Source organism: Canis lupus, chromosome 9, assembly GCF_003254725.2.
Source record: "Canis lupus dingo isolate Sandy chromosome 9, ASM325472v2, whole genome shotgun sequence".
In the NCBI taxonomy this organism is placed as follows: domain Eukaryota; kingdom Metazoa; phylum Chordata; class Mammalia; order Carnivora; family Canidae; genus Canis; species Canis lupus.
Window position 1 is genome coordinate 46,638,168 of NC_064251.1, and position 61,149 is coordinate 46,699,316.

The window sequence follows — 61,149 nt, forward strand, 5'->3', positions numbered from 1 at the left end:
AAATGTACTGTGACGAGTGTAATCTGTTTATGAGAATGTGCATAATAAATTATCACATCAAGTTTGCCCTCAGCAGCCACAGGCTCCACTGCAAACGCTTGCGGTGACTTGCTTCCTCAGCACTCCACCATGCTCTCCATGCTGAGGCCACCGTGTGGAGCAAGGAGGAGGCAGCCATTGGCCAGAGTGGAAGGCTCCCAGGTCCCTTCCTGATCTGCCCTCCATCACTGGAATCTAAAGACAAAGGGGACTTCATCACCAGGCCCCCTGCAGAACGCAACAGAGCCTGTCACAGCCTAGGTGCTGAATAAGTACTTGTAAATGTATGGATTTTCAAGAGACCCTGAAAGGCCTCTCCATCAACCAGCCACAGGGCTTAGAATTTGTCCCTCAGGCCCTCCTTTGGGTAAGACATTCCTACGAATACAGAGAAGGTTCTTTCAGCACAACATGCTAAGAGCTCCTCCAGTAATCAAGGAATAGTGGAAATTGGGGGTACATGTTAGGCCAGAGCCCAGGAGGGGGGGGCGCCCTCCTCCCAGGGCACTTGGACACCAGCCAGAGATGCCAACCAAGGACATCTAGCCAAGTGCAGAGTCATTTCCTGTGAAATGCCTGTCACCTACTGAAAGGAAAGGCTTTAACTGTTCATTCTCAGCCAGGAAAGAAGTCTCAATGCCCAAAGCGACATGTGGGGATCTTTGCCAAAGCACTCTAGAAATTCCAACACCCACCCCCTCCCTGGGTGTCGTACATTGTTCATTGAACAGTGTGGAGGCAGCAAGATGAGTTGAGAATTATTAAACCTTGGCACCCTCTAACCCAGCAATTCTTATAAAAATAATTGTGCATAAAGATAATCCAGGGGTGCTGGTTAAGATGCATCCTGAGTCTTCGCGCACATATCTGACTCAGTGGGTGTGAGGTAGGGACCTGGAATCTGCATCATTAATAAGCATCCTGCTGGTACAGACACCTGGGCCAGCCTTCGAGGAACGCACTTCTACTTCATTGGATGGGGGCCTTTTGGGGGTGGTGCTCGGAAGCCTGTTAAGAGAAGCAGGTAGAAAGGAAGCAAGTATAAGCACAGGGTTCCTGAGGGCTATGACCTAGGGCAGACTGTCCCACTCAACTTCATTAAGGGCCGATTCAGCTGCCAACATGGAAGGCAACATGACTGATGGAGTCTGGACACGTCCAGGTGCTAAAAGATGCTCATTCATGCCAGTCAGCACCCCAGCCTGGGCAAGTACATTCACTTCTCACTGCACTTCCCCCAGCATCCTCACCTGGTCCTTGCAGAAGAGGGCGGCCAAATATACTTCACTGATAGTGAAACTGAGGCAGGCTCAGGGCAGATGGAGATGGTTTGCACCAGGACGGCAGGGGCAAGAGAATTACCAGTGACTGAGTGCCGGTTGCACACCAGGCACTTTCTATCCGTCCTCATCAGCATCTCTCAGAAAACTGTCCGTGGCCTCCCCCATTCCACCAGTGGGACTGACTGGGCCTAAGTTCAGCAACTTGCCCAAAGTCAGACACAGGAGCTGGGAGACACTGGCTTTTGGATCCAAATTTGCCTGATTCTCCAGCCCATACTCTTTCTAGAAGATGGATACCTGCCCAGATAGCACCAATTCTACCCCCACCTCACTGGGGCTCATAGCTGGAGGAACTCAGACCTCAGAGTGGCTCTCCACTCTGCCACCTGCCAGAGGTTGACCCTACATATGCCACCTCTTTTTCCAAGGAACATCTCAGGATTCCCTGACTCAGTGCTTTGGAGGCTGGGCCCTCCCCACTTCTTCCAGACCCTCTGAGAGCCAGCACCTGCAGAGTCAAAAGCTGTGAGTAGATGCTCCAAAAAGCCAGACCCACAGAAGGTCAAAGAGGGCAGAGGAAGAGGTCAGCCCCCTCCTGTCCCCATCCGCAGTGAATACAGAGGTATACCTTTATAAACAAACAAACAAACAAACAAACAAACAAGATTTTATTTATTTATTAAAGAGAAAGTGAGCACAAGTGGGGAAGAGGGGCAGAGGGAGAGGCATAAGCAGACACCCCTCCGAGTAGAAAACCCTCCCACACACAGGGCTCAATCCCAGGATCTCGCTCATGACCCAAGCCAGAGGCAAATGCTTAACCAACTGAGCCACCCAGGCAACCCCAGGGGTATACCTTTGATGTCAAAAGGGCACAGGGTCAGGGGTCACGATATCCACTCTCATTCCCAGTCACCTGACTTCCTGAAGCCTCCTTTTCCCCAACTGTAAAATGGTAACAGCACTCTCTTTCTCAAGTGAAGAAATTACGAAATGATGGTTCAGTGTCTGTATTTTAATACCTGTATCATTACATAATCACTTTGTGAAGCAGCCACCTGTGGCACAGAAGTCACTCTATGCCTATTTAAGGACGAATCCCCTTAAGCATGCCCAGAAACTGGAAACCCACTAGGCTTCCAGGCTCTCTAGTCCTTCCCTTGGCCTTAGACTCCTGGAAGGCTGAATTCTTCTCCTAGCAGGACCCCAAATAGTCTTTGGGGAGCTGCCAGCCCCGCTCTTTCCCAGTGTAAGCCCTGAGGCTACCGGCCCTTCCCTCTACCCCGCCTCTTCCTCCTTAATTCTTCCCCTCCCTTTCCACCTTAATTTGGGCTGTCTCCACCCCAGAAGCTCAGGAGTAGCTCTGGGGAACAGCATTTTACCTGCGTTTCCAGCTCTGCTTTGACCCCTCAAGCTTTGAAGGGGTGAGAAGGAAGAGGCAGAGGAAGGGGACGTGGAAGCTTCGAAAAAAGTCAGGACACCTAGGTTTCTAATCCCAGCTCTGCTGCAAACAGTGGTGGTCACTGTGGGTAAGTCAGTGTGCCTGAGCTTTAATTTCCTCACGGGAACATGGGAACAGTATCCTTGTCTACGTCATGGCTAATGTAAGGAATCACTGCGCTGACTGCTGTGAACGGTCTAGGTACAGTATACCGACTGTCACCGCTCAGTCAGCACAGAACTTACCACAAAACAGCATATGGTTTTCCATCATTTCTTACCAGTGAGTCTTGTCTCCCCAGAGGAGAGAAAGAGAAAGCCAACCCTACTGGGCACCTCTGATCTGTCATGTTCTGTGCTAGATGGGGCCTCACCACAATGCTGTTAGGTTGGAATTAGCCCCATTTCACAGATGAGAAAACAGGTTCAAAGAGATCAAATGATCTGTCAGAATGTAGCAGCTGGAAGTGATGAGAAAGGGTCTCTTCTCTCTCCTCTCCACCCCTTTCAAGGGGTTATGGTGGAGGAAGGGACACTGGCTTGGGGCCCCTCATTTACACTCATGGAAGGGACCCAGCAAAGCATTTCTTTTCTTCTTTCTTCTTTCTTTCTTTCCCTCTTTCTTTAAGAGTTTATTTATTTATCCATGAGAGACACACAGAGAGAAGCAGAGACACAGGCAGAGGGAGAAGCAGGCTGTAGGGAGCTGGATGTGGGATGCGGGACTGGATCCCGCCACCCTGGGATCACGACCTTAGCCAAAGACAGATGCTCACCCACTGAGCTACCCAGGTTTTCTGAAGATAAGCGTTTCTAATATGTCACTAGAAACTGGGGAGTAAACAGGATCCTGTCCCGGCCCAGGGCTTCCCGGAGACACACCTGTATAAGCCGCGGCCATTCCCCACAGAGCCGCCCCCGGAAAGCACTGGGCCCGGCTTTCTTACCAGGTGGGGAGCCTGAGCCTGCGGGCGGCAGCGCCCTGCCTCCCCACTTCCACCTCATCCATCGCTCACTGGGAAGGTGCCTTCTGCCCAGGCCCCGTCCCCGCCGTCCCCTCTCCTGACCACAGCTGGCGGTCAAGGTTCTCACCTACCCCGTCCCCACCAGGAGAGGTGGCGGCTCCCTAACCAGCTGAGGGACTGACTCGGGGCTACGAGGGTGTGTGCTTGTACGCGACCTGGGAGGAAGTGTGAACAGACTGCCCATGACCTTGGACCAGCGAGGATGTACCTGTCCGCACGCTCCCGTGTGTCCTGCTGGGCGGCGCTCCGAGTCCCCCATCACGCCCACGAGCGCGTGTGTCCCGTTAGGCGGGCGTGTCCTGGGAGCGTGGTGTACTACAGCCACCCCAACCAACTCTGCAAGGGTCCATCGGTCTGCGTGTGCGTCCTGCGAGGTGAGCCAAGTGTCTGCACAGGCTTCTCTGCTTGGAGTGACTCGGCACCCCCGCGTGTCCTGTGCGAGCGAACAGAACCCAGCGAGGGCTGGCACGGGCGGGAACGCGGCGGCGCGTCCTGCGGCTCCCTGCCCAGCCTCCCCGCGGGCCCGCCGCTGTGCGCGCGTGGAAGGCGCCGGGGCCCGCGGGGGTGCGCGCGCCGGGGCCAGCGCGAGGGAGTGCGGCGCCGCCCGCTCGGCTCGCTCCGCTCGGCGCCCGCCCGCGCAGCCGGCTCGCTCACACCGCCTGGCTCCGCCGTGACGCGGCCTGGGCCCGCCCCCCGCCTGCCGGCCCCCGGCGCTCTCCAGCCGGCCGCCGCCGAGCCGACAGCAGCCGCGTCAGGGCCGTCCGGGGGCGCCGCCGGCGGTGCCCGCAGCCCTCGCCGCGCCCCGCCGGGCCTGCCGACCGCCTCCCCGCCGTCCCCGGGCCGGGCAGGGCCGCGCCCGGGCGGGGCCGCGCTGCCTGCATGACCCTCCGGCGGCGCGGGGAGAAAGCGACCATCAGCATCCAGGAGCATATGGCCATCGACGTGTGCCCCGGCCCCATTCGGCCCATCAAGCAGATCTCCGACTACTTCCCCCGCTTCCCCCGGGGCCTGCCCCCGGACGCCGGGCCCCGCGCCGCCGCGGCCCCGGACGCCCCCGCGCGCCCCGCCGCGGCCAGCGCGGGCCGCCGCAGCCCCTCCGACGGCGCCCGCGACGACGACGAGGACGTCGACCAGCTCTTCGGAGCCTACGGCCCGGGCCCCGGCCCCGGCCCCGGCCCCGGCCCCGGCCCCGGCCCCGGCCCCGCCCCGGGGCGGCCGCCCGCCAAGCCGCCGGAGGACGAGCCGGACGCCGACGGCTACGAGTCCGACGACTGCAGTAAGTTTCCCACCGCCGAGGCCCGCCGCCCCGCCCCCCCCGCCCCCCCGGCCCGGCCTCCGCGCGCTCCCGGACCCCGACCTCGCCGCCCGCGCCCGGCCTCCGCGCGCTCCCTGTCGCCGGCACCCACTCCCGCGGGGCCGCCCCCGCCCGCTCCGCGCGCCCTTCGCGCCCTGCGGACCCAACCCCGACCCCTCCCCGGGCCCGTCCCCGAGAGGTGGGAAGTTTGGGGGCGCCCGCTGAGGGCGTCCGGTTTCCGGGCCCGGATCTGCGCTCCCGCGCCGCGCCCCCTCTCGGCCCGCCGGCGGGGAGTTCCGGCGCGGGCGGCGGCTTTTGTTCCCGGGAAGGGCGGAGCTGCGCCCCGGGGAGACACCAGTTGCTGCGGGCCGCGCGGTCCTCCCCGCCCGGAGCCGCTGCGGGCCGGCCTCGCCGCCGAGGGGCGGGGGCGGGGGCGGGGGCCGGGCGGGCCTCCCTCCCGAGTGGGCCCGGCGGCCCGCAGAGCGCAGCGGCTCCCGGTGCGGGCCGAGCACGGGGGGCCGCGGGGCCGCTCGTCCTCTGGAAAACCCTTGGCCGAGCCACCTCCCGCGCCCGCGGACCCCGCCGCGGCGCTGTCCCGGCCGCCGACCTTCGCCCACCTGTTACGCCCGCTTCCCAAGGCCGGGAAGGGCCCCCAGCCCGCGCCGCCCTCTCTCCGGGCTGAGCCCCGGGCCCCGGGCAGTGGGCGAGCGCCGGGGCCCCCGGGGCGAGGCCGGGCCGGCGGGCGCTGCTTGCCTTTCGGGTCTCCGAGAGCGCCTGCCCCGCGGGACCCGGGACTGGAGGGGAAACCGAGGCCGGGTTCGGGAGGGGTTAGCGCGGGATGGGGGAGGGGCTGGGAGGTAGCGCAGCTCGCTGGGCCCCACCCAGCCCCGCTGTGGCCCCCCTCCCCGGCCCGCCGGGGGGCGCACCCTTCCGGGCAGGGGTCGCTCACGGCTCAGGCCGAGGGTCGCTCGGCGCCGCGAGGGTGGCCGCGCCTGGTTTGCGGGCTCCCGTGGGCCTAGGCCCGGGGGCCTGGAGTTTCCCCAAGCATAAAGTGGGTCTCTGGAAGCTGAAGGGGGAGATCACCAGTGTCACTGGGGGAGGTGGCCGACCTCTCAGCGTCCTACCGAGGGAGGCCCGGGAGGAGAGAGCTGGAGGAGGCCTGTCCTCTGCCCTCCAAGGAGAGAAACTGTCCCCTGTGCACTTTCTGTGGGCCTGGACGCTGGCCGAATCCTGGGGTATTGAGGCCTTGCCTCTGGGTGTGGGGGCGGGGAGCAGCCCTCTCCCTCCACTTCCCTGCCAGCTGGGGGAAATTGGGTTGCAGAGAGTATATGCCCTCAGGGCTGTGCCCCGAATCTTCCCCACCCCCAGCTCCCCGCACCCTGGGCAAATCGCACCCCCTCACCTTCCATGCATCTGGGCAGGCCCTAACTGGAACCCAAGTCACCCCTTTGGATGCCCTGAATCCAAAGCCACCTCCAGAAGGGGTAGGGAACTTGTTCCCCTTTGGACATCTTTCGTGCTGTGCCAACGGAGTGAGAGGGCAGGGCAGGGCTTCCACATGAACTTCAGGCAACCCTCCTGGTGCCACCAAAGGCCCTCTGGATGACACACTGTTACAGGGTGAGAAATCTTGTCATTTCTTCAGGCCCTCCCTCAACCCCCAGGTGAGGAGGAGAGTCCCGAAAGTCCCCAAAGCAGGTCAGCTGCCTCATCTCCAGCCCATCGACTCCAGTTCTCCACTGAGCACTGTCCCAGCAGCAGAGAATGTGGCAAAGGGGAACAGGAGTGGGTCTCACCACCCAGGGAGCTCACATGTCCTAGCAGGGGACAGATTCACATGAGTCACAGCCTGGCCAGTCTGGATGATGGGCTGGCCACACCCATATCACTGGGTGGTCTCCTGAAAAAAGCTAAGGAGGAGGCTTGTGGCTGAGCCTGGGCCAGCTTGGGTCACTTGTCCCCTTCAAGGAGCAGCCCACCCCAGGCTTGGATCTCATCAGTGGCCGAGCAGACTTCCCAGGCATGGGGACACAGAAATCTTGGCTCCTTCCTGTGGTGGGACCGGGTTCTGGGGTGGAACCACTCTCCAGCCCATACCCTGGCCTGGACCCCTCTCGGCTCTGACAACCAGATCCCTAGAATTAGCCTAAATGATTTAAGCCAGATGGTTCATTATGGCTTTAGCCGGGGTTATGCTATTTGCTGCCCTAATTATTGGATTATCTCTGTTCTAACAAAAAGAAATTAGGGCGGTTGCTCTGTTGTCCAAGCTGAGAATGAAGTGCTGTTTATTTATTCAGCCTTTTTTCCCCTTCTCTTTAAAGCCTATGCTTTATTAAGTCACCTCAAGACACAAGCACGAAATTCACATGTTCCAGACTGATCTAATAGGGGCCATGATAGGGAGAAAAGGCAGTGAACATTGGGGTGAGAAGTGTCCTTCCTCCCACTGGTCCCTAGTGTGGCCTGGCCCAGTGGACTCCACTGCCTGCTGCCCCTCAGTCGGGTTCTCTCCCCCTCCCCCCTCCCCCTCCCCCCTCCCCATGCTCTCCCACCCAACCTCCACCTGTGGAAGCCCAGTCCATTCTTCAAACTATGAGGACTAGAATGTTTGGGTTGCAAATAACAAAAAACTCAAAGTGCCTGAAACAATGAGCACAGTGAGATGGCAAATGCTCAGGGAGGTTTGTGCCCAGGCTCGTCAACAACCTCAAAGGTGCTGGTTCTGTCCCCCTTTCCACCTGGCTGTGCTCTGCTCTTCTTAGGCTGACCTCCCTCCTGGTCCAGGGTGGCTGCTGTTGGTCCAGGTGTCACATGTAACACTAAGATCCTAAATATGAGAAGGACAAGTTTCCTTGCCCATATCTCGGTTGGAAAGTGAGGAGAGCTCTCCCAGAGTCCCCAGGAGACCTGTCCTTCTGTCTCATTGGCCAGAATTGTGTCACATGCCTGCGCTTACACCTGCCGTTACATGATTCACCCTGGGCTGGGTCAGGAGTGGTGCCCATGAGCGCCTGGAGCAAGGATGGAGTGGAGGAAGCACTGTCCCAAAGGCCCTCAGCTGGGAGCATTTCCCAGTCCCTGCTGGTTGCGAGTCCCCTTCCTTCCGCACATGCCGGCTCAGACCACAGTTTTATATACTCAACATAAGAAGATCAGCTGTGTGTCGGGCACTGTGCTGAGATTTAAGAATGCCTGAGACAGAGTCTCTGACATGAGGGAGTTCGTGGAAACACAGAGGCACAAGTAGCCCAGCAGTGACGAGAGGGAGGCAGCAACCCAAATGGAAGTGCTGGTTTACATAGTTTACCCACAGAGAAGGTTCTGCTCCAGGCTGGGAGAAGGGAGGAAGCAGGCTGACTAAGTGGAATTAGGAAAGCAAGATGCTCCTGACACGGGGACTGCCATGTGCACAGGTAGAGGTAGAAGAAACAACCCAGAGGTGCCACAGTCAAGTGTCTGAAGTAAGGGAGAAAGACCCAGAATGAGGACAAAGTGGTCACAGAGGGCCTTAAATGCTACACCAAGGAGGTTAAACCAAGTCCAGGGGGCAGTGGTGAACCTTTGAATAATTTAAAGCGGGAGAATGAATAGACTTCTGAAGGTCCTAAAGTTCTAACCCTTGGCCTCTGAGCTCCTGGGAGGCAGGGACATAGGGCTCCTTCTTCTTTGTCTCCCCTGCAGTGCTAGGCTCAGTGCCTCATAGTGCCTCCCCATCTATGAAATGCACTTTCTGTGGTTCTTGCCACAGTTTTTTAGAACTATTTGAGAGACTGACATTTTTCTTAAAAAAAAAAAAAAACAAAAACAAAAAAACGAGCAAGGGCTGATTTCCTATTCCCAAGGGTATACGGGGGTGAGGAAAGTCCAGGTACAAACCAATGTCAGAATGATGCTGTCAGTCTCCATCAGCAGAGCAAAGGGATGTTTGGCCTTACAGGAACTAACAGGGGCTTGAGCCTGATTTTCTCTGAATTAGCCCCATTAAAGCTCTATAATTATCGACAAGCGAGTGACAACTCTCACCGGCCCATTAGTGACCAACCCTCATTATTTTTCCAAGGTTGTAAACTTTAGCCAGGGCATGTGACTTCAGTGGGTGGAGGGCAGGATGCAGTGGCTCACACAGATAAGCACCTTCCCCTACCCTTAGGACCCTCCTTATCTGTACCAGAAGCCCACAGCTCCCTTTCCAGCTCAGAGGCCCCTCTAGGACGGTGGCCCAGCCCTCCCTTGTCCCTGTCAGCAACTCTGCTTTTCTCTCTCTGGTTCTCTGTTGCATCATCCTGAGATTTCAGCTACACAAAGTAGCAGACAAAAAAGGGGGGGAGGGGATGCCAGTAGGCTTTTTTTTTTTTTAAGATTTATTCATTCATTCATTCAAGAGAGAGAGAGAGAGAGACACAGAGAGGCAGAGACACAGGCAGAGGGAGAAGCAGGCTCCCTGCAAGGAGCCCGATGCGGGGACTCGATCCCAGGACCCCGGGGTCACGACCTGACCCAAAGGCAGATGCTCAACCACTGAGTGACCCCGGTGTCCCAAGCCAGTAGGCTTTTTTTTTTTAAGATTTTATTTATTTATTCATGAGAGACACACAGAGAGAAAAAGGCAGAGACACAGGCAGAGGGAGAAGCAGGCTCCATATAGGGAGCCCGACGTGGGACTTGATCCTGGGTCTCCAGGATCATGTCCTGGGCTGAAGGCAGCGCTAAACCTCTGAGCCACCTGGGCTGCCCCCAAGCCAGTAGGCTTTAAGAAAAGAACTGTCATGATGGAAATGAAGAGGTCTGGATTCTGTGTCTAGTTCTGCTGGGCCACCCTGACCAGGTCACCAACGCTCTCTGAGCCTCATTTCTCTGAATGGGAAATGAAGACTTCGGACTGTAAGATCCCTAAGAGAGCTCCACCATCAGCAAATCTCTAAAAATTGTGACCATACTTCTATTTATAAACTATAATAAACTATTATAAACATTTATAAACCATTATTTCTTACAAAACCTCCAGTGGCAGTCAAAAGAATTCATCAATCACATGGAGGGGACCCAGGGTGTGCTGTTTCTGGGAATTGATCATACGTGTCGCTTTCACTGAGTGTCAGCCCTCCTTAAACAGAGATGTCTGCAGAGCCAGCAAGGGGGCTCCTTTCTTCTCCTTTCTTCTCCGGGACCTGAGATTCCCAGTGTGGAGCAGGTGGCCCCAATGTCTGTCTGGCTGGCCTCCTCTGAGAGTGGGAAATGGGCAAGATTGCGGAGTGTGCATCTTAACTCGTGGGCATCACCAAATCCCTGCTCCTGTGAACAGCTGGAGAGCAAATTGGGTCGAATGGCCTGGCTGTGCAGATCGAACGTCTGTTCTTTGCCAGTGTCGCTGGTGTGGCTCGAGGCATGGTCGCTCCTCTCTGGAGGCTGATGTCTTGAGAGAACAAGCCATGGGTAGGCCTGAACTGAGCAGCAGACTAATTTACTATCACATAAAGCCAACAGCTTTGGAGAATATTAGAAAAGCGTGGACCTGGAGAAAATTGGGACCATGGCTGTGGTTGTCGTTATAGGCATGGTGTTATATACCTCACTTCCAGCCTGCATAGATGGGAGTCCGGAAACCGGCCAGATACAGCGAGCGCCAAAGCACCCTAACTCTACTTAGGAAAAGCACGATAGGCTCTGCTCAAGGCCTACTGACTCATAGTTTGGACACAATTCTAGCAGGTGTTCGCACCTGGTTTGGTAGGAGGAACAAGTGCTATGGAAAAGGAAGGAGGGCCGTTTGTGCTATCAGAGGCAAGTATTCTAAGAGGAGTTTCAGGCTGTTGGCAAAGGGGGAGGCAGAAAAATGAAGAAAACCTAGGAAAACCTCAAAGAGTGGCTGCTGGGGATCACTTCATCCAGGCTGCAACCACAACGCATGGAATGGGAGTTGTAGTCACAGCGATGACTCAGGTCATTCAGAAGAGTGTAAGTGACCACTTGTGTACTGTCTTCACAAAGGCTGGGAGGGGAGTGATCCAGTTTGGAACGAGTTCATTCCAGCAGGCGTCTCAGAGGGGCAAGTACATTTATCCAGAAAAATAACCTAAGTGGATCTGCTCCTTTTATAATTACGTACTGAGCATTTTCTGTACCCCAGGGGCTGTCAAAGCACAGTGCTGTGAACTGGATACTATTGCGTCTCCATTTTGCAGATGAGGAAACTGAGAACAAGGAGGCTAGAAAAGCTAGCTAAAGTCAAACAGCAAGGAAGCATAGAGCCAGGACTTGAACCCAGGGTCAGGTGTCAGAGGTGCGGCGGATCTTGTACCCCACTTGTGCCCCTCCTGGGCAAGGGCAGAGACTGAGCCGAGTGCCTTCCTTACCCTGTCTTAGAAGCTTAGAGAGCAAGACAAATGCAACCTAGTACCATCACCTCAGAATAAGGGAGGCTCCACATGGACCTTAATTTGCCTGTTTCTCTGCAAAGCCAAATTTTGCCATACTGTCCGCACCCCCACCCCCACGACGCCCCGAGGTCAGGTGTATGGCATCTACTCAGCTGTGGCATTGTAGTGCAAAAGCAGCAGATACATGAGATGAGCATATCCAGGCTCAGCATGAATCTAGAACCGCGTTAGGTGCTGCTGGCCTGGAGAGCCTCGCCCTTCCCCCAGCCTCACCTCAGCGGCTCAGCCTCTCACCTCCAGTTGGCCTGCGATTGGAATGCCCTTTCTCCCTGCACCACTGTGCACTGGCCAACTCCTACTCATCTTTCGTGGCTCTGGTGAAGCGTCACCTCCTCTAGGGATCCTTCCCTGGTGGCCCCCATTCACAGCCAGGCAAGGCATACCCCTTGAACTCCTATTGCTCCTGGCTCACCAGACTCTGCTAGGGCAGATTCTTTTCATCAGTGTCTCCCATTAAGTTATGCTTTCCTTGGGGCAGGAACCCCGCCTTATTGATATTTTCATCCCTAGAGGCCAGCTTATTGTAATAAAGCTTGGGAATGGATGAATGAATGAATGAATGAATGAATGAACGAACGAACGAACGAACAAACAGGTTGCCAGTTGACCAGCCCAGCAGTCTGTGTGCAGGATCGGGGTTTCTAAAGACATCTGTCAATGTGCATCTTGCTGTCTAGAGATTTGCCCCCTGAGGTCTGCTGTCCCCCAACCCACAACCCCCACCTTCACGCCATGAGCCACGTGAGCACAACGAGCCACAGCTGCCACGCGTGATTGTCCCTGATGGCTATGGCTGCACCTAGTTATCGCTGCCCGCTCTGCCCGCCCCTAGGGACTCACCCACTGCCTTGAAGAGGCTGGCAGGTTGTAGCGTGAGGACCCAGCTGGCTTCTGGCAGCCTGCCCAGGGCCCCCCAAGGGATGGAGAGACTGGGGAGCTGCAGCGCTAAGTGTTGTTGGGGGTGGATCAGCCTGTCAGCCCGGCCAGGGCCCAGAGGTTCTCAAGGCCCTGTCCTGCCTCCCTATACAATCCTTGTGACAGTTAACCATCAGGGAAACCGAGGCATGGCGCCAAGACTGGCAGTTGCATGAAGAGGGCAGGAGGACAGGGACCTTTGGCTGAGTGCCCTGTATGATTGCACAACATGGGACCAGCCACAGGGGCCTGGGCTGTGGGGCCTACTGCCTGGGTTTGACTTGGGCCACCACCTGTGGTGACTGGGGCCGACCTAACCTCACTGAGCCTCCACTCCTCCCGCATCTGGAACCTGGCTGTGCTGGTAGCACTGGGAGGCTGGGCGGAGGGATTGCACCCAGTAGGTGCTCAATTGATGGCAGTCACTGTGGCAATGTGGCACCTTGTCCCACCGCACAGGGGTGGGTGTCTCTCCTCCACTGTGTGGCCAGAGCATGACCTGAGCCCTCTGTCCGCAGCTGCCCTGGGCACGCTGGATTTCAGCCTGCTCTACGACCAGGAAAACAACGCCCTCCACTGTACCATCAGCAAGGCCAAGGTAGGCCCCCGCCGGCCGCCTCGGTCCCCCGGGTCCAGGGCCTTGGGTGCAGGTGAGGGGCTGAGGTCCGAGGGCCTGTCCCCCACACTGTTTCCTGTCCAGGCTCTGTGGCATCTGCACCATGGGTGCATCTTGCCTAAATCTCCTCAGCTGCCCTAAGAGCCTCCCGCAGCCAGACATCCAGGGAAGGAGTAGAAGAAAAAGGCAAGAAGAGAATGAAAGGAGGAAGGCGTGGGGGACAGCAGTGTGGGGCAAGAGCTGGGGAGGGCCTGTGGCAGGGAGGAGGGAAGGGGAGAGCTGACAGGCTGTCCTGATGGCCAGGGGGGCAGGGGTTGGATTGGTTGCCTCTGGCCTCCTGAAGGTTCCCACCCGGAGTGAGTGGGCTCCAGGCAGGAGCTCCATCTCTGGGGCTCGGGACCCCAGCATTGCTCTTTGGCCCCTGGGTTGGAACCAGGAGCATGTCCCGCTTTGGGCTGCCAGGCATCAGCTTTCTTCTTAGCCGTGCTGTTCCCTTTGCCCTGTGCATCGATCCATCGATCCCTCTGGGTGGAAGGTGCCAAAGTTGATGTTCTCTCCCAAGGTAAGGGTAGTAGTGTAGCCAAGGTAGGACTCCCCGTAGAGCCGTGGAGGGGTCTGGGCCTGGGCTGGTCTCAGGGCAAGGGACTAAAATCAGAGCTGCCTGGGCCCAGACCCTGCCCTCAACCCACCCTGTGAGCTTCCCTGCCCACAGCGCCCCCAGCCATGCCTCTGCCACTCAGAGGGTCAGGCTGCCTGGCGCCTCCCTCCCCCCCCCCCCCCCCGCCCCGCCTGGGCCCCGCACGCCTGGGCTGCCACGGCAGTGTCCACTTTGGGCCCAGTGTCGTGATGGGGCACAGCCCTCTCCTTGGGGAGCTGCCCGGGCTTGCTGCCAGGGTTCCAGACCTGCCCCTAGGAAAGGAGTCGAGAATGGTGACTCCCAGCTGTGCCAAGGGGAGGGCAGGCTGCAGGGCCCTGGCATATCCCTCTCCCTCTCTCTTCACCCAGCTTTGTAGCAGTTGTCCAGGCTTGGGAACTGGGGAATGGGCACCTGCTGGCAGGCCACTCTGGCCAGAGCCATCCATTCCCCTTCCCAGCCCAGACACCAGGCCCCTCTGTGCCCTGCCTTCCCTACCCAGGCTCTAGAAGGATTGTGGGGCTGTACTGGGGAGGGGGGTGCATGTGTGCATCTGTGAGTCTCTGTGGGTACCTGTGTGTGTCCTTTGGGATGTGTCGCTCAAAACACTGGAGGTGGGGCATGAGAGGACCCCAAGCCATAGAATGATCCCATCCTCCAGGTCATTATCTGCTGAGATCCAGTTTTGCAGGGGAGGGGGTGCTAGGAGGAACTGGGGCTCTGAATTGGGGTTTGGGGAGGGAGCAAAAGGGGGTTAAGGAGGCTGAAGTAGGGCTGACAGGTGGAGAGGCCCTGCACGGGGGGCCATATGCCATGGACTTGGGACCCTAACTCGGCCATACCCTCTGGGTAAGCAGGGCAGCTTCAGTTTGCTTCTGTAAAAATAGGGTAAGCACCCCGCCTATGCAGTGGCTGTGAGCATCAAGTGAGTAAGTGTGCAGTCACAGGTCCCAGCTGCTGTCCTAGAGGAGGCAGGTACCCAGCCCCCCACCCACACAAACACGCACACCTGGGAATTCATGCCCAGAACGACTGGGAAGGCACTGACCGAATGGCCAGCCCTGGGCACATCAGGGACAGGCGGTGAGGCCGAGATGGGGGACCTGTGTCCTCGCCATGGGTGCACACGGGGCTGCAGAGCCGGGCATAGGCGGAGCCCCAGAAGCTCCTGCACAGCTCAGATACCCTCACACCAGCCCTCGGCCCCCTCTCCAGCATCTTCAAAGGGGCCCAGCGGGTGAGGAAGGGGAACAAATTACCACGCGGTACTATTGCCACCTCTACTCCTGCCTACCCCTGGGAAATGAGGACTAGTAACCCCTTTTATAGATAACACTGAGGCTCTGGGGCAAAGTCACTCCTCCACCCTCCCAGCTAATAAGTGCAGGAGCAGAGATGTGGGCCCCAGCCAGCCTGGCTCTAAAGTCTGTGTACTCCTTCCCAGGAGTAGAGCCATGGGGGGACTGGAGGAGCCCACCTCCTATCTCAGCTTCCTCTTCCCCCCAGCTCTCCAAACCAAACCAAGGTCAGGGGGAGGAGGGAGCCTCAGTCCTCCTTAGAGGTGGGTCTGCTCCTGAGTAGCCAACTTGGCAGCTCATCTGTGATGCCACACATATCACAGCTGCCTCCCTACATGTCTGTGTGCCACCGCAGAAGAAAAAGAGTATAATTTTCAGAGCTAAGAGCAGTCATGAGGTCAGATAAGCCCCTGTCTGTTTCTGGTTCCATCGGGTCCCTGGCTGTGCATACTTGACTGGTTATTCAAAGTTAGTGAGGGATGCCATCTTGTGGAGGGACCCTCCATGGCCAGCCAGGTTGTATGGCCTCCTTAGACTTAGGCTGGCAGGGAGCTGTGGCAAATCCAGAAAGAAATTGAGCCTGGTCTCCAGGACACAGAACATTTTCCCATGGTAAAGAGGGAAATCTATAGGTGAGTGGACAGAAAGTCAAGAGGGTCACGTGGACATGGGATCAGTGAGGGAAGTCTCTGTTGGGGAATGGGGGAAGGGGAATCCAGAAGAAGGAAGGGCCACACCAAAGCAGGATAATGAGGACCTCATTCAGAGGTGGAGGAGTCACCTGGCATCCACAGAAAGGGAGAATAGAAAGACAAAGTCTGGTCTTGAAAGACATCCCATGACACCTGCCCTGGGCCAGGACACTGAGGGGAAGGGGAGAGCACCAGCCCTGGGTCATCCTCACTGTTCTGAGAGCATGGGCGCAGGGGGCCTATGCAGAGAGGGTCTTGAATGGACCCAGCTGGGAGGCCCAGGGACAAGGGATACCTGCCCACCGAGGTGCCTGGAGGCCCTGGCTGCTCTGTGTCTCCAGCTCCCATCTCACACCTTTTGCTGTTCCCCTCCACGCAGGGCCTGAAGCCGATGGACCACAACGGGCTAGCAGACCCCTATGTCAAGCTGCATCTGCTGCCAGGAGCCAGTAAGGTGAGGGGGTCCATCCCAGGCCTGTCAGCCAACTCTGCCTGCTGGGTTGGGCCCAGGCTGAACTCAGGATGCCCAAGGAGGTGCATACCTCCCATGGCCTCTCACAGATCAAGCAAGTTGATGGGATCTCCGTGATTCACCTCCACCCAGAGCACCCAGTTAGCCCCACAGCCCCCAGACTTCCTGGGAACCTCAGGTCAGCACCGCTTGCCTGATGAATTGGGGAAACCCTCCAGAGAATTTCTAGGCCAGCATTTTATGAGAAGCAGACTCGATTGGAGGTTACTATTGTGTTTGGGGTGGGGGGGGGTGCTCTGTGGCCAAATAACATTGGGAAACCTTGTTAAACAGGTGTCTTTACTCTAGGACTTATCAGAGCCTTTAAAATGTTTGTGGGCTACCCTGTGACACTACACAAGGTAGATGGAGTGGGTAGGTGCTGCCCAGTTTGGGGGCCACAGAACCCTTGTTCCTGTACTCGGTGACCCAGCGGGCAGACTAAGCACTTGGTGCACCTGGGAAAAGAGAAAGTTTTTTTTTTTATTGAATAATTTTTTTTTATTTTTTAAGATTTTATTTATTTATTCATGAGATACACACAGAGAGAGAGGCAGAGACATAGGCAGAGGGAGAAGCAGGCTTCATGCGGGGAGCCCGACGTGGGACTCGATCCCAGGACCCTGGGATCACGCCCTGGGCCAAAGGCAGATGCTCAACCACTGAGTCACCCAAACAGCCAAGAAAGTTTTTTTCAGAAAAAAGTTGCTATTAAACAAAAGCATCACGCTGACCTTTAGCCCTGGAGGAACAAAACCGATAACACTTCTTTACATGTGTCTTATAGTTCAGTGTTGTCTTATTTTTTAATTTCACGGGAAGAGAGGGTTATATCATCCTTTCAGAGTTGGGTCTGGAACCCACAGACTTTTCAAGGGGCAGGTTATGTGGACCCCATTGTTTAGGGGCAGGGAATCAACTAGAGACTAGCGGCTTCACTTCTAAGAGGAGACCAGAGGGAGATGGGGGACATGGGACACAGGAGCATGAGCCCCAGAGCCCAGTGGCTGGTGTTCTTGTCCTGACCTCTTTCTAAGAAACCAGTAGTTGGGGAATTCCTTCTGGGTCTTCAAGTGGCCTGATAGGAAGAGTCTGTAATGGGTATGCCCTCCTGGGCAGGGAGCCTGCCTTGCCACCGATTCTTGCAGCCCGACTGAGCAGTCCTACCCCCGGGCTGAGGAGCCCCAGGCTGCTAGGGCCCCCGTTGAGCCTGAGACTCAAACTCCCTGGGCTGGTTTGTAAGGGCTGAGGCTCCCCACAAGGCAGGAGGGCCACCCCGACAGAGGTGATGATTCCCTCTTGGGGGTGCAGGGCTGTTGGGGAAACAGCAGCAGCCCACCACCTGTGCCTAGAGAAGCTGCTCCCCGCTCTAGGCCTAGTGTCCTCATTGGCAGGTGGGACTCCCAGGGCGCTGAAGGCTGAGGGCACTATGACCAGGGGAGTGTCCCTAACTCAGGAACTCAATGCTGTGAGTCCCTAGATTCATGGGACCTCAAATTGACAGTGCTGGAAAGCTAGTCCTAGGGACCTTACCACACGCACAGGATTTCCCACGTAGGCAGTGTTTCATAAAAAGCAGTCTCCTGGGCAGCCCGGGTGGCTCAGCAGTTTAACGTGGCCTTCAGCCCAGGGCGTGATTCTGGAGAACCAGGATCGAGTCCCAGGTCGGGCTCCCTGCATGAAGCCTGCTTCACCCTCTGCCTGTGTCTCTGCCTCTCTCTCTCTCTCTCTCATGATTGAATAAATAAAAATCTAAAAAAAAAAAGCAGTCTCCTGATAAAGAAGGCTCCTGAAAACCATGCTGAGAAAGAGGTATTATTATGCCCTTTTTTATAGTGGAGAACCTGATGCCCACAGAGGATAAGTAACCTGCTGGGCTCCACAGAGCTTAGGCAAGGGATGGAGCGGCCTGGGGACCCAGGCCTGTCTGACCCCAGAGCCAGGCCGGCAGACAGCAAGGGGAGGCCGGCATGGGGCTGAGTCTAAATGGGCAGCACAGTGAGGAATATGAGGACCCGGAGCTACAGAAGCCCAGAGAGAGGAGGGGAGGCAGTGTGGCAGCTGGGACGTACCACCCACAGGCATTTCTAGGAGAGATGGCATTCCAGGTGGAGGGCAGGGCCTGGGCAAAGGCAAGGAGGTATGTGGGAGGGCGTCCAGCCCCAGCACCTCCTGCAGAACCTCCACCCCAAGCATACACAGGGACCTGGAGGCGAGGAGCCTCCTCTTTTAGTGTCCTAGGGCTGCAGTAGCCAGTCATCAACTGAGTGGCTTGCCACACACATTACTTATCTTCCAGTGCTGCAGGTTTGAAGCTGGCACAGCTCCTACCCGGGTCAACTCCAGTGTGGGGGGCTGCAGTCCATTCTGGGGGCTCCAGGAGAGAAGCAATTCCCATCCTTTTCCAGCACCTAGAGGCTACCCACATCGCTCAACTCTGGCCAGTTCCTCCATTTTCCACCAGTGTCCACCTGGTACCTCTCCCTCCTTACGTGTCCCCCTGATGCTCCTCTCCTGCCTCCCTCTTCTGCTTTCAAAGGCCCTATAATCACGTGGGACCTGCCCAGATCACCTAGATAATCTCCGTACATTTAAGTCAGCCCAGGGGCACTTTGGTGGCTCAGTGAGTTAAGCATCTGCCTTCTGCTCTGTTCATGATCCCAGGGTCCTGGAGTCGAGCCCCGGGTTGGGCTCCCTGCTCAGTGGGGAGCCTGCTTCTCCCTCTGCCTCTGCCCCTGCCTCTCGCTCCCCCTTCTCGTGCTCACTCTTTCCCTCTGCCAAATAAATACATAACGTCTTCAAAAAATCAGCCGATTAACAACCTTAATTCCCCTTGGCATATTTAGGTCCCAGGGACCAGGCAAGGCCGTCTTTGGGGCATTATTCTGCCCCTCGGGCTCCCAGATGCTCAGAGCATCTTTTCTGCTCTCACCAGGCAAATAAACTCAGAACGAAAACTCTCCGAAACACTCTGAACCCCACATGGAACGAGACCCTTACTTACTACGGGATCACGGATGAAGACATGATTCGAAAGACCCTGCGGTGGGTGAGGGCCTCAGACGCCCTGGTCCCCCACGCCCCTCCCCAGCCTCACCTCTGGGGCCCCACTCTGCCCCCAATGTCCCTGCCTGCCCCATGTGTGGGAATCCCTACTGATTTTGGAAGCATGGAAGCAAAGCAGGAGCACCTCTGTGTCTGAAGAGCTGGCCATGCCTCCCGTCCTCCAGGATCTCCGTGTGTGACGAGGACAAATTCCGTCATAACGAATTCATTGGGGAGACGCGCGTGCCCCTGAAGAAGCTGAAAGCCAACCACACAAAGACGTTCAGCATCTGCCTGGAGAAGCAGCTGCCGGTGAGTTGGGGATGGGGCTCCGCAGGCTGCCCAGGCTGCCCAGGCTGCTCTGTGCCTGGCACAGCTTCAGGTGCTGGGGGAACAGACCACAATCCCTGCCCTCGTGGAGCTTGGGCAGGAGACAGATTCAAGGACGTGAATCACCCAAACAGCCTGTGTTAGACAGTGATCAGGGTCACAGAGAAAAGCATGAGAGCCCAGTGGTTTAGATGGAGGTTTGGGGGATATTCCTGGCAGAGGAAACAGCAAGTACCAAGCCTGTTGGAGGCCCGAGCAAGAGGCCCACTGTGTGGAGCAGGGAGCAGGATGGGACTAGGTCCTAGGAGGTGAGATCAGAGGTTGGTGGAGTGGAGGGAGCTGGGAGGGACTCTTGACCGTAAGTGAGGTGGGCCACAGAGGGACTAGGGACTATGCCGAGCAGGGACTAGGGCATCTGACTATTTTAACAGGGTCGTTAGGTGCAGACCGGGAGGGAAAAGGGGCTAAGGATGGGGACGGTCATGAGGGGATGAGCCTGACCCAGCCTGGACGGGAGCTGTAGCAGAGGGAGAGAAGGGTGAGATCCTGGTTGGGTGCGCTGGCAGGTCAAACTTTCCCGGACCTGGGAGTTGAGCACCTGGAGAGATGAGGTGTCATTAACTGTGGTGTGGAGGGCCCTGGGAGGAACAACTGGGGATGCTCTGGAGCTCAACCGGAACACGACAGGCATGAGGCACCTGTGAGCTGCCTAGAGAAGAGAAAATAATTCTTTCCTAGAAATTGCAATTTGTTAAAAATCATATCCAAACCAATTTTGTCTCCTGTTGTCTGCAGCAGCTGAGCCTCCCAAACTCTGTCCATGGGTGTCTCCCTTCCCCTCCCCTCCTGACCCCGTCCTCTCTCCCCTGCCTCTTTTGGAGGCCTGGCCTTGACCCTATTCAGAAGTGCAGGGAGGCATTGGCCAGGAGGCCCCAGGGTCCTGAGACCCTCCAGCAGCCCAATGTTCAGGGCACAATCCCCTTTTGAGGACATCTTCCCCCTAAGAGTCCTGGGCAGGGGAAAAGCTCAAGAGGACATAGCCCGGCAGCCAACCCATCCCTGCTGGGGCTTGGGCATGGGGACGAATGCTCAGTGCAGGCTGGCCCAAGCCAAGCCCTGGGAAAAAGTCTACCTGAGGCCAACATCCTGGCTCTGCCTTTTTGCATAATTTGACCAAATTTTATTCCCTGGTCATATTCTTTCCTACTCATAGACCTTTGCATTATAGGTAAGACCTTTTTTATTTTATTATTAGTCACTAACCAAAACCCAGTTTTTCCAAATGATCAATGTGACTTATAAAAGGCAACATCAGCTCCCTACTATGGTTGTTTCTGAGTTTTGAGCCCTGGCACAACAAACAGCCATGTGGGGACGTGAGCGTGCAGGGATGTGTGTATGAGTGTATGCCTGTGAAAGTGCAGGCGGGCATATTTTCAAGTATGTGGACTGCGTGCATGCCTGTGTGTTCGTGCACGTGGATGGGTGAGAGCATGGGCACACCTTGCTTGAATTTGCTGGTAGCTCATTTGTCTGGTTTCAGAGACATACGGTGACCACAGGAGTGCAGTTTAGGGTATCTGCTCTGGCAGGAAAGACACATTTTGATGCTACATTTTAGATTTTACACAGTCTGTGAACATCAGTCATTCCCAGTTCAGTGGGCTTCCTATGAAACACCGCAGTATGTAATGTCCCACCCCAGAAAGACAGCTGCAAATATTCCTGCTCACTGGTATTGTTTAATTTTCACACATCTCACAAACTAGCATAAGATCACTGTTTAGTGAGGCCATCCTGCACAGAGCCCTAGGCCAGAGTGGCAGATAGGTAAATCTCGCAGGCTTAGTCTCCGTTAATTGTGGCTGCCCAGTCAGCACTGAAAGGTGCTGAGGCTTCATATGAGCTCAGAGTAAGTGCAGTGATCAATTAGTCATCTCTGCTCTGGGAGTGGGAGTTGGGGAAGGTGGCTCTTACTTCACCTCATAGGAGCCCATCTCCAGAGAGGTGTAGGCAGGGCCCCTGCCTATGAGGATCCACATGGGGCATCACTTTAGGGACAACCAGCAGACCATCGTGGACAAAGGGATGTGGCTGGGACTTCAGTGAGAGGAGCCTAGCAGAGAGGCCTAAGGAGGAGCCCTGGGGGCTCTAACTGGTATGTCCGGGTAGACAGAGGGTAGGGAGGAGTTCCAGAAGAGCAGGAGCCAGACGGTGGAAAGTGGTCTCAGAAGGATAGGGAATGGAAACTCTCAGGCTAATTGGGACAGGGAGGTAGACTGGGACACCACGCCTATAGCTGAGGTCTGACCCCTGAGGAGAGCCCTGGGTAGCCGCTGGAGCATGAGAGAGACCCAGACAGCCCCTCCGTGCCTCCCTGCTCCCCTTGGGGTTGGGAATATGTCAAAGCTCTGACTTCTGGGTTCTCCACAAGGGGGCTATCCCCTACATCCCCTGGGCCAGCAGACAGCCTCAGTAGCCCATAGCTGAGGGAGGGAGTGGGAACAGGTGAGGCTAGCCAAGTGGCTCCCTGCCCAACAGGTGGACAAGACAGAAGACAAGTCCCTGGAGGAGCGGGGACGAATCCTGATCTCCCTCAAGTACAGCTCACAGAAGCAGGGCCTGCTGGTCGGCATTGTGCGCTGTGCACACCTGGCTGCCATGGATGCCAACGGCTACTCGGACCCCTACGTGAAGACGTGAGTGCATGGCCCAGGCCAGCCATCTCCTAGCCCCCTCACCTCAAAGGACAGGAGGTCTGTGGATGAGATCAGGAGTCTAATGTGGCAAGCACTAAAAGAGCTCCTGAAGCACAGCGGGTACTGCACCCCTGGGGGTGTATCCTCTTCTGTACTCCTTTGGCAATGCTGGGGGTTAAGTCTGACCAGCCCCATTTCACAGATGGGGAAACTGAGGCCTGTAGACTTTCCCAGGTCATGCAGAGAGAGAGAGAGAGAGAGAGAGAGAGAGAATAGTTCTCTCCTGACACCCCATTCAGACCTCCCATTGACTGTGACCTCAGAAAGGACTGGGTTGGAGGTAGGACTGGGCCTGGGCCAGACCAGGAGATCCAGTGAAGACTCAGTGCTGCCTGTGTGCACCCAGGCCTATGCTGGTAGCACAGAAGCTGAGAAAGTCCACCCACCCTGCCAGTGGGACTCATGGTGGTGCTGGAGAGAAACCCTAAGTCAGGGGGCCATGCAAAGTACCATGGGCTCCAGAGTCATGAACCTGTGCCAGCATGGGCTATGACTCTGAGAGGGAGGCAGGGGCTGGTGGCCCTCCAGTTAGGAAGGAGGCAGGTGGCGCACTGAGCACCCTCAGGGCCCTGGGCCTTCTGCAAATAAAAGATGGATATTAGTCTGGATTCCCATTGAGGCTTTCTCAAAGGGTAGATGTGGGGAAGAATTGGGGTCAGCAGAAAGGAGGTATTCCTATTTAAGTAGAGGAATAAAGGAGTGAAGACGTAGAAGCAGGGATGAGCCTGGCCTGAGGGGACAGTGAGGAGCCCCAGTGCTCCCATGACCCAACTCTGGAGCTACCATGCCCACTGGCCACTATTATATTTCTGTCAGTTTTAAAATCCTATTACAGGGGCACCTGGCTGGCTTAGTCAGTGGAGCAGTGACTCTCCCTTGGGGTTGTGGGTTCACAACCCACAATGTGTGTACTCCATATTGGATGTAGAGATTATTTATTTTTAAAGATTTTATTTTTAGGTAAATAAATAAATAAAATCCTATTGCAAAAATGGTGCAGCCACTTTGGAAAATAGCCTGGTGTGTTCAAAAGTTAAACATGGAATACCACGCAACCCGGCAGTTCTACTCCCAGGTGCACACCCAAGAGAACTGGAAACACATGTCCACACAAACACTTATACACGAATGTTCACAGCAGCAATATTCACAATAGGCAAAAAGGAAACCACCTAAAATGTCCATCAGCTAATGAATGGATAAACAAACTGTGGCATATCCATACAATGGAATATTATTCAGCTATAGAAAGGAGTGAAGGGGCACCTGGCTGGCTCACTCAGTTAAGTGCCTGACTCTTGATTTCAGCTTGGGTCATATTCTGAGCGTTGTGGGGTTGAGCCCCGAGTTGGGCTCTGCACTGGGTATGGAGTCTACTTGAGATTCTCTTTCTCCCTCCCCTCTCCCCACAGCGTACTTGCTCTCTCTTAAAAAAAAAAAAAAAATTAAAGGACTGAAGTATTAATTCATGCTATAATATATGAACCTTGAAAAGATTATTGGATTAGGTAGGACTCCTGGGTGGCTCAGTGGTTGAGCATCTGCCTTTGGCCCAGGGTCCCGGGATCGAGTCCTACATTGGGCTCCCTGCGTGGAGACTGCTTTTCTCTCTGCCTGTGTCTCTGCCTCTCTCTCTCTCTGGGTCTCTCATGGACAAATAAGTAAAATCTTAAAAGAAAAAAAGAAGAAAAAAAAAGAAAAGAAAAAAGAAAAGAAAAGAAAAGAAGAAAAGAAAAGAAAAGAAAAAAGATGGCGCCTGGATGGCTCAGTGGGTTGAGTGTCTACCTTCGGCTCAAGTCATGATCCCAGGTCCTGGGATCCGCAGTGTCAGGCTTCCTGCTCGGAAGGGAGTCTGCTTGTCCCTCTTCCTCTGTCCCTTCCCCCACTTGTGCTCTCTTCTCTCACTTGCACTCTCTCTCTCAAATAAATAAATAAAATCTTAAAAAAAAAAAATATTAGATTAGGCTAACTGAAAGAAACCAAACACAAAAGACCACACCTTATATAATTTCATTTATGTGAAAGTCCGAAATAGGCAAATCCATAGAGGCAGAGAGCAGATTAGATTAGTAGTGCCAAGGGCTGGAGGAGGGTTGGGGAGAACAGGGAGTAACTGGATTTCTGAGGAGATGAAATGTTCTAAAATTGTGATTGTGACAGTGACACCACTGTCTGTGAGTGTACTAAAAACCATTCAATTGTATACTTTTTTTTTAAAGATTTTATTTATTCATGAGAGACACAAAGAGAGAGGCAGAGACATAGGCAGAGGGAGAAGCAGGCCCCACACAGGGAGCCCTATGCGGGACTCCGGGACTCCGTCAGGGATCCCGGGATCATGCCCCAAGCCAAAGGCAGAAGCTCAACCGCTGAGCCACCCAGGCATCCTTCAATTGTATACTTTAAAAGGGTGCATTATACATGTGAATCATATTCTAGTAGAGGTGTTATTTTTTAAAAATCCAGTGCCACCGGGCCCAGGAGCAGTACCAGGTTTAACAGGAAGCTGACCAGGATCACTGGGGGAAGGCAGGTTCCCTGCACATGGCACAGGGGCTACTGGTTTTCCACGTTAAAAAAAAAAAAAAAGTGAACTGGGTCCCCACTTTAACCATTAGCAAAACCATGATTTCCACTGAATTAGAGACCATTGTGAGAGGAAATGCCATAACCATTCAGAAGCTCATCAGGAGACTCTTTATAACCATTGGAGGGCAAGTCAGTAATATCTAGTCAACTAGGCCAGTGTGTATGGCTGCATTGTTTCCCTTCCAGGTTTGTATTCTAGAAACCCAGGTACGGGTGAAGTGCTGTTCATCGCAGCATTGCCTGTCATAGCAATGCACTAGAAACAGCCAAGCATTCATCAGCAGAGGAGTAGATTAATAAAATGTGGCATATGCGTATAATGAAGTACTAGGCAGTTAAAGTGAATAAATTAGGACTTGGTAAATTAACATGGACAGCTATCCAAACATGCTGATCCCAAAAGCAAACTTCAGAACAGTGCACACAGTGTGATACTGTTTCTGTACATTTGTGTATCTCCAGCCCTGCAGAGAATCTCAAGGTATTGGTGGTCTCTGGAGAGGGAGGGAGGAAGGGACTGGGAGGCAACAAAGTGCCTGCACTGGTACTTGTGAGGCTACAGTTCCCATACAGAAGGAAAGATAATCCAAAGTCAAAATGGTATAAGTTTTAAAATCTGGCTCAGTGGGGCACTTGGGTGGCTCAGTTGGTGAAGCGTCTGCCTTCAGCTTAGGTCGTGATCCCAGCGTCCTGGGATGCAGCCCTGCATCAGGCCTGCTTCTCCCTCTCCCTCTGCCTGCTGCTCCCCCTAGTTATGCTCTCTCTCGCTCTCTCTCTCTCAAATAAATAAAATCTTTAAAAGTAAATAAATAATTTTTTTAAAAATCTGGCTCAGTGTCCAACTGCCAGGTTGACAGGAATTCCAGGGTCCTATGCTGGATTAAAAATCAGATTTAGGGGCACCTGGGTGCCTGAGTCAGTGAAGCATCTGCCTTTGGCTCAGGTCATGATCTCAGGATCCTGGGATGGAGCCTCGGCTCAGCAGGGAGCTGCTTCTCCCTCTCCCTCTGCCCCTCCCACTGCTTGTGTGTTCTCTCTCTCATGCTTTCTCCCAAATAAATAAACTCTTTAAAAATAAAATAAAAGGTTTATTGAGATATAATTTACACACTATAAGTTTCTCCCCTCTTGAAGCTCAGCTGATGTATACAATCTTACTACCACCGGTCAAAATAAAGAATACTTCTGTCACCCCAGGAAACTTCCCCAGCCCCAGGCAACCACTGATATATTTTCTGTCCCAATAGCTTTGCCTTTTCCAGACTTTCTTATAAAGGCAAACTTTCAGTATTTTGGCTCTCGAATCTAGCTTCTTTCACATAGCATAATGCATTGGCGATTCATCCACATGCTTATGTGTGCCAATAGTTTTTTTTTTTTTTTAAAGCTTTTATTTGTTTATTCATGAGAGACACAGAGAGAGAGGTAGAGACAAACACAGAGGGAGAAGCAGGCTCCTCGCAGGGAGCCCAATATGGAACTCGATCCCAGGATCACGCCCTGGACCCTCAACCACTGAGCCACCCAGGCATCCCTAGTTTGGTCTTCCTTATTGCCAAAGAGTCATTCATAGAGAAACCAAAGTTGTTGCCTTTGCTCAGTTGTGTTGAAATGCATATGAGTTTCCTTTTTCTTTTTTTTTTTCTTTTTTGAGTGTAATTGACCTACAATGTTTCATTAGTTTGTGCACAAAGTAGTAACTGGACGTCTCTATACATTATGCTCTGCTCACCGAAGTATAGCTAACCTGTCACCATATAACACTATTACAGCACCACTGATTATATTCCCTGTGCTGTGTCTCTCATCTCCATGACTGATTCATCCCATAACTGGAAGCATGGACTTCCCACCCCCCTACATCCATTTTGCCTATCCCTGTGATCACCTCCCTCCCCTCTGGCACCCACTAGTTCTCTGTTTATGGGTCTGTTTCTGCTTTATTTGTTCATTTGTTCTCTCTCTTTTTTTTTAGATTTTATTTGTTTGTTTGTTTGTTTATTTATTTATTTATTTATTTATTTATTTATTTATTTATTTAGAGTGTGAGAGCAGGGGGAGAGAGGATCTCAAGCAGACTCCACGCTGAGCACAGAGCCTGACATGGGGCTCAATCCCACAACCCCAGGGCTCGATCCCACAACCCTGAGATCATGACCTGAGTCAAAATCAAGGGTCATGGGCAGCCTGGGTGGCTCAGCGGTTTAGCATCACCTTCAACCCAGGGTGTGATCCTGGAGACCTGGGTCAAGTCCCACATCGGGCTCCCTACCTGGAGCCTGCTTCTCCCTCTGCCTGTGTCTCTGCTCCTCTCTCTGTGTCTCTCATAAATGAATAAATAAAATATTTTTTAAAAAAAGAAAAAGAAATCAAGGGTCAGACACTCAACCAACTAAGCCACCCAAGTGCTCTTGTTTTATCCTTTAGATTCCATGGTACGAGAGAAATCATATGGTATTTGTCTTTCTCTGTCTGACCTATTTCACTTAGCATCATACTCTGCAGCTCCATCCATGTTGTTGCAAATAGCAAGATCTCATTGCTTTTTGTTTTTTGTTTTATAAAGATTTTATTTATTTATTCATGAGAGACACAGAAGGCAGAGACGGAGGAGAAGCAGGCTCCATGCAGGGAGCGGGATGTGGGACTCAATACCAGGTCTCTCCAGAATCACGCCCAGGGCTGAAGGCAGATGCCCAACCGCTGAGCCACCCAGGCATTCCAGACAATTTCTTTTTTCCATTCTACTATGTATTTTTTTTTTTTTTACTGAAGGATAGTGGACACATGTTACAATAGTTTCAGGTATATAACAAGTATATACTTTATGTTATTCTCCACACAGGTGTAGCTACCATCTGTCACCATACACCGCTATTACAATACTGCTGACTATATTCCCTTTGGTGTACCTTTTATTCCCATGACTGATTGATTTTATAACTGGAAGCTTGAATTTCCCACACCCCTTAGTATTTTTTTTTCTTTTTAGAGTGTGCATATGTGTGTACCCACATCCATGTGCACACACGTGCACAAGCAGGGCAGGGAAGGGACAGAGGGAGACACAGAATCTTAAGCAGTCTCCATGCCCAATTAAGAGCCTGACTCGGGGCTCGATCTCACCACTCTGAGATCATCACCTGAGCTGAAATCAATAACAGGATGCTTAACCGATTGAGCCACCCAGCTGCCCTTCTCCTTGGTATTTTTTGAGGAACCTCCATGCAGTTTTCCACCAGTGGTTGCACCAGTTTACATTCCCATCAACACTGCATAAAGGTTCTTTCTTCCCCACATCCTTGTCAATACTTGTTACTTCCGATATTAGTCATTCTGATACATGTGAGGTGGTATCTCATTGTGGTTTTGATTGACTTTCCCCTAATGATGAGTGATGATGAGCATCTTTCCATGTGTCTGTTAGCCAGCTGTATGTCGTCTTTAAAAAAAAAAAAAAAAAGTCTATTCTACCCATGTTCTAATCAAATATTTTTGATGGTGAGTTGCATAAGTTCTTTATATATTTTGGGTATTAACCCCGATGACAAATATATCATTTGCAAATATCCTCACATTCAGTGGGTTTCTTTTCATCTTGTTGATGTCTTCCTTTAATGTGCAAAAGCCTTTTATTTTGAGGTAGTCCCAATATCTTATTTTTGCTTTTGCTTCCCTTGTCTGAGGAGACATATCTAGAAAAATGGTGCTAAGGCTGATGTCAGAGAGTTTGCTGTCTATATTTTTTTCTAGGAGTTTGATGGTTTCAGGTCTTATATTTAAGTCTTTAGTCCATTTTGAGTTTATTTTTGTATATGGTTTAAGAAAGAGTGGTCCAGTTTTCTCAATACCATTTATTAAAGAGACTGTCCGTTCCCCATTGTATATTCTTTTTTCTTTTTCTTTTTTTAAGATTTATATATTTAGGGCAGCCCCAGTGGTGCAGCGGTTTAGCGCCGCCTGCAGCCCAGGGCATGATCCTGGAGACCCTGGATCGAGTCCCACATCAGGCTCTCTGCGTGGAGCCTGCTTCTCCCTCTGCCTGTGTCTCTGCCTCTCTCTTTCTCTCTGTGTCTCTCTCATGAATAAATAACATCTTTAAAAAAATAAAAATAAAAAAAGATTTATATATTTATTCATGAAAGACACAGAGAGAAAGAGGCAGAGATGTGGACAGGGGGAGAAGCAGGCTTCTGCAGGGAGCCTGATGTGGAACTTGATCCCTGGACCCCGGGATCACAACCTGAGCCAAAGGCAGATGCTCAACTGCTGAGCCATGCAGGCGCGTCTCCTTATTGTATATTCTTGCCTCCTTTGTTGTATATTAATTGACCATACAAGCATGGATTTATGATCTCTCTATTCTGTTTCACTGATGTATATGCCTATTTTTGTACCAGTACCACCATATTGTTTTTGTTTTTGAGAGAGTATAGTGGGGGGATGAGGGAGGCAGAGGGAAAGGAAGAGAGAGAATCCCAAACAGGCTTCACATCTAGCACAGAGCCCAATGAGGGTCTCAATCTGATGACCCCAAAATCATGACCTGAGCCAAAATCAAGATTCAGATGCTTAACCAACTGAGCCATCCAGGCACCCCAGTACCATATTCTTTTGGTTAGTATGGCTTTGTAGTAGGTCTTGAAATCTGGGAGTGTGATACCTTCAGTTTTGTTCTTCTTTCTCAAGATTGCTTTGGATATTTGGGGTCTTTTGTGATTCTATACAAATTTTAGAATTATTTTCTCTAGTTGAGTGAAAAATGTATTTGCTATTTTGATAGGGATTGTACTGAATCTGTAGATTGTTTTGGATAGTATGGACATTTTATCAATATTAATTCTTCCAATCCATGTATGGTGTATCATTCCATTTGTATCATCTTCAATTTCTATTTATTTATTTATTTATTTATTTATTTATTTATTTATTTATTTATGATAGTCACAGAGAGAGAGAGAGAGAGGCAGAGACATAGGCAGAGGGAGAAGCAGGCTCCATGCACCGGGAGCCCGACGTGGGATTCGATCCCGGGTCTCCAGGATCGCACCCTGGGCCAAAGGCAGGTGCCAAACCGCTGCGCCACCCAGGGATCCCCATCTTTAATTTCTATCATCTGCATTTTATATTTTTCAGAGTACAGGTCTTTCACCTTCTGGGTTAAGTTTATTCCTAGGTGGTTTTTATTTATTTATTTTTTGGTGCAACTGTAAATGGAATTTTTTCTTTGTTTTTTCTTTTTTTCTTTTTCTTTTTATTAAGAAAGCAGGGGGTAGGGGCCAAGGGAAGAAAGAGAGAATCTCAAGCAGGCTCCATGCCCAGCACAGAGCCTGACATAGGGTTCAATCTCACAACCCTGAGATCATGACCTGAGCTAAAATAGTCAGATGCTTAACTGACTGAGCCACTCAAGCGTCCCTGGAATTGTCTTCTTAATTTCTCTTTCTACTAATTCAATATTAGTGCATAGAATAGCAACAGATTTCTGTATATTAATTACCTGTCCTGCAGCTTTACTGAATTCACTTATTCTAGCAGTTTTTTGGTGTATTCTTTAGGGTTTTCTATGTATAGTATCATGTCATCTGCTAATAGAGACAGTTTTGCTTCTTCCTTGTCAGTATGGATGCCTTTTTATTTTTTATCTGATTGTTGTGGCTAGGACTACCAGTAGTATGTTGAAAAAAAGTGACAAGTGTCCTTGTCTTGTTCCTGATCTAAGAAGAAAAGCTCTGAGGTTTTCACCAAGTATGATGTTAGTTGTGGTCTTGTCATATGTGGCATTTATTATGTTGAAATATGTTCCCCCTAGAACCACTTTATTGAGAGTTGTTATCATGAATTGATATTGTATTTTGTCAATGTTTTTTCTGCATCCAATGAGATGATCATATAATGTTTATCTTTCATTTTGTTAATGTGGTGTATCATGTTGATATTGAACCATCCTTGCATGTCTGGAACAGATCCCACTTGATCATGGTGAATGATTTTTTAAAAAATATTTTATTTATTTATTCATGAGAGACACAGAGATAGGGGGCAGAGACACAGGCAGAGGGAGAAGCAGGCTCCATCCAGGGAGCCCCATGCGGGACTCTATCCCGGGACCCCGGGATCACACCCTGAGCCAAAGGCAGACGCTCAACCGCTGAGCCACCCAGGCATCCCATGAATGATTTTTTTAATGTATTGTTCAATGTGCTTTGCTAATATTTCCTAGAGGATTTTTGCATCTATGTTCATCAGAGATGTTGGCCTATATAGTTTGTTCATCTTTCTTTCTTTCTTTCTTTCTTTCTTTCTTTCTTTCTTTCTTTCTTTCTTTCTTTCTTTCTTCCTTTCTTCCTTTCTTCCTTCCTTTCTTCCTTTCTTCCTTTCTTCCTTTCTTTTTGTAGTGTCTTTGGTTTTGGTATCAGGATAATACTGTGCTCATAGAATGTATTGGTAAGCTTTCCTTCTTTGTCCATTTTTTGGAATTGTTTAAAGAGAATAGGTATTAACTCTTCTTTAAATGTTTCGTAGAATTCACCTGTGAATCCATCTGGTCCTGGACTTTTGTTTGTTGGGAGGTTTTTTTTTTGGGGGGGGGGGGTTAATATTTTATTTATTTATCCATGAGAAACATGGAGAGAGAGGCAGAAACAGAGGCAGAGGGAGAAAGCAGGCTCCATGCTGGCAGCCCAATGTGGAACTTGATCCCAGGACCATGGGATCACACCCTGAGCCAAACGCACATGCTCAACCATTAAGCCATCCAGGCATCCCTATTGGGAGTTCTTTTTGATTGCTGATTCAATATCATTACTAGTAATCAGTCTGTTCAGATTTTCTGGTTCTTTTTCATTAGTTTTGAAGGATTGTATGTTTCTAGAAATTGATTTCTTCAAAGTTGTCTAGTTTTTGACATATAATTTTTCATAGTAGTCTCTTAGTAGTCATTGTTCTCTTTCATTTCTGATTTTATGTATTTGGGTCCTCTCTTTTTTTCTTGATGAGTCTGGCTAAAAGTTTATCAATTTTGTTTTGTTTTGTTTTTTTTTATTTAAATTCAGTTAGCCAACATATAGTACATCATTAGTTTCAGATGTAATTTTCTTTTCTTTTTTTTTTTTTTTTAGATTTATTTATTTAGGGATGCCGGGGTGGCTCAGTGATTGAGTGCCTGCCTTCAGCCCAGGGCATGACCCTGGAGTCCTGGGATTGACTCCCCTTTTGGGCTCCCTGCGTGGAGCCTTCTTCTCCCTCTGCTTGTGTCTCTGCCTCTCTCTCTCTCTCTGTGTGTCTCTCATGATTAGGTGAATAAAAATCTTTTTTTTAATTATTTATTTATTCATGAGAGACACAGAGAGACAGAGAGAGGGAGGACATCAGGTCCTGAGCTGAAGGTGGACGCTCAAATGCTGACCACCCAGGTGTCCCCAGATGTAGTTTTCAGTAATTCTTCAGTTGCATATAACACCCAGTACTCATCACATCACATGCCCTCCTTAATGCCCATTACTCAGTTATCCCATCCCCCCAACCAGTTTTATATTTTTTTAATTTAATTTTATTTTTTAAGATTTTATTTATTTATTCATGATAGTCACAGAAAGAGAGAGAGAGGGAGAGAGAGAGAGAGAGAGAGAAGCAGAGCGAGAAGCAGGCCCCATGCACTGGGAGCCCGACATGGGATTCGATCCCGGGTCTCCAGGATCGCGCCCTGGGCCAAAGGCAGGCGCCAAACCGCTGCGCCACCCAGGGATCCCCAGTTTTATATTTTTAAAAAACCAGCTCTTGCTTTCATAAAAAAAGAGAAAACAAGGTATTTACTTTTTTTTCTTTTGGTATTTTCCTATTGTTTAAGTCTTTACTTCATTTATTTCTACTCTGATCTTTCTTAAAAATTTTTTAAGGTTTTATTTATTTATTCTGCAGAGAGAGAGAGAGAGAGAGAGAGAGAGAGAGAACAAGCATGTAGAGGGAGAAACAGATTCCCACCAAGCAGGGAACGCGATGTGGGACTCAATCCCAGTACCCTGGGATCATGACCTGAGTCCAAGGCAGACGCTCTGGGACGCCTTGGTGGCTCTGTCGTTGAGTGTCGGCCTTTGGCTCAGGTTGTGATCCCAGAGTCCTGGGATCAAGTCCCACATCCTCCCTCTGGGGAGCCTGCTTCTCCCTCTGCCTGTCTCTGCCTCTCTTTCTGTGTGTCTCTCATGAATAAATAAACAAAAATACTTAAAAAAAAAAAAATAAAGGCAGACACTCAACTAACTGAGCCACCCAGGGGCACCTCTACTCTGATCTTTATATTATTTCCTACTTTTAACTTCAGGGTGTTTTTGTTCTTTTCCTAGTTCCTTTAGGTGTACGGTTAGATTGTTTATTTGAGATTTTTCTTGTTTCTTGAGATAGGACTGTATCACTGTAAATTTCCCTCTTAGAACTACTTTTGCTGCATCCCAAAGATTTTGCACCATTGTGTTTTCATTTTCCATGTCTCCATGTATTTTTAAATTTTCTTTTCAATTTCTTGTTGACCCGTTGGCTATTTAGTAGCATATTGTTTATCCTCCATGTTTATGGGTTTTTCCAGTTTTTTCTTTTGATCTCTAGTTTCATACTGTTGTAGTTGGGGGGGAAAGTTTCATATGATTTTAGTCTTCTTAAATGTAGAGTTTTTTATATATTTTTTTTAATTTGAGAGAGAGAGAGAATGAGCAGGGGGAGGAGCCAAGGGGGGGGGGAGAGGGAGAGAGAGAGAATCCTAAGCTGAGCATGGAGCCTGTCCTGGGGCTTGATCTCATAACCCTGAGATCATGACCTGAGCCAAAATCAAGAGTTGGATGCTTAATCGACTGAGCCACACAGGCATCCCTTAAATGTAGAGATTTGTTTTGTGGCCTAACAGGTCATCAATCCTGGAGAATGTTCCATGTGCACCTGAAAAGAATGTATGTTGTGTTGATTTTGGATGGAAAGTTCTGTACATATCTGTTGAGTCCATCTGGTCTAATGTGCCATTCAAAGACACTGTTTCCTTATTGACTTTCTGCCTGGATGATCCATCCATTGACGTAATTGGGGTGTTAGTCACCTACTATTACTGTATTACTGTCCGTTTTGTTCTTTATGTCTGTTCATATTTGCTTTATGTATTTAGATGCTACAATATTGGGTGCATAGATATTTATCATATTTTCTTGTTGAACTGATGCCCTTATCATTTTATAATGTCCTTCTTCATCTCTTGTTAGTCTTTGGTTTAAAGTCTGTTTTGTTGGGGCACCTGGGTGGCTCAGTGGTTGAGCATCTGCCTTTGGCTCAGAGGGTGATTCTGGGGTCCTGGGATCAAGTCCCACATTGGGCTCCCCTCAAGGAGTCTGCTTCTCCCTCTGCCTCTGTCCCTGTCTCTCTCTGCGTGTGTCTCTCATGAGTAAATAAATAAAAATCTTTAAAAAAAATAAAAAATAAAATCTGTCTAATGTAAGTAAGTATTGCTCCTCAGCTTTTCCCTCACCCCCACCCCTGCTTCCATTTGCATGGCATATCTTTTTCCATCCCTTCATTTTCAGACTGTATCTTTAAGTCTGAACTGTGTATCTTGTAGGCAGCATATAGATGAGTCTTGTCTTTTTTTATACATTCTGTCACCCTCTGTCTTTTGATTGGAGAATTTAGACCTTTTAGAATTTTTTTAAAGCTTTATTTATTTAGTTAGTTAAAGATTTTACCCATTTATTTATTCTTGAGAGACACACACACACACACACAGAGAGGCAGAGGGAGAAGCAGGCTCCATGAAGGGGAGGGACTCGATCCGAGGACTCCGGGATCATGCCCTGAGCCAAAGGCAGGCATTCAATCGCTGAGCCACCCAGGTGTCCCTAGACCTTTTAGATTTAAACTAATTATTGATAGGTGTGTATTTATTGCCATTTTGCTAATTGTTTCCTATTGTTTTTTATGAGTTTCCAGTTATTGATGACTTCATAAAGCTGCTGAAGAATGGGTTTTTGTGTGGATCTATGTCTTTAGTTCTCTCTCCCACCTCCAGCCTTTTTAAATAAATATTTTGTAGTGTTTTTATAATGAATTAGTGTTATTTATATATTTATAATAAAAATCACAACTAAAAAATCAATGAGATACCACTTTCAAACCAGCAAGGATTTCTTTTTTAATAACTGGAAGATATAGATATCTTTTTTAATAACTGCACACCTGGGTGGCTCAGCAGTTGAGTGTCTGCCTTTGGCTCAGGGTGCAATCCCAGAGTCCTGGGATCAAGTCCCACATCAGGCTTTCTACACGGAGCTTGCTTCTCCTGCCTCTGCCTATGTCTCTGCCCCGCCCCCCATCCCTCATGAATAAATAAATATATAAAAATAAATAAATAACTGGAAGTCGGTACCTCTTAATTCCCTTAACCTATTTCGCCTGTCCCTCCCCTTCCTCCTTCTCTCCTCTGGCAAGCACCAGTTTGTTCTATGTTTATAAGGATGATTCTGGTGTTTTGTTCATTTGCTTTGTCTTTCATATTTCATATATAGGTGAAATCACATGGTCTTTGTCTCTCTGATTTCACCTAGCACAGCACCCTCTAGGTCCATCCATGTCACCACACCACAAATAGCAAGATCTCATTATATTTTATGGTTAATATTCCATTATGTGTGTGTGTGTACATACACATATGTACACACACACACATATATACTCTATGTATATACATACATGTATGTATACATATACTATATATGTTGTACACACAACATATATATATATACACATAACATATACACATACACAAATATACATACACATACCACATCTTCTTTATCCGTTCATCTATCAGTGGACACTTGGGTTGCTTCCATAATTTGGCTGTTGTATATAATGCTTCAGTAAACACAGGGGTATAGATATCTTTTTGAATTAGTGTTTTCATTTTCTTTGGGTAAATACCCAGTAATGGAACTTAGTATTTCTATTTTTAATCTTTTGAGGAACCTCCATTTTGTTTTCCCAGTGGCTGCACCAATTTACATTCCTACCAGCAGTGAATGTAAATTCTCCACATCTTCACCAACATTTACCTCTTATCTTTTTGATACTAGCCATTCTGACTCGTGTGAGGTGGTATCTCATCATGGTTTGATTTGCATTTCCTTGGTGATTATTGAATTTCATGTATCTGTTGGCCATCTGTATGTCTTCTTTAAAAAAATGTCTTTTCAGGTTCCCTGCCTATTTTTAAATCAGATTATTTGGGGGTTTTTTGGTGTTGAGTTGTATAAGTTCTCCATGTATTCTGGGTATTAACCCCTTGTCAGATAAATCATTTGCAAATATCTTCTCTCATTCAGTAAGTTGTTTCATTTTGTTGATAGTTTCCTTTGCTGTGCAAAAGCTTTTTATTTTGGTGTATTCCCAACAGTTTATTTTTTGCTTTTGTTTCCCTTGCCTGAGGAGACACATCCATAAATATGTTGCTAAGGCTGATGATGTTCAAGAGATAACTGCAAATCAGCAAGGATTTAAGGCAACGATACTCAGCTTTGCTGAGGGTACTGTGCATCATCTATATGGCCTTTTCAGAGGATAGTTTGGCATAATGAAGCAAGAAGTTTGATACATGTGTGCCTTTGGGTGGGTAATTTTACTTCTGGGAATTCAGTCATTCATTCAACAGATGTTTGCTGACCTACCCAGTGTACTGGGTCCCAAATAGGGTGCTAGGAAGCTGGTGGTGAGATAGATGTAGTTCCCACCCCCAAAGCACCCTCAGCAGAGGCAGTACAATTACTGCGCAAGTGTCTATACAGGAACAGGGTAAGAAGTTCTGCAAAGGAACTCCTGTTATGGCTTCTGAGTACTAGCCCTGTGCTGAGAAGCTGTGTGACCTTGGGCAAGTCCTTCTATCTCTCTGAGCCTGATGAAAGCAGCTCTTGGGCATCAAAGTCTAAGGAACTAATACCTATAGAAGAGCTGGCTCACAGGCCAGGCTTCCCTCTCCCTACAGGAGGCACTGTTGTAACTTCCTCAAAGAGTCATTGAAGTAGAGGCAATGGTCATATAACTGTAGGAATATACTAATACGTTATATACTATAGGCAGTATTTATATAATTACGTACTATAAGTCATATACTTTAGGAAGATTATTTTTTGGAAGATGATTTTCATCGTATGTGAATCATATCTCAATAAATCTGCTATTTAAAAAAGGGAAAATCTCTAACGGACCAACTCTGCTAAAAATGTTTTTCTGGTGGGAAACGTAAGCTTTATGAAAATTAAACTTCCAGAAGCAAAGAAAAACCTCAAGGGGAAAAGGGGACTCTGTGATTAACTTCAGAAGTGGGCATGTGGGGGCATCTGGGTGGCTCATTTGTTAAGCGTCTGCCTTTGGCTCATGTCATGATCTTGGGGTCCTGGGATCAAGTCCCGCATCACATCAGAGTCCCTGCCCAGTGGGGAGTCTGCTTCTCCCTCTCCCTCCACCTCTGCCTGCTTCTCCCTCTCCCTCCCTGCTGTTTCCCCTGCTTGTGCTCATGCACTACCTCTGTCAAATAAATGAATAAAATCAAAGAGAAAGAGAAAGAAAAAGAAAGAGAGAAAGAGAGAAGAAAAAAGAAAGAAAGAAAGAAAGAAAAAGAAAGAAAGAAAGAAAGAAAGAAAGAAAGAAAGAAAGAAGAAAGAAAGAAAGAAAGAAGAAAGAAAGAGAAAGAAGAAGAAAGAAAGAAAGAAAGAGAGAGAAAGAAGGAAGGAAAGGGCATGTGGAGAAAAGTCTAAGTGACAAAGGAACCACTTGCTCCTTCCACTGCAGCTGGCCACTAATGTTTGCCACAGGGCAGTGCTGGGGTATCCTATGATTAGTAGGGACAGGAGGCCCACGGATCTCTCTCTAGGAACAAAAAGCTCTCCCAATCCCTGCTGGCTCCATTTGTACCCATAGCTTCTCCCCACCCTCTGCCCATTTGTTGGTTATAATTCCAGATACCTGAAGCCAGATGTGGACAAGAAATCTAAACATAAGACAGCAGTAAAGAAGAAGACCCTGAACCCCGAATTCAACGAGGTACAAGGGGCTGGCGAAGCTGCTGGGAAGCTGCTTGCTGTCCCCCAGGGCAGAGGGCCTGGAGGACTGAGTTTTCCAAGAGCTACTGTGGAAACTGAGAGGTGGGAAGGGGCCACCAGGAGAGCCCCTGGCTGTGGGGGGCAGGGGAGAGACAAGGCCAAGGTGGTACAGATGGAGGACAGGGAAGCCTGGAAAGCTCTTCAGAGAATCAAATTGATGGGACTGTGGCCATGTAGGATGTGGAGGTGGAATGGAGGGACCCAACAGCCAGAGGGGAGGTGCAAGTGACACAGGGGATGCTCTGGGTGGGATGTGAGAATCTGAGATGCCCCAGGGCCTTGAGAAGATCTGGTCCAGGTAGATCCCCAGGTCCTCAGCCCAGAGGGCAGATGCACGTGGAGAGGAGCAGAGGGGCAAATCATATCATCCCAGGAGCCTGTGAGAGAGTCTTACAAACAAGGGAGTGGTGAGCAGAGCCAGACTCAAGAAACGCCAAGCACACCAAGGCTCCCATGTGTATATTAATCTAGCAGTAAGGAGGCTCTTGGGGATTTGGAGAGAGCAGCGTCAGTGACAGAGGAGCAGGTAGGTTGGAGGGCAGGGGGCCCTGAGGACCCCAGCCAGGCTCTCAGGCAGAGTGAATGGAATGGGTGAGAATCCACTCTTGTCCACCATCGAGCACTGGCCACCCTTCATCTCTCCCTCCCTTGCTCTCTCCATTCATTCATCCCCTCACCACACCTCAGAGCCTTCCTGGCCACTGGCCAAGATCGAGGCCCTATGGCATTGCTCCTGACTCTCTTCTTCTGGCCACCAGGAATTCTGTTATGAGATTAAGCATGGGGACCTGGCCAAGAAGACCCTGGAAGTCACTGTTTGGGATTATGACATTGGAAAATCCAACGATTTCATCGGTAAGAGGAACAATGAGAATACCGTTTAGCCACAGGCCTATTCTGAATTCATAGAGGGCAGTGTCCGTAAATCTAAGCCACAGCCCCTCCTTACTGGCCTCTATGGCCCCAGCTTTCCCCAGACTATCTGCCCTCAGAAACAAGGGGCCTCAGACCTTCTCCAGCCTGACTCTATGTGACAGAGGAATAGATAGGTCCGTGAAAGGGAGAGAAGTCTGGGAGGGTCACACAGCAGCCTGTGGTGGAGCAGGGGTGAGAGATGATGATGGTGTTTTGGGCTGGACTCTGTGGAACAAAAAGCTTCAGGTGGCCCTGAATTCCTGGTTCTATGCATAGCCATAAAGCCGACTAGAAATTCCCTAAAACATGACGTTGCACTTCACCCCAGCATTGCTCCGTCCTGGAGAGGGGAAGGACAGGATCCCAGGGCCCTGATCAGGTGGGGGAAGGGGGCAGGCTAAGAGTGTGGTGTGGTGGTCAGACCACTGCCCACCCTCAGAGCCCAGTGGGCAGGGTAGAGAGTACAGCCTTGGAGCACAGAATCTGGAAAGGGTAGTTTTGGGGGAGGGGCACTGGTTCCAGAGAGATGGTCTTATGGGAGTACCTGCCCCCAGGCCCCTGGGAGTCAGAAGGTCACTGTGTCCCTGGCTACCCCCTTGACTCCCTTCCTGCAGGAGGTGTGGTTCTGGGCATCAATGCTAAGGGTGAACGCCTGAAGCACTGGTTTGACTGCCTGAAAAACAAGGACAAGCGGATAGAGCGCTGGCACACTCTCACCAACGAACTCCCAGGGGCTGTGCTCAGCGACTGACCAGCCCCCACCTGCTGCTGCACCCACCCCTGCCTGTCACCTGGCCCGGCACCGGCCTGGCCCTGGGCCTCCTCAGCTGCCACCAAGGGCCTCGGCCCTCATCTTGGGGGAGATCCAGGATGCCTGCTCGGACACAGAGCCACCGCAGCCCCTGCTTAGAGGCTGTGGAGGGCCTAGTCCCTTCAAGGGACAGCAAGACCAGAGAGCTGGGCCTGCTTTCAGCTCCTGGGGCCCCAGAGGGCAGGAGGTAGGAGAGGACCCTGGCCTCAGCATCCACCCCAGGGAAGGGAATGGGGTCACCCAGGGAGTGAGGACCCTACTGGAGGTCAACCAGAAATCACAGGGACCCCAGGCTGAGAACAGGAGTGCAGGGGAGCCTTGGCAGGGCCAGTGAGAACTCCCAAGAGGGATATGGGGGGAAGGAGATTTGGGAAAGTATTACCAAAAAGAGGTTCCTACTACATCTGTTCATCTCTGGCATTAGTGGGCAGGTGGGAAAAAGTTGACCTGAGAGCAGAGTATGATAAAGTTCCTACAGGCTCTCACTGAACATGGGCGATTGGCAAGCACTTCACTCAATGTTTCCATGAGCCCTTGGGGATGAATGAGACCCAGGGACTGCCCTCTGAGAGTTCCTTGGCTAATCAAGGAACTAGAAACAAACCATTACAACAGGGAATGAGGAATGCCAAGACCTGGCTGACATACCTGTGAGTGGCCTGGACTCTGACTCTGCTGGGAGGCAGGGAGGGTTTCCTGGAGGAGGTGATGCTTCAGCAAGGCCTTGAAGGGTGAGTATAGTTTCTAGGCAGACAAAGGGGAAGGGCGGTGTGTGCAGCAGGAATGGAAGGAAGAGTATGGTGATTGGGCTAGGGTTGCTGTGCAAGACCTGAGGTCTCCCCTAGAGACAGAGTTTGTTAGGACAGGAGTGGGGCCTACAGGATGTCACCCACCCCTGCTCCAACCCCCACCCCTGCTCCAACCCCCACCCCTGCCTGCCAGGCCAGCCTCAGCTCATAGCTTGGGGGGAAGTGATGGAAGCACTGTGGTGAAACTGATCTTGGGGCAGCAGGGTCAAGTTCAGTCCTTAGACCCAGTTCTCCCACCTTTAATCTTTCTCCTCCCAAGGAGCTTCGAGGATGGATCCTGCCTTTCATTCTTACTAGCATAAGCATGAGGTCAGCTATCATCAAGAAAAGGATCCCCCCCCCCTTTTTTTCATGAAAAGAAGCAAAAAATCCTCATCTTCACCTTTTCCTCCCCTTTGCCCACCCCCCACTTCTGAGTTCAGGGCCAGGGAGTGAGAGGCCCAGGTGATACCCATACATCCTGGCTCTGCTGGGGCCACTGGTGTCCCTTTCGGGAGTGCTGGGTGGGAGTCCCGGGCCTCATTTCTGGGAAGGCCTGTGAGGCTGGATCCCGCTTCCAAGAGCCAAGAGAGACCCCTGCTTGGTGGGCCTGGCACCCTGAGTCAGATGGAGGGTATCGGGATTTTGGAGCCCAAGTAGGAAGCCCCAAGCTTTTCCTGCCTACCAAGGAGACTTCAAGACTGCCGTGTGAACAAATGCGGAGCGAGGGGAATGTCTGTTTGCCCCAGCACTGCACTAATGCAAAACAGAGGCCCAGAGAGGGGAAGAGTAACCTGCCGGAGGGAGACCTTCCCGCCCCACCACAGCAGGGGTAAGCCAGGCTCACCTCTAGCCCAGAGCTCTGGACAACACAGTTCAGGGGAAGGAGGGAGCCGGGCTCTGTCAGCTGCCTGCCTGGGGCTCACCTCTCCCTGCTGCAGACACAAAGCACATCACCATCTGAGGTCTGGGGTGATGATTCGAATTCCACCAAGTGCCCATCAGCCCTTTCCCAGTTTGCAGGGACGACAGGACTCCAGCCCCCACATGGCACCTGGCAACATTGCTGGTCACAGAGCCTTGGGTTTCCTGTCTTCAAGGCGGCTTTGTGTATGTTAAGAGTTTTACACGCACTCTCTTAATGAATTTTCACAATTCTGAGGTGGGTGTGTCATCCTCATTTGACAGATGAAGAAACTGATTCAGAGAGGCTGAGTAATTTGTCAGTGTCACAGAGCTGGGAAAGGGCAAACTAGGTCTCAGGCCAGGTCCCGTGACTGCCACATCCTCTGGAGAACTCCCGAGTGCTCTCCCTCCTGAGCTGAGGACTGCTCAGCAGATAGACTCAGAAGACGCAGTGCATGAGGAAGGGGTGAGACCCCATTGTGTCCTGCTGCCTCATCCCCTAGATGGCTTTGAAATCACTGGTCCGGTTAGAGCTACCCCCAGAGGTCCCCAGGGTCCGCTGGGAGCTCAGCAATCCCTCCCTAGCTCGGAGTCTGTAGGCCAGGGCTCTCTCTTCTCCACAAGGCTGGAATAGGGGAACCGCTGGGGGCCTAAGGAAAGGGATGGCCTGTTTTTGAGGGACCTCCCGGCTGGGTGAGCCCTAAGTATCTTCTAGCTTTGCTTCTTGAAGGGCCTTGTTTGGAGAGGAGTCTCACCGCTTCTCCTTGAGGATACTGAAAGGCCGAAGGGCAAGGCTGGAAGGGGCCTTGACTCTCAACCGAATACAAATTCCTTACTAGACACCAGGGAAACTGAGGCCCAGCCGGCGAGGGTAAGGAACCATTTAGGGCTAACTGACCAAGGCTGTGCAAAGAGTACACGGGCCCTGAAAGATGGTCCCAGCTGACCACAGGGACAGGATGGAAGCTAGGTCTTCGGGACGGCCGGCCCACGCGGCGGATGGGGCGCGCAGGGAGGAGGCCCCCGGGGAATGAGCGAGTAGTCTTCACCAGGACCGCCGGGCCCCTTGCAGATTGCATTTCAGCGAAAGAAAAAGTTCTGGAAGCTGCAGTATCAGCTCTGCCTTTGACCCCAAACTGGCATCTTCCCTCCGGTCTGTCAGCCCCACGAAAAGACGGGAAAGCTGACGCCCCTCCCCCCACCTCCAAAAAGTAACTCCGAAGTCTGGCCTCTGACAGGAAGTCGCCGGACGGCGCGCGGCACCCTCCGCCCCGCCTCCCGCCGCCGCTAGCCAATCCCAGACGGGCCCACCTCCCAGCCCTGAGGCGGCCACCTCCTGACCCCTAGTGGCAGGAGCGAGAAACTGCACCTCCCGGCCCGTGCATGTCCTACCGTTTCTTCTCAAACCGAGAGAACCTCCCGATGCATGGACTCTGGCTGTCGTCGACGCAGACTCGTGCACTGCTTACCACCGTTTTGCTACCATGTGGCGGCTGCAGAAAAATGTCCTTAAACTGCAGCCCCACACACAATTTTTGTACTTATGTCTGACCTACTCGAGGGTGTCCTTTTTAAGTCTTATTTGCTAATATTTATAATGACCTGTAATTCAAAATAAATGAAAACGTTCACTGCAATGGCATTTGTTTGGGAGACTGCTTTAAACAGATTGATGAAAGGGCCGGAAAGAGCGAGAGAATGGCAACAGGCTCACGCAGCACGTTGTCTCCTTTAACTCTTCACCAAGAACTCATGAGAGGTAGGTCTGGAGTTACAGATGGAAAAACTAAACTCAGAGAAGTTAAATATTTGGCTGAACCACACAGCTGGTAAGTGACACGACCAGGATTCAACTAATGCCCCCTCCCCCCCAAGACTTTATATCAGGATCACTATGCCATGCTGTCATCTACTGCTCAGCAAACAGCTGTGGAGTATTAACTCTACCACCTAGGCACCTAGGGCAGATTCATCAGCGAGACAGCCAATACACAGTAAATCTAGCATCTTAAATGATGGCAATAGGAGCACTTGGCTGGCTCCATCAGTGGAGCATGGGACTCCCTCTCCAGCTCATGAGTTTGAGACCCACATTGGGAGTAGAGATTACTTTAAAAAAGGAAGAAAGGAATTAGGTGGGGTAGGGTTGGGGGAGGTTGGATTTAAATAGGGAGGTGAGGTAGACCTCCAAAGGTGATTTCTAAGCTAAGACTTGGAGGGTTTGAGATACGGAGCTGTGGAGATACCAGGAATGGCATGTTTTAGGTAGAGGAAGTGGCCAGTGTCCCTAGGGGCCAGCATGGCATGACTGAGAATAGCAAGGAAGGCCAATGGGGTCAAAGCAGGGGAGGGCAAGGGACAAGCCCTAAATGGGGGCACAGAACAGAGGGCTAGATCAAGTAGGACTTTATAAAGACAAGTTTTCACTCTGTGTGATGAGAGCTTATTTCAGTTCTAAGAGGCCACCTGGGAGAGTAAAAGCCTATAGTCTCTCCTCTTAGATATTCCACCACCATAACGAAAGCAGCAAATCCTACACAAGCCCGGAGCACAAGGGAGGGTAAAAAGAGAAAGATCAGGGCAGCCCTGGTGGCTCAGCGGTTTAGCGCCGCCTTCAGTCCAGGGCCTGATCCTGGAGACCCGGGATGGAGTCCCGTGTCGGGCTCCCTGCGTGGAGCCTGCTTCTCCCTCTGCCTGTGTCTCTGCCTCTCTCTCTCTCTCTCTCTCTCTCTCTCTCTGTGTCTATCATGAATAAATAAAATCTTTTAAAAAAAAAGTATTATTATAAAAAAAGAGAGAGAAAGATCATTTGAGGAAAGGCAATTAGTTCTTGTGCTATTTCAGCAGGAAGGTAGTCCTTAAGGACTCTAATAATTGGAGCCAGAGAGAAGGTGCCAGAACTATAATATCAGCAGCAAAAATAGCCATATAGAGCTCTCAGACATGCAGACTGTTTTGTGTTATATTCATTTAATCCTCATAATTATAATACTCTAATACTGTATAATACTGTTTTCCCATTTTATAGATGGGAAAACTAAGGAACAGAGGAGAATGCTCAAGGATAATTAAAGGGTAGAGCTGGAATTTGGACCCAAGCCTTGTGGCTCCAGAATCCATACTCTTAATCTCTACCTTATGCTGCTATAAGAAGCAAATGGTGTTGCCAGGTCTAGTGGAAAATGCCCAGGTCCCACTAGTTTTCTTGTAGGTTCAGCCGTATTCATCCCCAAGTTCCCAGATCTAGCAGTGTCCTGCTCTGCTAGGAAAGATTTTCCAGTGTTCACTCTGAGGGTCCTTGCTATCATCTTGACCAAATTCAATGCTCACCTTTGCCCAGTGGGTTCCTATCTGTCATAGGCCCCAGTTCCCTTCTGTGTGTTCCCTGGCCACAGGTAGGCAAGATCTCTTACCTAGAGAACATGTTGAACTGCGGAGCACTTGTGTGGCTGTGAGCTATGAGCCGATGAAATCACTACATTATGAGAAAGAGACCAAGATGTCTCAGAGCCTCCTGGGTTTTCTTCACTACTTTGTACCTGCCTCCATCCTGCCTCTGACAACACAGGCTTTCTGATTCATCCGTATATAAATGATCTAAAATGGCCTCAACCCCAAGTCCAGTGATTTTTTCAGCCACTGCTACCTAGATTCTTTAAAAAAAAAAAAAGATTTTATTTATTTATTCATGATTGGCACACAGAGAGAGGCAGAGACACAGGCAGAGGGAGAAGCAGGCTCTCTGCAAGAGCCCAACGTGGGACTCGATCCCAGATCCTGGGATCATGTCCTTGAGCCAAAGGCAGACACTCAGCCGTTGAGCCACCCAGGCATCCTTAGAAAGATTTTCTGACTCTTAGTCTTTCAGGAGACAAATGGCCCAGTTCAGGTTATAACTCACCTCCTTGGGTCAAAGAGCCAGGGGGTGAGGTCACATGACAAAACCATGGCTATGGGCAAAGCACACCGGGTCAAGGGTGTCTCTTAAAAGAAGTCCCTGAGCCAGCGGAAAAGGAGGAAGAGGTGCCAGCCAAGACAATAAAAGGGGACAAAAGCCAAAAAAGCATTGCCGTAGTATTCTAGGGCAGTAATCCTTCAAAAAGCAAAGACTGGTAAGCAACCAAAACACTACAGAAACAAAAAAATTGATGTAAATTCCATTATAGCCCATCTGAAGACTAGAAAGTCATGTAGTCATTTCCATTTTTAATTATAAACATGGTGAGATATCTTGGAAATGTATGATCGAAAGTAAAGGGAACAAAGCAAAATGAAAAATGAGTGTAGAGGGCTATTATTATGAAAAAAGTATTTCATTGTGGTAAAATGCAGTAAAATTTTTCATTTGGGACACCTGGGTGGCTCAGCAGTTGAGCATCTGCCTTTGGCCCAGGGCATGATCCTGGAGTCCTGGGATCGAGTCCCATGTTGGGCTCCCTGCATGGAGCCTGCTTCATCCGCTGCCTGTGTCTCTGCCTCTCCTCAGTGTGTCTCTCATGAATAAATAATTAAAACCTTTTAAAAAACATTTTTTTTTCATTTTAGGATGTGAGGGAAATCTGGTTGTGACATTTGTCATCCTATTGATCACCAAGGTTGATTCAGTTGATCTGGCTGGCTAGGCAGGTGTCTCCTTCCTCCTCCACTACTTCATGTGTGTCCCTCCAAAGCTATGTACCCAAGAGGATGACCATTTTTCAATCGAGGGTACATGAGTAGCTGTGCTCCTCTGCTAGGACCTCCAAACCAACTTTCAAGGTCCATTTGTAGGAAAATGTAGGGTAGTCAGGCTTCCAAGACTCCAGACACAACCAAATAAGCTGCATGTGGCAGTCTGCCTTTCTTTACGGGAAAAATATATTTTAACCATTTTTAAGTTGACAATTCACTGGCATTAAGTATATTCACAATCTGGTGCAACTACTGCCACTATTTCCAGAAGTTTTTCATCATCCCAGATACTCTGTACTTGTTACACAACAATATAATTCCCCATTTCCCCCCATACTCAGCCCCTGGTATCCTCTATTTCACTGTCTTTATGAATTGCCTAAGTACTTTATATTTGAGTATATATACTTATATACTTATATATACTTAAATATAACTACTTAAATATTAAGTACCTTATATAACCAGAATCATATATTATGATTGACTTATCTCATTCAGCATAATATTTTCAAGTCTTCTCCATGTTGTAGTATGTATCAGAACTCTGTTCCTTTTATGGCTGAAAAATATGAATATAACACATTTTGTTTATCCATTCATCTGAATTTTTTTTAGGTAAGCTCTGTGCCTCAAGTGGGGCTTGAACTCATAACCCTGAGATCAAGAGTCATGTGCTCTACTCTCTGACACAGCCACACACCCCTATTCATTCATCTATTAATGAATACTTGGGTCATTTCCATCTTTTGGCTTTCGTGAATAATGCTGCTAGAAATATTGTACAGGTATCCAAGTCTTTGCTTTTTATTCTTTTGGGTCATATCTAAGAGTGGAATTGCTGGGACATGGTGAATATATATTTAACTTTCTGAGGAATCACCAAATTGTTTTCTACAGTGGCTGCCACATTTCTGCCAGCAATGCACAAGGGCTCCATTTTCTCCACAACCTCACCAAAACTTATTGTTTGCTGTTGGTCTTTAGAATAGCTACCCTAATGGATGTGAAGTGGTATCTTACTGTGGCTTTCATTTTTCATTTACATAATGACTGGTGAGATTTAGCATCTTTTTATGTTCTTTTTTTTTAAGATTTTATTTATTTATTCATGAGACACACACACACACACACACACACACACACACACACACAGGCACAGACACAGGCAGAGGGAGAAGCAGGCTCCATGCAGGGAGCCCGACGTGGGACCCAATCCCAGGACCCCAAGATCATGCCCTGAGCCAAAGGCAGATGCTCAACCATTGAGCCACCCAAGCGTCACAAGTTCTTCATTTTAAGACCAGCTTTTTTTTTTTTTTTTTTTTTTAAGATTTATTTACTCATGAGAGACACAGACAGAGGCAGAGGCACAAGCAGAGGGAGAAGCAGGCTCCTCGCAGGGAGCCAGATGCAGGACTCGATCCCATGACCCAGGATCACACCCTGAACTGAACCCAGGCATCCCAAGACCAACTTCTTTTGCACTTTATGGTTTTCCTGTCCTAAGATATCATTACCAAATCCAACATCATGAAGGTTTACCTGCTTTCTTCTAAGAGGGTGTTTTGGGTTGTTTTTTTTGTTTTTTTGTTTTTTTGTTTTTTTTTTTTTTGAGTTTAGTTGATAGCACAGGCAGGAGAAGCAGCAGACAGAGGGCGATGGAGAAGCAGGCTCTCCACTGATCATGACTTGAGCAGAAGGCATGCTAATCTGACTGAGCCACCTAAGTGCCCTGAGTTTTAAGATTTATTTATTTGAGAGAAAGAGAGCATGACCAAGGGGCAAAGGCAGAGGGAGAGGGAGAAGCAACCTGTCTGCTTAGCAAGGAGCCAAACTTGGAGCTCAATCCTAGGACCCTGGAATCATGACCTGAACTTAAGGCAGACACTTAACTGAGCCATTCAGACACCTCTCTTCTAAGAGTTTTATAGTTTTAATTTATTTTAAGATTCTATTTACTTATTCATGAAAGACACACAGAAAGGCAGAGTCATAGGCAGAGGGAGAAGCAGGCTCCATGCAGGAAGCCCGATGTAAGACTCGATCCCGGGACTCCAGGATCACACCCCAAGCCAAAGACAGACGCTCAACCGCTGAGCCACCCAGGCACGCCCCTCCCTTTTTAAAAAAGATTTTAGTTTTATAGTTTTTTTTAATATTTTATTTATTTATTCATGAGAGACACACAGAGAGAGAGGCAGAGACACAGGCAGAGGGAGAAGCAGGCTCCATGCAGGGAGCCCGACATGGGATTCGATCCCAGGTCTCCAGGATCAGGTCCCGGGCCAAAGGCGGTGCTAAACCGCTGAGCCACCCGGGCTGCCCTAGTTTTATAGTTTTAGCTATTAAGTTGGTTTTCCACTCATTTTAATTTTTCTGTATGTATGGTAAATAAAGGTCTAACTTCATTCTTTTGCATATGGATATCAGTTTCCTATCTTTTCTTCAAGTTTATTGATACTTTCTTCCACTGGTCACATCTTCTGTTGAACTTCTCCAGTGTTTCAGTTACTTGTTATGGTTGCCATATGTAGCTATTAACCCCATGATATAATGTTTTAAATTTAAACAGTGATATGCAAGACGCCTGGATAGCTCAGTGGTTGAGCATCTGCCTTTTGCTCGGAGCATGATCCCAGGATCCTGGGATCAAGTCCCACATCAGGCTCCCTGTAAGGAGTCTGCTTCTCCCTCTGCCTGTGTCTCTCTGTATCTCTCATGAATAAATAAATCTTTAAAAATATATATAAAATAAGGACATCAAAAACAGGGGCACCTGAGTGGCTCAGTTAAGCATCCAACTCTTGATTTCAGTTCAGGTCTAGTTCTCAGGGTTGAGTCCAAGCCCTGTGTTGGGCTCTACATTGGGCTCTGTGCTGGGTATGGAGCCTACTTAAACAAAAAATAATAAAGATATTAAAAGAGGATACTTACTTCCATGTACTTCTCAAGTACTCTTCACTCCTTCCTAAACATCTACATTTCTATCTGGTATAATTTCTTCTCAGCCTGAAGAGCTACTTCAGCATTCCCTCTTGTGAAATCTGCTCACAACTAATTCTTCATTCTTTTATCTGAAAATGTCTTAAATTTTTTTTTTTTTTAATTTTTATTTATTTATGATAGTCACAGAGAGAGAGAGAGAGAGAGGCAGAGACACAGGCAGAGGGAGAAGCAGGCTCCACGCACCGGGAGCCCGACGTGGGACTCGATCCCGGGTCCCCAGGATCGCGCCCTGGGCCAAAGGCAGGCGCCAAACCGCTGCGCCACCCAGGGATCCCCTGAAAATGTCTTTATTTCACCTTCATTCTTAATGTTTTCACTGTAGAATTCTGTACTGGTTTCTTTGAACACTTTAATTTTGCTGTTCTTTGTCTTCTGGCTTCAGTTGTTTCTGATATAAAGTCCATGATTTGAATCATTCCCTCATATATAATTTGTCTATTTGCCTATATATGCTATTTTCAATAGTTTTAAATTTTCAGCCCTTTGACTATAATATGCCTAAGTGTTCATTTTCTGTTTAATTTTCACTGGGCTCCTTGAATTGTAAATCTACACAAAACATGAGTAAACTTTAAGTTATACTTAAAGTATAACTTAAGTATAAAGTATAACTTAAGTTTTCCCACTCCCTTTTGCTCTCTTCTCTCCTTTTGGAACTACATTTACACATATGCTAGACCTTTTCATAGTATCTCACGGGTGTCTTAAAGCTGTGTTCATTTTTAAAAAACGACTTTGAGAGGCAGAGAGCGAGCAAGTGAGCACTCGAGCGAGGGGGTAGGGGAGCAGAAGGAGGCACAGACTCCCTGTCGAGCAAGGTGCCCAATGCAGGGCTCTATTCCAGGACTCTGATTCCAGAGTCAAGACCTGAGACACCCAGGTGACCCTCATTTTTTTTTAATTCTTTTTCTCTTTCAGATTGGATAATTTCTTTTTTTTCAATTTTTATTTATTTATGATAGTCACAGAGAGAGAGAGAGAGAGAGGCAGAGACACAGGCAGAGGGAGAAGCAGGCTCCATGCACCGGGAGCCCGACGTGGGATTTGATCCCAGGTCTCCAGGATCGCGCCCTGGGCCAAAGGCAGGCGCCAAACCGCTGCGCCACCCAGGGATCCCTAGATTGGATAATTTCTATTGAGATAACTTCAAGGTTCTTTTCATCATTTAAGCCCATCCAGTGAATTTTTATTTCAGATAATCTTTTTTCAGTTCCAAAATGTCCACTTGGTTCTTTTTTTAAGATTTTGAGAGAGCAAGCATGGGCAGGGGGAAGGGACAGAGGGACAAAGAAGAAGCAGACTCCCCACTGAGCAGGGCTCAATCCCAGGACCCAGAGATCATGACCTGAGCTGAAGGCAGGTATTTAACCAACTGTGCCACCCAGTTCTTTATTATAGTTTCAATCTCTCTGCAGGAATTTCTTTTCACTGGTCACAAACATTTTCATTTCCTTCTTGAACATAATAATAATAGCAGCTTTAAAATCCTTGTCTGCTATGGTGGAAGAACAACATGACAATAAAACTGCTAATTTACTGATGTGGGTCATCTCAGGGATAATCTCCATTGGTTGTCTCAAGTATAGGTCACGTTTTGTTTCTTCATATGCTGTTTTGGACTGTATCCACTTTATTGTTAATGATGAGACTCTAGATTGTTATGCTCCTTTAAAGACTTAATTTTTGGGCAGCCCCGGTGGCTTAGTGGTTTAGCGCCACCTTCGGCCCAGGGCATGATCCTGGGAACCTGGGATTGAGTCTCACATCAGGCTCCCTGCATGGAGCCTGCTTCTCCCTCTGCCTATGTCTCTGCCTTTCTCTGTGCGTCTCTCACGAGTAAATAAAATCTTAAAAAATAAAGACAATTTTTATCAGGCAGTTACTTGGCTGAAATCAAAACTATAAATGATGTATCACTAGCAGTGGGTGGCAGCTGAAATGTCAGTTCAGTGAACAAAGTAATTTTTAGATGAGGAAATTATTTGGACTTATTTTTTAAAGTTGACTTTGTTTTCAAAAAGCACAACATAGCATAATCTGCAGAACTATTCTGTAAGTTTCTCAGAAGATTCATTTCCAAACGTCAACACTGTTGAGAAGTTCACAGCCATCAAAAAACAAAGAAGAAATGTTCCCAGCTGTCAAAATTAGGTCTTACTGAGTTTTCAATCTCTCCCTGAGAAAAGATTTGGCAGTACAAATGCTATTGTCCTCTCCTGCCTTCTTTTGGATTAAATGAATACTTTTTACCATTTCATTTTAGTTTATCTACATATTTTTTAGCTATATCTCTTTGCATTATTTTTATGGAGTGCTTGCCCTAAAGTATTACCATATATTGTTAATTTCTCAGTCTTCTCAAAGTACTGTATCACCCCGAATAAAATGTAAGAAACATTTTGCATTCAAATGGATCCATTTGGGATCCCTGGGTGGCGCAGCGGTTTGGCGCCTGCCTTTGGCCCAGGGCGCGATCCTGGAGACCCGGGATCGAATCCCACATCGGGCTCCCGGTGCATGGAGCCTGCTTCTCCCTCTGCCTGTGTCTCTGCCTCTCTCTCTCTCTCTGTGACTATCATGAATAAATAAATAAAATCTTTAAAAAAAAAAAACAAAAAAAACAAATGGATCCATTTACTGACCTCTGGCTGCCTTTTTATGCTATAGTAATCATAGGTAAATGTACCTACATATGTTATAAACCCCACAGTATATTTATAATTTTTGCCTTAAATACTTATTTTTTAATTTCTTTAAAAATTTTGGGATCCATGGGTGGCGCAGTGGTTTGGCACCTGCCTTTGGCCCAGGGCGCGATCCTGGAGACCCGGGATCGAATCCCACATCGGGCTCCCGGTGCATGGAGCCTGCTTCTCCCTCTCCTATGTCTCTGCCTCTCTCTCTCTCTCTCTGTGTGACTATCATAAATAAATAAAAATTAAAAAAAATCTAAGTCTTTTATATTACCTTCATATTTACCATTTAGAGTGTTCTTTCATTCCTTCATGCACATCCATTGTGAATGCCACCTGTTGTTCTATATTGTCCACAATGCCACAGAAGAAAAATTTTGGTGCTATTAACATTTCATCAACTCAGAACATTCAGGTATGGGCTCATGCATATATATACAAAAAATAAAATTCTAGCAGATCAAATCTAAAAAAAATCTAAAGGATAATATACAATTGGAGTTTATCCCAGGAATGGTTGGTTTAATACTCAAAAAAGCAATCAATTTTATATTAACAAACTAGATAAGAAAACCCGTATGAGGGATGCCTGGGTGGCTCAGCAGTTGAGCGTCTGCCTTTGGCCCAGGGCACGATCCTGGAGTCCTGGGATCGAGTCCCACATTGGGCTCCCTGCATGGAGCCTGCTTCTCCCTCTATGTCTTTGCCTCTCATGAATAAATATAAAAAAAAACTAAAAGAAAAAAGAAAGAAAATTCATATGATCACCTCAATATAGAAAAGGCATTTGAGAAATCCAACTTCCATTCCTGATAAAAACTCTCAGCAGGGCAGCCCCATGGCGCAGCGGTTTAGTGCCGCCTGCAGCCCAGGGCGTGATCCTGGAGACCTGGGATCGAGTCCCACGTCAGGCTTCCTGCATGGAGCCTGCTTCTCCTCTGCCTGTGTTTCTGCCTCTCTCTCTGTTGCTCTGTGTCTGTCATGAATAAATAAAATCTTAAAAAAAAAAAAAGAACTCTCAGCAAACTAAGTAAATTCCTCAACCTAACAAAGGGTATCTATGAAAAACTTAGAACTAACATCATACTTAATGGTGAAACACCAAATGCTTTCCAGGAACAATACAAGAATGTCTATACCACTTCCATTCAGCATTGTAGTGTAGGTTTCAGTAAGTGCAATCAGGCAAAATAAAAAGTCTCTAGATTGGAGGAAAAAATAATTGAAAACTCTATGTTCACAGACAATATGATTGTCTATGAAGAAAATCTGGTAAGATCTACAAAAAAACAACAAACCTACAGAATGAGTTTAGCAAGGTTACAGGATATAATATCAACATAAAAATATCAAATTTTATTTCTATATACTAGCAATGAACTATAAAAATTGAATTTTAAAAAGCAGGCACTTACAAAAACATCAAAAATTATAGCGACAAATCTGACAAAAGACCTGTACACTGAATAGTTCAAAATATTGCTGAAATTGAAGAATGCCTAAACTACTGGATATACAACCTTGTTCATGGATCAAAAGATGCAATATTATTATTAAAGGACATTTCACCAAAGATATACAGATGGCAAATAAGCACATAAAAAGATGCTCAACTTCATTAGTCATTAGAAAAATATAAATAGAAAACACAATGAGTGGCAACTGGGTGGCTCAGTTGGTTAATCTCAGCTCAGGTCTCCATCTTAGTTCAAGCCCCATGCTGGGCTCCATGCTGGGTGTGGAGACAACTTAAAAGAAAAAAAAAAGAGAAAAAAATCCATAATGAGATGCAACTCTACACTCTTAAGAATGGAGAAATTAAGGGGACGCCTGGGTGGTTCAGTGGTTGAATGTCTGCCTTTGGTCCAGGGCATGATCCTGGGATGGAGCCCCACATCAGGCTCCTTGCAGGGAACCTGCTTCCCCTAGGCCTATGTCTCTGCCTCTGTCTCTTGCTGTGTCGCTCATGAATAAATAAAATTCTTTAAAAAAAAAAAAAAAAAGAATGGAGAAATTAAGACTGACCATACCTAGTGCTGGAGAAAATGTGGAAAAATAACTTTCAGACACTGCTGGTGGAAATACAAAATGGTACAATCAATTAGAAGAACAGTTTGACAGTTTTTTTTTAAAAGCTAAATATATACCTATCATTCTATCCAACCCTTCCACTTCTAGTTATCCACAAAAAAAAGGGAAATATATGCCCACATAAAGACTTGTAACACAAACATTCACAGCAGCTTTATTTGTAACAGACAAAAACCGGAAACAACCAAATTGTCCATCAATAGGTAAATAAACAAACTGTGGTATATCTTAACAATGGAATACTTCTCAGCAATAAAAAGGAATGAACTGACACATGCAACATGGATGAATCTCAAAACAATTACACTTAGTGAAAGAAACTAGACACTCCTAAAAACAAAAAAGTACATACTATAGGATTCCATTTATATAAAATTCTAAAGAACACAAACTAATATAACAGAAAGCGGATTTAGTGCTTGATCGAGAATGGAGAGGAATTACAAAATACAGCTCGTGAGGGTGAAGGCTATATTGACTATCTTGATTATGATGATGGTTTTATAGGTATATACACAAGCCAAAACTTATGAAACTGTATTGTTTAATACATGCACTTTATATGTCAATTATACCTCAATAAAGCTGGAATTTTTTACTTTAAAAAAACTGTATCTTTCAGAAATTTTCTAAAGATTGGCAAGTACACATACAGAATATTTTTCCTGTTTTACATGCAAGATTATGTATCTTTTCTTAGTTAACATATGCAGAAGTCTACATTTCTATAGTAGCAGAAATGTTTTTTATCTCATTTTTTAAAAATAGTGTACATAACAAGGATGTACCATGACTGATGGGCATTTTAGGTTATTTCTAATTTGCTATTATAATGCTGAAATGAGCATATTCTGCATATATTTGTGAGCATATATACACACTAAAGGATACATGTTTTTTATTTTTTTTTAAGATTATATTTATTTATTCATGAGAAACACACAGAGAGGCAGAGACACAGGCAGAGGGAGAAGAAGACTCCATGCAGGGAGCACGACATGGGACTTGATCCCGGAACCGCAGGATCACACCCTGAGCTTCAGCTCAACCGCTGAGCCACCCAGGCGCCCCAGAATACATGTGTTTAAAACTTTCATTTATGCTGTCTAAAAAAGCCTGTCTCAGGGTACCTAGCGACTCTTGATCTCAGGGTTTTAAGTTGGAGCCCTATGTTGAGTGTAGAGATTACTTAAAATCTTAAAAGAAAAAAACTTGTCTCAGAATCTACATCAAACTGTTGGGATTAATAATTTAACAAGGTCATGGAATACAAGATAATATACAGTACTCAAAATTAAATAGCAATGATATGAAAATGAAAAAACTTAAATGCTATTTAAAATAACATCAAAGGGATCCCTGGGTGGTGCAGCGGTTTGGCGCCTGCCTTTGGCCCAGGGCGCGATCCTGGAGACCCGGGATCGAATCCCACATCGGGCTCCCGGTGCATGGAGCCTGCTTCTCCCTCTGCCTGTGTCTCTGCCTCTCTCTCTCTCTCTCTCTGTGACTATCATAAATAAATAAAAAATAAAAATAAAATAAAATAAAATAAAATAACATCAAAAATTAAAAACCTAGGAATAAGGCCAACAAAAGGTATCAGACCTCTACAAAGAAAACCACATTATTGAAGAAAAATTGATCTAAAGAATGGAGGAATACACTATGTCCATAGTTCAAAAGACATAATTGTGTAAAGATATTACTTCTCCCCAGATTTGATAAAATGCTTATCAAAATCCCAGCAGGTTTTGTTGCTGCTGTTCCTAATATTGAAATGGATAAGCCAATTCTAAAAAATATATGGAAATGCAAAGAGCCAAGAATAACCAATACTATCTTGAACAAAAAGAGGGACGCCTGGGTGGCTCAGTGCCTGAGCGTCTGCCTTCAGCTCAGGTCGTGATCCGGGGTGTCTGGGACTGAGTCCCATGTTGGGCTCCTCACAGGGAGCCTGCTTCTCCCTCTGCCTGTGTCTCTGCCTCTCTCTCTGTGTCTCTCATGTATACATAAAATCTCTAAAAACAAAAACAAAAACAAAAAACAAAAAGCTACAGGACTCACATTACCAGATATTGAAAATAGAATTGCAGTGGCACCAAGACAAATAGACCAATCAAACAATATGTGGTGCTGGCTCTTTTGAATATCTGTACAGCAAAGTGTTAGTTTTAACATCTCCCTACTACCATATACAAAACAAATTCTAGATGATTCTAGATCTAAGTATGATAGGTCAAACAATGCTTCCAGAAAAATAACATGAAAGATAATGATATGCAAACATTTCTTAAATAAAACATGTAAAACACTTACCTTAAAGGAAAATATGGATAAATTAGACTACACTAAAATTAAGATGTTTGTCAAAAGACATGGATATAATGAAAAAGCAGGGCACAGAATATAGAAGATAATTGCAGTTAACAACTCCAAAAACATACTCTATTCCTAATATATAAAGATTTCCTACAAATCAATAAGCAAATGACAACAGGCAAAAGTGGGCATTTAAAAAAAGAGGACATTCAAATGTCCAGTAAACATATTTTAGTGCTCAGTCTCATTAGTCATCAAGAAAATGCCAATTAAATCCAGAATTAGATTCCACAACATACCCACCGGAAGACTACGACTAAAAACAGTGACCATACCAAGTACCAGTGAGGATGTGGAGCAACTAAGATTCTCCTACATTGCTGGCAAGACTATAAAACAGGACAACTACTTTGGAAAACGGTTTTGTAATTATCTATGAAAGCTGAACATATGTATCCCCCACTACCCAGTAATTCCATTCTCAGGTATATATGCCAAAAGAGATGTACAAGAATGTCCATAATATTACTGGTAACATCCTAAAATTTAAAATAATTCTAATTGATAGACTAGATAGTTGTATATTAATACAACAGAATACTATATAGCCATGAAAACACATGGAATGATCTCACATAATACTGAGGGGTAAAAATTCTGTATGATTCCTTGTATATCAAGATCAAAAACGGGCGAAACTAACTGAAGGCAATAATCAAATTGGCTTCAGTTGGAGTTAGGGAGTAATTACATGACTGAGAAGGGGTCATGAAGGAGTCTTCTAGGATGCTGGTCTTGTTCTATTTCTTGATGTGACTGAGGGTTAAACAGTGTATTCTCTTTGTGGAAGTTCATTAAGCTGTATGTTTTTTATGTATTTTCTTTTTACTTGAACATAAAACTTAAAGAATGCCAACAGTATATGACAATGTTTCTCTACATCTTCACAATCTAATCTTTGCCAATTACAATTAGAGTATTTACCTAGGCAAAATTAGCATCTCTTAAATGTTCTGGCTCACATCTTAATGAGGAACAAAGCTTAGTGGGGGGGGAAATGCTCTTCAATTTCTTCTGAGAATTCCATCAAAAACAAATTCTAAGGGGACTCAGCAGTTTATTGTGGCCTGTTATCATGGCTACAAATATGTTATTAATGGGAAAGCGTTAGATGCTGTAATAAGCCCCATCCCAAATGTACAAGCACCAGAATTTTAAATGCGAAAAGACAGGATTGGGGAGGGGGGGGGCGGGGGAAGACCAGAAACAAGCAATATAGGATGGAAGCCTGAATGCCAGGAGTTTCAGCACAATTGGAAGAATGGTCAGTGGTAGCTTTAAAAGAAAGTAGGAAAAAAAAAAAAAAAAAGGAAGGAAGGAAGGGAGGGAGGGAAGGAAAGAGAGGAAAGAAAGAAGAAAAGAAGAAAGAAAAAAGAGAAAAAAGGAAAGGAAAAAGAAAAAGGAAAAGAAAAAAAGGAAAAGGAAAAGGAAAAGGAAAAGGAAAAGGAAAAGGAAAAGGAAAAGGAAGCAAGCCCGGGACACTTGGGTTGGCTCAGCGGTTGAGTTTCTGCCTTTGGCTCAGGACAAGATCCCAGTCTGGGGATCGAGTCCAGCATTGGGCTCCTAGTGAGGAGTATGCTTCTCTCTCTGCCTGTGTCTCTGCCTCTCTCTATGTGTCTCTCATGAATAAATAAAATCTTAAAAAAAAAAAAAAAAGAGAGAGAGAGAGAGAAGTAGCCCCCGGACAGGAATTTATACCGCCTGGGTTGTGTAAGTACATTCTTCAATTATGAAAGAAGTAAATGTCCAAAAAGCAAGGCACTTCAAAAAAATTTTTTTTCAGCCCTCCTTACACATAGCAGGCCTGTACATACAACCTGACAAAGTGAACCAATCCTACAAGAGTGCCTACCTCAAAGTAGTAACAGCACAGGGCCCATTTCTTAATATGTATATTACAGCTTTTGAAAAGGAGTCTATCAATTGTAAAAAAGGTGATCTCAGAAATGTTAAAATAAATTTTTAAATGATCACCTTAGATAAAATATTGCAATGAAACCTTAAGAGTTTTGATAAAGAGCAAAAAGGTAGAATGGCTTAATGGTTAAGAACATGGGCTCTGGGCAGCCCTGGTGGCACAGCGGTTTAGTGACACCTGCAGCCCGGGGTGTGATCCTGGAGACCCGGGATCAAGTCCCACATCGGGCTCCCTGCATGGGGCCTGCTTCTCCCTCTGCCTGTGTCTCTGCCTCTCTCTCTCTTGCTCTGAGTCTCATGAATAAAAAATTTAAAAATCTTAAAAAAAAAAACCATGGGCTCTGTAGTCATACAAACATGAATCCTGTTTCTTTTTTTTTTTTTTTTCATTTATTTATGATAGTCACAGAGAGAGAGAGAGGCAGAGACACAGGCAGAGGGAGAAGCAGGCTCCATGCACCGGGAGCCCGACGTGGGACTCGATCCCGGGTCTCCAGGATTGCGCCCTGGGCCAAAGGCAGGCGCTAAACCGCTGTGCCACCCAGGGATCCCTGAATCCTGGTTCAATATAACTAGCTGTGTGGCCTTGGGCAACTTCTCCCTATCCAATTTCCAAAATGCAGGTGACCAACATAACATACTATTGAGTATATACATTACGGACACTGCTTAATAATGAGCACAGTGAGGGAAGACTGGGTGGCTCAGCAGTTGGGCGTCTGCCTCGGCTCAGGGTGTGATCCCGGGTGATCCCAGGATCCAGGGTGAGGTCCCTTATCAGGTTCCCAGCGGGGAGCCTGCTTCTCCGTCTCTGCCTCTCATGAATAAATAAATGAATCTTTAAAAAAATGAGCACAGTGATGGGGCACCTAGTGGGCTCAGTCAGTTAAGTGTGACTATGGCTCAGGTCATGGTCTCAGGGTCCTGTAGGCAATCTGCTTGTCCCTCTCCCTCTGCCCTTTCCCCCCATATTCATGCTCTCAAAATGAGAATCTTTAAAAATAAAAACTTTAAAAATTAGCACAATGCCTGGTACACAGCCAATACTGAATTTAGCTAAATATTAGTTATTGTATCATAAAACAAGATAGGGCTTGATTTTGCTTAGTTGATTAGATCCAGAATCACTTCCTCTAAAAGCTCACAAATTCCTTTTAATGACCCATCTTAGAATTTCCCCAGGGACCCCTATTAACTATTACTTGTTATCATTTTTTTTTTTAGGATTTTATCTATTTATTCATGAGACACCCAGAGAGAGTTAGAGACACAGGCAGAGGGAGAAGGTGGCTCCATGCAGGGAGCCTGATATGGGACTCAATGAGGGACTGGGATCACACCAAACTGAAGGCAGACGTTTAACCCCTAAGAAACCCACCGTCCCTGTTAAAATTTTCAAAACCTTTCAGAAGCAATATTCATCTTTAAAAAGCCATCTCATCATGCTCACTCTCCTACTGTCCCTAGGATCAAGAGCAAGCAGCTGATTTGGGAATTCACTAAACTCTAAAGCGGCATTTGTCTGAAACAGAAGCCAAGTTAGATGTTTACATTTATTCCATCAAATTCCCTTTACAAAGATCTAACTTAAAGTTCATGCTCATCTTCCTTAAAGAAGCAAAACGTAACTTTGGAGATTTGTTTTGGCCACTTGTTCCAGAACCCAAGCATGGAAAGAGACACATTTATTGGTGTTTCCAACATTTAAAAAAACTTCTGGGGGTTTGAAACGTTTTTCAAAGCAAAACACTAAGAATTATAACTGAAACATAAATTGCAAATTGTAATGGTAACGTGAGTTTCTATTGAAACCAAATGATCCTCAGAGCGCTAAACACAGCTGAAACTCTACCTTTTCAGACCACAGACAGAAGGAGGGACACTGTCCTTACAGAGCCATTATCTTTCCGCAGTCTTCCCTGGTTGCCTGTCTTCCAACTTTTTATAAGTAACTGAAGACCTGTACCAATCATCACAATCCTTCCCAAGTGCCTTCAGTGGTTTGAGTGGCAAGTTTTCTCTCCATACCAAGATTGCCATAGTCTTGAGAATGCTTGTGGCATCCTGAGTTTGTTGAATATATAGAAGTCCATCCACAATGCCAACTAGAGAACCCTTTCACTAAACGTGTTCACATAACAATGGAACTTGACCGAAATCACCTCCACAAGCCAGACTATTGGGTAAAAACAATGCCTATGCATTCGACTCTTGAAGTCCACACATTTGTGCCACTGTTTTACCATGGGAGCAGACTGTACTACCCTGAGTCCCATTATCTTTAAAAGTCTGTGACAGAATTAAAAATCCCTTCAGGTTTGCACCTTGATGCAGTAGGCATTTTGGCCACTTTACTGCTGGAAGAGAACAAATCAACCTGAAAATCTCTTGGACATAGCTCTACATCTAAATATATAATAGAAGAGGAATACCCAAAAACCTTGCTTATTCTAATTATGGGCATACAACATATATTTTAATAAGATAAAAACTACTAGAACACATCACTATTGTCAATTTCCTAAGACTTCACTACTGAGAATTAAGCCAGGGTATTACTTTTGGTGTCAACATCTTGACAACAGCAGAGTCAAGCATGGTGATGGAGCTGATATTCTCACATTGCTGATGGGGGGGGGGGGGGCCTATAAATGTGGAACAACCTCTATGGAGGGAAATGGGCAGTATTTATCAGTTGAGAAGTTATGTTCTCTGACACAGGAAATCTAGAAATGTATCACACAAATACACATGCAAATATTTAAGTGGAGACCGTTATAATGCAGCACCATTTACAACAGGAAGGCTGAAAACAATCTGAAATGTTCAAAGGAGTCAACTGGTTTAAAATAAAAATCAGGAGTATACCCATGTTACACACTCAAATTAGATCTTAATGCCTGATACAGAATGGTCTATAACACCTATATAC

At 47.9% G+C, this 61,149-nt stretch overlaps 1 protein-coding gene across 1 annotated transcript; it reads left to right on the plus strand.

The window, feature by feature from the left end:
- Positions 1 to 4,612: 4,612 nt before the first annotated feature.
- Positions 4,613 to 43,094, plus strand: DOC2B (double C2 domain beta). Its single transcript, XM_025476190.3, has 9 exons — positions 4,613 to 5,063; positions 12,955 to 13,034; positions 16,056 to 16,130; positions 19,123 to 19,232; positions 19,418 to 19,544; positions 22,104 to 22,261; positions 37,897 to 37,978; positions 38,796 to 38,892; positions 39,567 to 43,094. The coding sequence occupies exons 1-9, from the start codon at positions 4,667 to 4,669 to the stop codon at positions 39,701 to 39,703; spliced, it is 1,263 nt and encodes a 420-aa protein (XP_025331975.3). The 5' UTR covers positions 4,613 to 4,666; the 3' UTR covers positions 39,704 to 43,094.
- Positions 43,095 to 61,149: the final 18,055 nt, after the last annotated feature.

Excerpts from the sequence above, each read along its gene's own strand:
- DOC2B (XM_025476190.3), top strand. The coding sequence starts at position 4,667 with ATGACCCTCCGGCGGCGCGGGGAGAAAGCGACCATCAGCATCCAGGAG. Across the intron at positions 5,064-12,954 it reads CTACGAGTCCGACGACTGCA|CTGCCCTGGGCACGCTGGAT; the intron begins GTAAGTTTCCCA and ends CTCTGTCCGCAG. Across the intron at positions 16,131-19,122 it reads TGCTGCCAGGAGCCAGTAAG|GCAAATAAACTCAGAACGAA; the intron begins GTGAGGGGGTCC and ends TGCTCTCACCAG.